The following is a 72,089-nucleotide window of genomic DNA, read 5'->3' as shown; positions in this document are numbered from 1 at the left end:
GGCGGTGGTTTAAGGATGACCACCAACACTGGAACGCTTAGTGCAGTTCCCGGAACTCTTCCAAAACTGGCAAGAAGTTGAAGTCTTCTGCTAGAGGAAGTGCTCCTATTGTTTTGAACAGGGAAACCTTCAACCATGAAAGGGAGGTCTCACCCCACATAAAAGGGAGAACTTCAACCTGAAAAGGGAAGTCTCAACCTGTGATGGTTTAAGGATGACCAACAACTATGGAATGATTAATGCAATTCCTAGAACTCTCCCAAAACTGGCAAGAAGATGAAGTCTTCTGCTAGAGGAAGTGTTCTCAATTTTTTTCCTAGAATTCTTCCGAAACTGGCAAGAAGATGAAGTCTTTGCTAGAGGAAGTGTCCTATATTACCAACTGAAGGCATGTTCAGGGGCATCTTTGTTTCTGGCTACAACTCTAAAACTGGTGTGGCAGGTTGTGGCTCAGGCTCGCTTAATGTGAATTTGAAGCTTGTAGATGACCATCATTCCCCCCTGTTAGATACAAGGTGAGATGATGGAGAAAAATCAACTGCAATACTGTTCAATATTCTAGAACAAGTTCTGACATGTGACTAGAATATCTTCTTGGTTGTTGATGCCCATTGCCAAGAAGCGACCCATCCAAGATGAATCTTTGTTCTTGCAGGATGTTTGTTTTTGAAGCATCTGTTTGAAGAATGACTGGTTTTATGACAGTGCTTACATGGATGAAGATCAAAATAGTGATCTTTCAGATGGCCAACTCGGTCACAGTGTTGGCATTTCACAATCTGTTGTTGTTTCTATTGCTGTGGAAGAGGGGCAGAATCTGGAACAGCTGGAGGTGAACTATCATGAAGGAATCCAGCACTCTGAAACTGAATGGGCTTTGAGTAGTCTGTAATATGAAAGGACAAGTCCTTCTCATATCCGAGACCAGTTATGTGTTTGTTGTCGACAAGCTCTTCCCAAGGTCTGATGATGGGCTTGGGAAGTGCAAGTTGAACTTCTACATCTGCATGTAACCTTGCTACTTTATGGGAGTCTGTTTCAATATTCTGAACAGAAATAGGTTCATAATGACTCCTGTTTTTTAATTCTTCTTACTGTAGCTGAGATTCGAGCTACGAAAAATAAATTTTCTCTTGTGCATTTTGTAGACAGACTTGAATTTCTGCGAGAGAAACTTTGTTGATTTTTAATGTATCATGAGTAGTAGACAATATCAGAGTTTTGAGGAACTCTAATACTTCATTGATTCTGGCAATTTTCTCCAATGTTTAACTTACACTTTAAACCAACTATGAACCAATGTCACTACAAGGTATTCTCAAAGTTTGTTCTCCCAGAAAACTACAACAATCAAGTGATATTATTCCTTGAGGAATGAACCAAAAGCAAGATTTTAACTCTACAATTATTCTCCAAATCCATACACAACGATGGTTGGTTGCATTCATATACAAGGAAAGTATATTGTGCATTCCCAAACAACGAGACTCAAAGGCTACAAAAAATAAAATACTTGTTTCTCTGTTATGAATACTCAGAAATATATATAAAAAAGGATGCAAGTTTTACACAGTCATCTATTCAATAAATACAGTGTGCAAATTGAAAAGGAACCTGACCCAGCCACCTGTATAACAAATTCAACTTCTAGAGAGTCTGCTACAGCCCTAGGATTGCCTACTATACCAAGGGAATGATAGTAAACTTCATAAAATTTTCCATTGTTAAGTCTGCATCAGAACTTGATGAATTTCATCCCATTGATTTGAAGGTTTAATAATAGAAATCAGCATCCCATTTATCTGAGAATTATCTTCATGAATAATTGTCCCTACATTAGAGTTGAACTTTCCCCTTTAGGAGACAATCTAGGTGCTATTCTTTTCACAGCAACTTCTTTGGAATCACAACTTAAAGTTGTTGCCTCCACCCATGTGCAAGTTGAGGATTTGAAAAGGAGGCCCTTCACACGGCCATCAATTCTTTTCGATCCCACTGAAGTAGCAGACGTTAGTTTGGAAAGTGTTTATGACATTGCTCTCATAGGGCTTGATGAACTCTCCACAATTGAGAGATCCTTTGCTTTGTTCAATTCAGAAATCCTACAGATAGACCCGAAGCTTCAGAATAGAGAATACAATGTAAAACTAGATAAAGCTATTGCCACAGTCTTGCATTTACTATTTGGATATCTGCTTCTTTGTAACATTGCTCACAAGACACTGGAGTACTTGATTCGGCGATATAAGATATATGCATACAATGTATATGATGAAGTTCTCACTCTTGAAACCCTTAACCATTCAACGCATTCAGATTACTTGCATTGTATTGTTGCACACTCATCACAAAACCAGGTTATCACAGGTTCAGAGGATGGGACAGTTTGCTCCCAATCCACAGGTGTTCATGTTGTTGTGGGGACACCAGGTAGAGTCTATGACATGCTGCAGCATCGTGCCTTGCGTCCTGATTCAATCACAATGTTTGTGCTCGATGAAGGAGATGAAATGCTCTCACGTGGGTTTAAGGACCAGATATATGATATCTTTCAATTTCTACCTTCAAATCTCCAAGTCAGTGTTTTCTCGGCTACCATGCCTCCTGAAGCTTTGAAGATTACTAGGAAGTTCATGAATAATTGCAAATAACTTCCACTGCACTTCCGCATTCTAGTGCTTCAATTACATCATCCTTTAGTACTAATTGACAGGTCGATAATATGCATTATAAAATAATACATACCAGATACCAAAATATCAAACCAACTCAATCAGTCATGCGCAGACTAGTAATAACTCAAATCAACTATGAGCTGTTATAGTTCTCACCATATAATAATGTAAACTTCAGTGTCTTCTCCTGACAGGACTCCTTGAGCGATGACCCCCACGCGGTGACCTCTAACGAATAATTTTGCGTCGAAATGGACCATTTCTGAAGGCCCAATCAACATATATGTTTTGAGTCAATAATTCTATTCCATTAAGATTCGTTATTGCAGCCTGAGCCTCCTTAAATGTTTCATACTCAATTAAGGCATAGCCCTTGACGAAACCTGTTATTTCTTATTCCCGAATTTCTCTGGTTGATGTTGCTGCCTAATTGAGGCTCAACTCAGCTACTCCCATGGCAGATGCTCAGAGCATTGTTGCAAAATCAGTCTTGATGCTTTCTCCTAGAATCAAATATAAACTAAAATCAAAATGAAAATCATAGAGATCAAGGAACACATTCATTCTTCTTGGTAGAAGCTTGTTTCTTCTTCGCTGCTCCGAGTTTCATTAGGGTATGAGATCGATTAACAGCAGGCAGCGGTAGAGAGGAAGGATGAGTCTGAAACGAAATGGCGGACAAAGAATCAAGATATATTTTCTATCAAGGGAAAGAGGTAGAGGACAGAGAATAATGGCAGTGGACTTACAATGCAGATACCTACATTTGAAACCTGTGCTCTAGCTCTATAACATGTCGATGATTTCAGTTTCTACAATATGGGCAGAACATATGCAGAATAGGAAAATAGGAAGAAAAGGGAGTTACAAGGGTAGGAATGCTAAAAATAGGGTTGGAGAAATGACAGAGGTTGTAGCTAGAATTTAGCTGAGAAAATATTCATGAAATGCATAAGTGATGGCAGAAATGACCTGCACATAAAGGCCATAAAACAAATGGCTCAAAGTAATTATGCAAGGCAGGAATACGCCTACTCTGATACCATGTTAAACACACACATAGCAGCAACATAATCTGAAAGATAAAACATGAGAATACATTTTTACTAACAAGTGATATACATTTATAGTACATGGTTTGACTGTTGGGTTCCACATCCCAAGGTCTCTTAGACTCCTTTTGCCTATTCGGCTTCCAAACTAACCCATTGAGGATTAGGTATCCAACATACATACTCCTACTATGCTTGAATTAGCAGATAAGTCCCGTGTTAATCCTGAGGGGATGTTAGAGGATATAGTGATTATGATAGCTTCCTGGAGATATCTGACTGATTTTCTTATCTTACAGCCCAAATCCAATTTGGGGGCCATCCTTTGATCCTAGGGAGACCTTAGCTGGCCACTGCAGACGCATTTATAGGCTACAGGACAGGATCCATGGTAATCTCGGATGGCCAGGCAACCCAAAAACCTTAATCTTTATCCCCCAAATCCAAATATGGATGTGTACAACCCTTGGTGGGATGATTTTGATCCTGAGTTAGATCTTTCCCTGCCACTCCTCACTCTAGGGAAAGCCCAGTATTTCAAAGATGAGACAGAAGATGATGTTATTAACGGTTTTATTAGTAATTCACTTTCTCTTGCTTCTGTTAAAAATGCAAACGAGGAAGAAGAGGTGGAAGATATAGATTTTGAACAAATGAGAACCGCTCCAAATATTGCTAGCAGTCCAATTGAGATTGAATTTGGAAAGTTTTTGAATGTTAATCCCAATTTGACTGCTGAACAAAACCGACAGCTATTACAGTTACAAAAGTATAAAAAGGAATTTGCATGGGATTATACAAATATGAAATGGTTCCACCCTAACCTATGCACTCACCGTATTTATTTGAAGGATGGCTACAAACCAGTGAGATAGCCACAGTGCCACATGAACCCTACACTAAAGGAAGTGGTGAAAGAAGAACTACAAAAACTCCTGAGTGCTAATTTTATTTATCCAATATCTGACAGTCAGTGGGTGTCACCACTTGTCATCGTTCCTAAAAATAATGGCAAGTGGAGAGTTTGTGTTGATTACAGTGAACTCAACAAGGGCACTCAGAAGGACCATTTTCCCTTACCATTTATAGATCAAGTCCTTGATACTCTCTCTGGAAAGAAATTATTTTCATTTTTGGATGGATTTAGTGGCTATAATTTGATACAAATTTCCTCGGAAGCCTAGGATAAAACAACCTTTACTTGTCCTTGGGGAACCTACACATACATAGTACTTCCTTTTGGGCTTTGTAATGTGCCAGCAACCTTTCAAAGGGAAATACTGGGAATTTTCTCTGACTTGTTGAATGACTGCTTGGAAATATTCATGGATGATTTCACACCTTATGGAGATGCTTTTGAAACAGCATTAGTCAATTTGGAAAAAGTGCTAGAACGGTGTGTATAGACTAATGTTTCCTTGAGCACTGAGAAATGTCACACGATGATGACTGAAGGGATCTTGCTTAGACATTACATTTTTTTTGACAAAATCAAGGTAGACCCAGCAAAAATAGAGGTAATTCTAAAAATTCCAACCCCCAAAACGCAAAAGGAGGTACATAGTTTCTTGGGGCATGCAGGGTATTACAGAAGATTTATAGAAAAATTTCAAAAATTTCATCGCCATTATTTTACTTGCTCATGAAGGATGTTGATTTCTTGTGGACAGGGAAGTGTGAGAAGGCCTTCTTAAAATTGAAATGTTGTGTATCAGCAGCTTCGATCTTGCGAGGACCTAATTGGGAACTGTCGTTTCACATAGCTATGAATGAATTGGATATTGTTGTAGGTGTTGTTTTGGGCCAACTAGAGGATAAGAAATCTTATGCTATTCATTACATAAGTAAAAATCTAACTCCCGCTGACCTCAATTACATAGTGACTGAGAAGGAGTTCTTAGCAATCATGCATGCCATCAATAAATTCCAGCATTACATCACCGAGTATCAAGTATTTGTACACACTGACCATTCTATCATTCGTTTTTTAATGAATAAGCCAATTACAAATGGTAGGATCACACGCTAGTTATTGTTGTTACAATAATTTGATATCACTATTGTAGATAAGCTTGGAAAAGATAATGTAGTAGTTGACTTTATTTCTAGGCTAAATATTGATGACAGTTGCACTCCCACTGAAGATTCTTTCCCTGATGAATATCCTTTTGCTATTTCTACTTACTCACCTTGGTATGCATATATATCCAATTATCTTGTTGCAGGGAAGTTTCCATAGTATTTTTCCTCCAAGGAGAAAAGAAAAATCATACAACAAAGTGCTACATCTACCTGGATATATGGGAACCTCTACCACACCAGACCAAATTTCCAGATCAGGCGCTATGTTAGAGAAGATGAAGACTTTGATATCCTTAAATCCTGCCATGAGGAACCCTGCGGAGGACACTTCGTAGACAAATGGACAGGATACAAATTCCTTTCAACAGGGTATTACTAGCCGACAATATTTCAGGATGCCAAGAAATTTGTGAAGGGATGTGATAGTTGTCAAAGGACGGGCCAACCACTATAATCAAATGAGATGTCATTACAGCCCCAGATCGTCCTAGAACCTTTTGAGAAGTGGGCTCTAGATTTTGTGGGACCAATCAATCCTTCATCTAGACAAAGATCCCACATTTTGGTCTATATTGACTATGTCACAAAATGGGTTGAGGTGAAGGCACTAACCAGAGCCACGAAGCAGGTTTTCTCAGACTTTCTGTTTGAAGACATCTTTGTTCAATTTGGCATACCCAAGGAGATAGTCATAGATGGAGGGCCCCTGTTCACATCTCATAAGATCCAGAAGTTGGTCGAGAAATATAACATCCATCACATCACAACAACTTATCATCCACAAGCAAATGGCCAAGTAGAAAGCACTAACAAAGTCATTGAGGGGATCCTTACTAAGACTGTGGCTAGCCATCAAATAAATTGGGCTAACAAACTTCTAGAAGTGTTATGGGCATACAGGACTACATGGAGGAATACCACTGGATTCTCACCATATGAACTTGTATATGGCAAGAACCCTTTATTCCCCATTGAATTTGAAATCAAGACACTAAGGACAACATTGCAGGTCAATTTGGATTTGGCTACAGCACAAAAGCAGAGATTGAACCAGCTCAATGAAGTAGAAGAGAAATGGTTGGCTGTTATCCAGCAAACAAAGATTATCCAACAACAGAGAGCTAAGTGGCATGACAAATTTATAAAGAAGAAAAAGTTCCAGAACGGAGATTGGGCTCTCTTATGTGACTCAAGGTTTATAGACTTCAAGGGTAAGCTCTGCACCAGATGGCTAGGTCCTTATGAGGTAGATGCAGTCTTTGACAATGGGACTATAAATTTGGTGACCATTGACAGTGCGAGAACACCACTATTAGCGAATGGGCACCGTCTTCGATTATTTCACAAACCTACCTCAAGGGATTCATTTTTCAACATTGTCACAAATTCGAATTTACAGATTACAAGAATATGGTAAAGCCCCCCTATGCTACAAAAATTTTAATTTTTCCAATAAGTGTAACAACTAAAAACCACCTAGTCGTGGTTGTTACACCTTCAAAGTTCAAATATATATATAATCTGGCGGTGAAAACCTTTCTCAAGCACAAACAGACACTTTTGTAGCAGTTGAAAACCACTTGGTGGCAGATGTTACACACTCTGTAATAGCATTTGTTATTTCAAAGCATATCTTATAATAAGTGTTGTTACATGATTTTCTCTTCCTTATATTTTTGTAGAAATTAAAATAATATATATTAGTCGTCTTGGTTGTTACACATGTAACAACCAAAGACTTTTCAGGAATAAATGAGATATTTTATTGTAATAAATAGCAGTACATCACCATGATCCTCATCATGAGAATTAAGTTCATGCGTCTCGCTGCCCGAGCATGGTTCGTACATCGCGTTGCCCATTTACTTCGCCCCACGTCACCCAAGTATGTCATAAAAAAGATAATATTGAATTCGTTTTATTTTGTGATTATGGAAACTTAACATGACTATTAACGGTCAAGGACGACTGTCATAATTATAAGGTGACATGACCATCCCATGACTTGCGATTATTAGAAAAATCCAGCAATTAAGGCATGATGACCTGGTAGTTATTGTTACTTGATGATGAATCATACCAAAAAGGGTAAATGTACCATCCATGATACCTCCCCATGATTCACCATCAAGGAAAAATTCATTGTGCAGTACGAACCATGCGTGCCAAATCCCAATCAGAAATCTTCACTTCCACCACCCTGCCACCCTACCATTTACCCCTGCTGGAAGCGTTGAATCCCCATTCAGAGTGCTTAAGAGGAGGAAGATAGCATTACAGGTTGAAATAGCTAGAATGTGTCGACTACCTTGGAGTACTTAAAGGGAAGAATAAGCAGGTGGAAAAACACCGAATTGCATAAGCAATGGGAGGAGTAGCAATACGGCATGAACCAGGGTCCACAGAAGTCTAGAATATTGCCGTGAAGCATGCCAGATTTTCAAGGATGCGGGCTGGTTCGAATTCTTTTGGAGGTTGGAAGGATCAGACAATGGTATTGCCATGGAGTTTGTAAAGAATATGGAGGGAAAGTAGAGGGAAGTCAAAAGGTTGAGTGGTGGTCATGGAAGAAGTTATTGCCAGAGTAACAGGATTTCCAGTGGTTCGGAAGAGATGGTTTACCAGGAAGGTCAATGACCCCTCATTGAAAGGGGATTTTCTCCAAAAAAGAGAGTCGATGGTAAAGAAAGGCAGGGGAATTGATATACTGTCACTCCCCCAACCATGGGCAAATGTTGCCCTCTACCTCATCAATTACATTACTTGTGAGGGAAGGGCAACAATTGTGTTTAATTATCATTTTCCATTGCTGAACCACCTCTGGCATCAACAACTGATCAACCTTCCTTATTTCTTGCTGGGAAACATTAGGCACATGGCCGCAGCTGTGAAAATGGATGCACATCTAGAAACGTGTGTTACCAACCACGACCTTATTAAACTCATTGTGTTGGACGCTTTGAGCCGACATGGAAAGAATTGGGAAGAATTCATGTGGAAAAGGCCCAAGACCACCCGTAGAAGGCAAACATAAATGCTTGAGGAAGCTCCAGAGGTGACAAAGGAGAAAAGTCTATCGTCAACAATAAGGGTTAGCAAGAGGTCAGTTGATAAACCAATTAGCGACAGGAGGCTGACGCAGAGGATAAGTTTTAGCAGGCACCTAGAGCCCCCATCCACGTCAAGAAAGAATAAAGGAGTAGCAGAGTAGAAGGACGAGCAGCAAGCTCAGCCAAAGAAACCTCCTTCACCTTGTAAGAGTGAAACCCAATCCTTGCTATCAAAAATTCAAATTCTAGAGAAAGAAATTAGGGAATTAAGGGAACAACTAGCAGAAGGAAAGGCAAAGCCAAGAGCCCCAGGGCTATATACTTTGGCAGAGGCCGTAGACAGGGCCAAAAGGGGAGAAATATCAGGCACTTTGTGCGTAGCCTGTGATGAGAAGTTGGCGGCAGTAGGATTCAAAGTCTGTGCAGTAGACACTACCTCGAGGGGGACTCAAACTGAAATCTGGGAAGTTGTTACACAAGAACCTGTCGAGGACATTGTTGTTACACAAGAACTAGCAACTGAGGTAGTGCAATCCACAGAAAGTGATCAGGTAATGGATACACAGGAGCCCTTGGCTGACACTGCTGTTTCATCAGAACCAGCAGTGGAGGAGAAAGTCAGCCAAGAGGAGGAAGAGAAAGATAATATCCATGAGCCTACGATCAATGTTGTTGCTACACAAGAACCAGTAGAAAAGACCGAAGTCAGTCCGGAGGAAAACGATGCACAGAAGTTTGTGGATAACACTGCTGCTACATAAGAACTAGTAGTGAAAATGGAAGTTGACCAGGAAGATAAAGAAACTGTGATAAAACCCACCAACGAAGTTGTTGTTACACAAGAACTAGCAGCCAAGGTGGGACAATTTTTCCCTCAGGAGGCTGCTACACCCTCAATTGATAGTTCATGCAGAGGAACGTTGGGTCCTGATAAAGGATGGCATTCTGAGAGATTTTTGTTGTTGCCAGAGCTGCAAAAGTGGAAGAAGTTGGTGCTCTCTCTACAGGAGGGAGTGATTCCACTCAAAACGCATAAAAGAATGATGGATTCCCTGAGAGAAAAATGGCTAAAAGAAGAATGGGAAAGAAAAGAGGAGGCATGGAGGCACAAGGAAATTGTAAAGAAGAAGGATGAACAGCTGCATCGACAGGTCTCAGACCTGACGTTTGATAAGACCAAACTCCATGACCTTGCTCTAAACCTGCTAGCATATAGGCGGTCATCCCCGTCATACCCTGTGTTCCTTTGGGAACGTTACTACTTATTTCAATTAAGGGCAGTTTATGAGAACAGGTCCTATTTGGGTTCTACAACCCGCACCTTTTTGGAAATTTTTCGCTCCTGTGATTTTGATGATCAGAGTTTGTTGTGCGAGTTGTTCTTGCACAATATTATGTGTGAATACATGAGCACGAAGATGGTGGCACATGTCCTCTCCTACATGGGGGACTTGCAGTTGTAGGCCTTCCTTTCATTCATGAGGAATTAGATTGAGTGGCACCTAGCCAAGAAAACAACAGAGACCAACGAGGAAAGAACAACATTGTGGGTCAAGGCTGAACCAGGAATGGCTTATGAACTCTAGCGAGAGTTTAGACTATTCCTGAGCACTCCAGAAATTAGAGATCAATCAGCCATTTACAGAAGAAGAATCGTGAGGATCTACCTCAACCTATTTGCAAACATGAGGATCCAAGCGCTAGCCGGATGTCTCAAGTGCACTGAGGCCTGTAGCGCGGAGTTACAGGAAGGGGACCCCTTTGAGTACAAGAACTTTGTGGTTGTTGTTACACGAGTGTCGAAATATGCTCAGATTGTGCTGACACTAGGGGCATTCTGGATTGGCCTCAGGTTCAAATTCCCTTTGATATGGTTTCCATTGGAGGAGTATCAGCCTGATTATCATTTATGTGACTTCGAAGAGGAATCTTGGCCACGTGAGTTAATGGTTGATCAAGGATTCAGAGCTCCGTGCAATGATACTACTGGTGCCTACAATTTCACAGATTTGCATCAGGGGCACAGTAGAAGGAACTGAGATTCTACATGGGGACATGCAGTTGCTTCAGTCGGGGGGAGATGTTGGGAGTGGTTTTTAACCTATTTTCTGCACATTCTTTCCCCTATTTTGACCTTTCTATCCCCCAGGCCTATGACTTTATATGACCAAATTCCCTATTTTCTTACCTTTTTAACCTATTCTACTGTCATGTTACTTTGTTATATTTTACCAAATAATACGAGACTTTATTCCTTTTTTGTGGCTAACTCGGAGAGCATTGAATAAGTATTTTGGGAAGTTCTTCTTTTCGGGTGATGGCTCGCAAAAATGAAGCTATGAAGTGGACATGCAGCAAGGATTAACTGCAGGAAAGGGTAGAACGGTCCGCTGTTACACCCTGAGTGTTGTTACAGGTTGCTAATACACATTAGATGTTGTTACACATTGGATGTTGTTACAGGTTGTTGTTACACATTGGATGTTGTTAAAGGATGTTGTTACACCTCGCGCTGATCCGCTGTCACACCAACAGTGTTGTCGCCAATTGTGCCGCGTCATCTCGAACCACCATTCACTCGATGTTGTTGCGCCAAAGTTGGGAAATGTGGGTATTATTCCACATAATAGCTGTCGGCAGTAGGGATTGTCTATCTTTGAAGCAACAACACTCAAGCAGTTGCAATCATAACTGATGTATATTTGTATTTAGCAATAGGTTGTAACTTCTTTTATTTTTTATCAGCATGAGAATCGTGAGATTCTCATGACTGGTCTGTTTCTAATTTCGATTTGTAATAACTATAAAAGACTCAATTTTTCATGTATAAGATACAGCATATAGAAGAGTACTGTTACTTTGCGTCTGTAATTCTGAGTTTATTTTAATATCAATTAGCACGGTGATGTTTTTATTGTCCTTTAACTGATTCGTTAATCACTTTTGCGTTCTTCCTGTGCCCTGTTGAGGAGGAAGGGCCCTCCCCTTTTTCAGGGATTGCAGTGATATAGCTAGTGTACATTCTAGTTTAGTTAATTGATTTATCGTTTTTTGTTGTCGCTGTATAAATTGTGGATTACATTCACTGTTGTTTTATTTATATTATGTTGTTACACTGAGTTAATTAACAAAATGGTAGTAACCAGCTGGAATAGATGTTAGTTCCTGTGTGGTGCGCCTTTATTTTAATAGTTGCGAGTTGTGATTTAATTCTGTAAAGTGTTTTTTTATATCTACATGCATGGTTTGATTCAGCAATTTAGATCAACAACATATTTCATAGTTTTCTGCATTTTCTTATTCTTGGTTGGAGTGTATCAGCACAGATAGTGCGAACTCCATTGAAATAGCAATACCTAACCTAGGTTGAAAATTAATGTTGCAGTCTACGTCAATTAAGGTTGATTAAAACAGCACTTCAATTTCTATGGTTGGAAAGAGGGCAAGCTCAAGAGTCTAGTGATGTGGGTCACTTCAAGTCGCGTTGGAAAAATTTTGGGTCTGCATGAAAATTGGGGGGCTTGTAGGTGAATGGTACCACTGCAATTAGTTCATTGTCCTAAATCTTATGGGCTAGGTCTCTTGCAATCATCCCGTGTCATAATTTTTTTTTTACTATGAAAGAAATTTTAATCCCAGATAATCAATATTGCAGTGGCTGAAATCCAAAATGCTTGATACCGCCAAATATCCTGCAAAAATCAGGGTTGGATTGTAGTAGTAAGAACCCCAAAGTCTCGGCACTACAAAATTTTCTTCTACAATCTGATTCAAGTTATAGCAGCCAAAACCCTCCCTCCACAAAGAGTCTGATATGGGTTGTGAAAACCCCAACTATTGAATCTGATCTGTACAACAGTAGCAAAATCCCAATTGTTGGATTTGATCTAGACAATGGCATTCGAACCCTAATTGCGGGATCTGATTTGGAAAAAAAGGTAAGGGGGAATCTTTAGATAACTGAGGGAACTATGGTCATAAATGATTTTCAGGTGATACAGATCACAATATACACAAAGTTCCAATAGTAGTACTCGGCCCAATATTTAAGAGTGCTAACTAAGGAGGATTGAATGTGACCTTAGTCGTACTACCAAACTACCCTATTTTACATGCGATTAATTTCACCAAGTGATATTCTCAGTGTAATGTAGCAACAATACAATCAACGGTTTATCTAAGTTTAAGTTTCAGGTTACCCTAAGGGAGGCTTCTGATATATCCAAGGGTACGTGGAAGTGTATTCCATACGCAGTTTTGTCTAATTCAATACTACTCGAAGGGGTACCCACTGGGGTTATAAGGAACTGCAATAGGCATGACCACCTCTTTTCATTTTTGCGTGCATTGCTCCCCAAATCCGCAAGTTTATGCGCTCAGCATTAGATCATGTGGCTTAAGGACATCAGAACACGTCTTTAGCCTAATAAAAATTCTGCCAAAATTGGAGGTACAACTAGCCCTAGAAAGTGCTCTCATACCACTTGTTATGCACTTAACTTGTGAGAATAAAAGAATGCCAGAAATACAAAAAAATATTTCCTGAAACACAAAAATATCACATAAATTGAGACAATCTACAAATATATTTTATTATTCAGAAGAAAAATACAATATTCACTTGCCTCTTCGAGGAGGAAACCTCCAACAGATCAGAGCTCAATTACAATCAAACTTGATGCTTCTTCCCTTCATATCTAAGACTACGTATAGATTTATGACATCCAAAACCCTATCTAATAGTGGTCCCTTGCATAACACGGGTTAATCACTTTATTTATTAACTATGTCCCATTTATAACTAATTGTGGTCCCTTGTCTATAATGCACGTCAACCACTTACAATTATTATTAATGCGGATAACTGCTTACGAGCTTTATTGACTCAACTAACTAACTATGACTCTGATGAGGCCCCTTGGTCTTATTACATAAATAAAGAGGTTAGGGTTTGACCCTAACAGAGACGTCAATTTTCACATCATGTGACATACATTTCTGGAGTCTTTTTAATGTTTATTAAACAAATCAACTTGTAATTAGTTGATCGTTCTAGTGCTCAGTAGCTTTTAATTTAAAGAATTTTGTAATGATTATTGGTTGTAAACAAATCAAGAACGTGTAAAGGGCTCTTTAGTCAGTATCCGTCATAGCAAATTCCAATAACCAAAATTGTTGACATGTACAAAAAGTCATTTTTTAATTCAATTAATTTAATTTCAATTTCAATTTTAAATCATTTTTGTAACTTGAATCATGTACATAAAAGAAATATGTTTTGGGAGAACCATTATACTTTAATCACCCACCTTTGTTTCACACCCAATATACACATAACCCCAAATTTTCATTCCCCAAACTTTAATAAGCCAAATTCACTAATTAATTGATTAATATGAAGTGTGTGGGAATGCATATGAAGTTATAGAACATTGTGGAAGAAATATTTTGTTCCTTGCTTTGCATACTCGTTCTCCCACACAATACTTCTTCCTCACACACGCTAAAAGACTTAGATTTAACATTAGCAATTTTGATATCAGCTATCTAGTAAGCTACTTCTCTACATAAGGATATGCAGATATTGTGATCGTGGTATATGAGTAATTAGAGTACCATAGAGAGAAGTTAATGAAATTTTAAGAATTAATGTGTCCGTAGTTACAATGGGAAAGTGTTTATCATGCATTTTTTGGCATATATGTTGCTAATGCATATTCTATTAGTTCTCGAGGGGGTTTCTTATGAATAGTTTTCTTCCAAAGTGCTTTGCTAAGTGGTTTTCTTTTGCACTTTCACATCTCCGCAATTCTTCACCTCTAATCACCTTCAATTGAACAAAATTGAAAGGATATGTAGAATAGGAGTGTGCACAAGAGAGCCATTATTCCCCTGCTTCTGTCTTAATTTTCCACTATTTAATGCTTAGCATAATCACTTACAATAATTCTTCTTGAATTAGAAATCACTTTTCCAATAAATTTAATCTTCCAATGGCAATAAGAAATTATAGCTAGAACAATAGATCAAATGCAATATAAGACAGAAAGAACATGAAACAAGAGAGACATGAGATTGGTCAAATACCAGGGAAAACCACACAAGGGGGTAAACCTTTCAAAAAAAGTCTTCTATTAGAATGTCATCAAATGTTCAGCAGATAGATATTATGTTCCAATTCATCAATAAAGAGTCAAAACCAAATATTTGACTATCGAATCAACTAACCAATATCCAATGAGAGATGAGCCCAAAAGTCAAAGATGATTCAAGGTTAAAGTCTGTAATTTCTGGTCAAAGTTAACAACAGTCAAAGATTCCCTAACTAGTCAATGTTCCATAGTTAAACTATCTCCAAATCAACTCAGTCAACAATAAAAGGATGCAACCCTCTTTGCTAGTCAAATCCTAGACAAGGAAGTCAACAAAAGTTTGGTCAAAAGAGAGAGAAATCATGTGGTCAAACATCAAAATTTTCTATGGTCAACTAAGGTCAATGTTTGTGGTCAACCAAAGTCAAACTACCTAGAAAATTTCATCTTCTTCACCAATCAATTCGGCCTTCCAAAATCACAATTTTCCATGTCAAACCAAGTCAAAACATAAAGTTAAAGTTGGTCAATGGTTAGTCAAACTATCCCAATTAGAAAGTCAACATAGAGAATAGAAAATGCATCTTTCCCTTCACACATGTGAGCTCAAACCTCCTTGTTTCATACTTGTATGAACCAAATCACTCAAGAGAGAGAAGTCGTGATGAGTTGATGATGCTCCAAAGTGATGCGACATGATGTGTATTTATATGATTTGGAGTCCCAATTTGACCTTTAGGATGACTTTTACTTTTATGCACATGCGGTTACATCATCAAAAATAATATTTTTCCTTGACGAAATTAAATTCTTCCAAGGGCTAGGAGGGGTCTCTCTGGATGAGGAAGACTCTCCAGTGGAGGGAATTTATCCCTGAGCTGCCAAATTAACACTCCCTCTGAGCTAGGGATAAATTTCTAACTGCATCATGAATATCGTCTCAAAAATATCATCATCATTATCAAGTCATATTTCGTCTCCGCATCTCTTCTAATCTCTACTCATCTGCTAAACATTCTTGAATATAAAAAATGAGAATCATCATTATAGGGTAGCTCCATCTACCACCCTATATCCAAGGACAATAGGTGAGATCCACTTACCACAAGGGTAAGGATAACACTCTATCCCATTGACACGTGGCAATAGGTGAGATCTACTTACCACGAGAGGTAAGGATCACACTCTCTTCGATTTTTTGTTAATCCTTCCGACCTAGAACCTCAAGAGTCAACTGGTAGAACACCTACATCCCATTACTTGAGTGAGATATTACTTACCATCAATGCTAAGGATCACACCCTATCTTAAGTCACCTCAACCCACTGTTGAGACAGGGAGGAATAATCCCAACAAGCCCAACTTGTGGGTAGGATGCCAATTCAGGTATACTCTGTTAAGCCCCAGACTTGATGGTAGCGGGAGATACCCACATTTCATGAATGACAAGAATCGCACACACACACCCTACAATGACAATAGTCAAGGTATACTTACCAAAAGGGTAAGGATCACAACCTATCATACTTTCCATAGTTCCCTCAACCCAAGAGATCTAAGGCACAATTCCTCACCCTTTGAGCTCAAACAGGGGGGAAGATCATAGCTTAATGTCCTAGATTAGCTAGGAACCTTTCATAGGAGGGTCACATCCATCAATCCAAGTTTTTCTTTGAAGACCAATAACTTCCCTTTCGGAAAATCCTTGGTGAGTATGTCAGCTATCTTCTTATCAGTGGAAATATGATATATTCTTACAATTCCTCTCTGCACCATGTCTCCTATATAGTGATGCTTGATCTCAATATGCTTAGACTTATCATGAAACACGAGATTCTCTACCAATCATTTCCCACTCGTGTTGTCGTAATATAGCATTGTTGTATCTAGTACCTGCTCAAACATCTCTCTAATGAGCTTCATCAACCATACTACCTTGCATCTAGCCATGCTAGCAGCAATATACTCTTCCTCAATTGTGTTAAGGGGAAATCACTTTTGTTTCCTACTCATCCAAGATATCATTGTAGAACCCAAACTAAACCAACAACCTGATGTGCTCTTCGTATTAATAACATTTATGGCCCTATTAGCATCAATACCCATGAAGTATCACATCTCCAAAAGTATATCTCAAACTAATATTAATCTTCCCATGCAAATATATCCATAAAGTGTCTTCTTGAGGCTACAAATGTGAGTCTTCCTATATGTACTTCAAAGCCATGTAGCTACTCAGCATATACTTCTTGTAGTATTCCATGAAGAAACACAGTCGTCACATCCATCTGGTGAAGTTTCCAACCCTAGCTAGCAACAAGGGAAATATTATATTGAATAATAGAGCAAGAAACATGTGCAAATATATCACCATAGTCCTCCCCCTCTTTCTGGAAGAAACCTCTAGCCACGAAACTCACCTTATATTTCTTAATACTTTCATCAGCTCCATGTTTAATCTTGTATAGCCATTGAGAAGTCACAACCGACTTCCCTTTGGGTCTCAGAACAACTTCCCTCACATCATCCTTCATAATAGATGCATATTATTTGGCCATAGCATCTTCCCAAACCTTATCTTTCATTTCTTCCTCAAAGGTGGGAGGTTCAACTTATATTATGGAGCTCATAGCTACAACATATCTCTGGTGTTGGCAAGGATTCTTACTTTACTTGAAGGTTCCTCCAATAATAGCATGTCTTTCAGCATCCTGTCATGTATCATGAATCCATAATGGTCTCTTTCCTGGTAGGGGGATCACATGGAGGAGTATCCAATGGGTTCCATGGGATCATCAACAACATTTGTCTCAGGTTTAGGCATAAAAGGGCCTTCTAGTAGGCCCATGGCAATGTCCTTCTTTTCAATGGGAGGAGGTGGAATGTCCCTTGATTTTCCAAGGGAAACATCTTCATCAAAAATCACATCCTTGCTAAACTCTATAATCCTTGACTATGCACATATATTATAAAGGCTTTAGAATTATCACATTATCCAACAAATGTACATTTATTTCCAGTGGCTTCCATATTGTTCCTCTTGTCCTTCGGAACCTAAAAGTACACGGGGCAACCAAAGATCCTCAGATGTCCAACATCGGGCTTCACACTTGTGAACATTTCTTCAAGAGTCTTGTCACCTAGGGCTTGATGAGGAATCTATTTTTGAATATAGATTGTTGTGTTACTAGCTTCTCCGCAAAGAAGCTTTGGAAACTTTTGATCATGTAACATGGATTAGCCAGCTTCAATTATGGTCCTATTATTTCTTTCAGCCACACCATTATGCTCGAGATTATAAGGTACAGTGATCTCCTTTTTTATTCTAGCCCTCTTGGAAAAGTCAATGAACTCATTAGAAGTGTATTCTCCACCATTATTAGACCTAAAAATCTTGATTATCTTCCCTATTTGATTCAATATTAGTGCCTTGAAATCCTTAAACATATCAAATTCAACATCCGTGTGCTTCAATTAGAATATCCATATCTTCTAGGAGAAGTCATCCACAAATATTATGTAATATAAATAACCACTAAGAAATTTTACTGGCATGGGTCCACATAAATCAAAATGTATGAGTTTTAGAATATCATTGGACCTACTTTTTCTAGAAGGGAATGGTCCCCTCAACTTATTTCCACGAGAACATCCCAGACATACACCATCATGCTTAGATTTAACTTTAGGAATTCCAAAATCCATCCTCCTTACTTTAGGCAAGGCTTCATAGTGTAGATGAGCAAACCTTTGGTGCCATATTTCACTTTGACAATTGATATCATGTACCATTGCTCGCATTAGTATTCCACTGACTCTATAGAGTCCTTCAATTCTAAATCGCAAGGTGAATGCATCCCTCAAGTGAGATTCCATGGGCCAAGTGAGGACCTTTCCTCGTATGAAAGCAACTCTCATTTCTCTGTCTTCTAAGGAAGATATAGATATAAGGTTCTTCTTCAATCTTGGAACATACATAACGTCATGAAGAAGTATGGTTTCCCCATAATCCAAATGAAATGTAATAGAACCAAAACCCTCATCAGAGGAATTTTGAGGTCTAAAATGGGCCTCAAAACAAAAATGTACCACCAAAATCATATTTATAAGAACTAAGTAGGATTCAATATGATGATTTCAACCATAGGGGGACGATTCACCATTTTTAGAGTAAAAGAGAAAAGATTAAAAAATAAAGAAATAAATAAACTACTTTTTCAACTCGTATTTTCAACTTATTTCCCTAAGGTTTTACTCAAATTTCAAGCAGAAGCACTGATTGGATGTGGAATTTAATTCTTCATCCAAGGAGTATCCAAGTTGCATACTTTCCATGGAATTTGCTACATGAAAAATGAGAAATACATGAAAAATGTGGTTGCAATCACATTTTTTAAAGTATTTCTTATTTTTCATGTAGCAAGGTCTATTGAAAGTATACAACATCAGAAATACTTAGAGGAGGAATTAAAATTTTCATCCAACGAGTGCTCTCGCTTGAAGTTTGAGTAAAGTCATAAGGAGATAAGTTGAAAATACGAGCTGAAAAAGAAGTATTTTCTTTTTTCCCTCTAAAATTTGATGATGTAATCTAATCTTATTTTATTATTTCCACTATTATTTCATAATATTCTTTAGGAGTCACATTTTAGACCTCAAAATTTCTCTAATGTAACAATTATAGTTGTCCCCAAGAATTATCTTCAAACTAGTCTCCCTCTCAACCAAGTTTGAGAGGACTTCACGATACCCAGAGAAGTGTCTAGAGGCCCCTCTATCTACTAGCCAAATATCAAACAAATCTAGAGGAGAAGAACTAGAAAGTGCAAAAATAAGAATATATTTAGACTGAGTAGCAACTGCATTATTTAGATACCTTGATTTCCTTTATCTCTTTTGACGATGGTGGCCTTCTTTGTGATCATCAAGAGCTTCTCTTCTTCTTCTATCATCTTTCCTTCTTCCATTATCTCCTCGTCTTGTATCATTAAACTTGTTGTTGTTGTAGCCACACTTGTAGTTATACCTTGGAGTATCTCTCTTTCCTGGACAGTCTTGGGTATAGTGACCATGCTTATGGAAATTGAAGCATTCAATTCTCCTCCCTCTTCTATTTGAGTCCTTTGATTCAAGGGAAAGATTTCTTGAACTACATGGTCTTCCTTTTCCTTTCCTTTTCTTGTCTTGTGCAACAAACACAAAGGGCTCTCCTTCTTCATGATTTTGAATCCTTCCTCTAGGTATCATCCTGGTTTCTTCTTTAGTGCATTTTCAAATGATCTCATCAAATGTTGGGAACCTGTCATTATTGCTTATAGTAGTCATAAATTTTTTAGCAGAGAGATATAATGTTCAAATTTATCAACAAAGAGTTAAAGTCAAATATTTGATTTTCCAATCAACTAACCAATATCCAATGAGAGATAAGCCCAAAAGTCAAATATGATCCAAGGTCAAAGTTTTGATTTATGGTGAAATTCAATAGAAATCAAATATGCCCTAGCCAGTCAACATTCAACAATCAAACTATCCCTAAATTAGCTTGGTCAATAATCAAAGGATGTGACCTTCTTTGTTGGTCAAAGCCTAAAAAAATCAATAAACAAAAGTTCAGTCAAAGGATAGAGAAAGCATGCGGTCAAACTTCGAATTTTTTTGCGATCAACTGAGGTTAAGGTTTGTGGTTAACCCAAGTCAAAATGCCCAAAAAAGTTCAGCTACTTCACCAATGAAGTCGGCCTTCCAAAATCAAATTTTTCCAAGTCAAAACATCAAGTCAACGCTGGTCAATGTCTTGTCAAACTGTCCAAATCATAAACTCAACGCTAAAAATAGAAAATGCCTCTTTCCCTTTGCACGTGTGAGCTCGAACCTCCGGGTTTTAGACCTGTATGAACCAAATCAATCAAGAGAGATAAGATGTGATGAGTTGATAATGCTCGAAAGTGATGTGACATAATGTGTATTTATATGAATTGGAGGAGACCCAATTTGACATTTAGGCCGACCTGTACTTTTGTGCACATGTGGTTCCATCATTAAATTTTTCCTTGACCAAATTAAATTCTTCCAAGGGCTAAGAGGGGTCTCTGTAGATAAGGAAGGGTTTTCAATGGAGGGAATTTATCCATGAGCTACCAAATTAACATTTTTCACCTCTGCACCATTCCCCTTCTACACAACCACTATTCTGAATTTTTCACATCCTCATACATTCCCCCTCCACACTTGTCCCGCAAACATTTTACCGAATTATCACATAAACTCAATCAATCTCTCGTTTTGTCGAATCCACGTGTAATCAGGACATCGTTCAAGTGCTTAATAACATTTACTCTAAAAGTGCAGAGGTATATGTTGTAGCAGATTAGAAAAACGAGAAGTGTTTCCCAATATAAAAAAACCATTTTCATAGAGACAAAGTGCAAACCTTGCACTGTCTTAATAGCCAAAATATCGATAACTATCAAAAGAGGCAGGGACTATACTGTTATGGAGCAATTACTCTTGTTATTTAAGCATATAGAGAGATTTTACAATGAAATATTAAACCAAAGTTATATGAGATAGGTGATATCGTAGATAGTAAAACTTACTTGCTTGGTCTAGTTATCAAAACTTATGATGATTAATATTATGATATATATTTTATTAATTTTGTTAATTTTATTTTTTCCATATATATAAACCTTTTATGACACAGTGAATGTTAAATTAATTATTAAATTTGGTTGAAAATTGGATATTAGTGAATGACTTCAATTTTAACAATTTTATATAAATATTTTTAAAATATGGCATTTCATAATGTAAAATTGCGGAAATCTAGCTATACTTAAATAAGGAAAAAATATTTCTTAAAGAGTGGTTTGTAAAAGACTATGGGTGGTTAAAGTTTCACAACTAGTATGCTAAACTAAATGAGTTTGATTATACATAAGAATACATGGTACAATGTGCTTAATCTATAATTCTATTGGCAATAGATAAAAGGTGAATGTTTAAGACCGCTATAAAAAAATCATTTAGGTTCATGAAAAATATATGTACATAAATTAATAAATTTATTTTAATTATAATAATAAAATGAAATTTAATTAGAACTTAATTTATTTTTTAATATATAATATAATATAATGTAACATAACTAGACTATTACATAGAAAATTTAATAGTTTGTTCTTCAAACACTTGGTCAAGTATTTAATATAAATAAATGCTTGCAAATTAAAAGAAAAGAGGAAACTCATAAATTCATTAAATATATGTTTGTTGCCTCCCTTATTATTGTTTCCGTTAAATCTAATTCCTATTTTGAAAGTTTAAAGAAATGTTTTCCCCACAATTGTTTAAGTTTTGAAAAGGGCCTTTTTTTTAATTTGACCATGTTAATTTTTTTATTCAATTTTTTATTTTATTTTTAAATAAGAAACCAGAGTTTGTGATTTGTGAAATTGATTGATTTTGAATAAAAAAATATTTTATTATATTTTTCCTATTATTATTATTTTTTTTATATATTTATTTTTTGTGGGTAAGGTTCTTTACCATATTAATATTTTTAAGTATAATATATATAGTATACAATTGACAAGTATTTAGTTTAAGTGGTAGGGATGGTGGTTTGTCATTTTATCCACCCAGATTCAAGACTTCGGAGACATGGCCTGTCATAGTAAGGTTGGAAGGATAGGCGTCTCATTGGAGTCTAGGATCTTGGCTCTAGTTTTGGTGGTCTCTAGATGTCTTAGTCCTAGGATGAACTATGAGTTCGTGATATATGTGGCTTGTGAGCTATTGGACATATCTGGGAGGTTGCTAGTTCCCTATCAAAATAAGTCGTTGAAAAAAATATGCATAGCATACAATCATAAAAACCAAGGATGCCCTATGGGAAACCATCCTTGGCTTGAAAAACCAAGCTTAAATCCTTTATACAGTATATTTTAGAAATAGTCTTGTCCCTGCATTATTTTATATAGACTAAAATCTCGTTTTTGGCTTCATGGCCAAGTTTGCATAGGACATTAGAAAAAATCAAGACAATGAATTGATGAGGTTATCCCTACTTCAATCCAACTGTGACTTCCCTATAGAGGAGTAGGAGTGGGCTTGTCCAGATCAAGTTCCTCTTCAAGATCCTATGCTAACTCTTGAAACTAAGATAAACATAGATCATGCTTCTTACTCAGGGTTGAGACCCTCTCTTCTAACTTGTTCAACCTTGCTATTAGTTCCTCCTTAGCTTATTTTATTCCCTGCAAGACTATTTGCTCCAATAACCTAAATAAATGTTGCATGGATTCCTGGGAGGAGACATTTTCCTCTAAAATTTTATGGCTTTCTCCTAGAAGAAGACCTTGATTTTCCTCAACCTTAGTGGATCAGAAGGGGATCACAATGCACTAGGGTGCTTCAAGGAAAAGGCTTTGACCTTGTGTTAATACATGCTAGAAGCAACCACCTCCTAAGCCTCCTCTACCCGTCATGCCTCTACGGGCATGCATGCTCTCCTTCCTCATGACTGAGGGAGTGAGTATTCTGATAAAAAAAAATTAGGGTGCAGTCGCCTCTCATCCCATCTTCCAAGTTCAAGCTAAAGGGAAACACAACTAAAGGACTATGGATTTTCTGCTTAATATCAGCCACTGATTGGATGCCTAAAAGAATCCTATAGCCCCCGACGTTTTCCAACTAGAGCCCCTATGTGGACGGCCACCACATGACAGAATGAAAGAAATCCAAAAGAAAAATCTAGTTACCTGAGTGTACAAGAGAACCGAGGGGGAGAATGCCAAGCTGAGACATTATGTGGCATGGAAAGCCCCATAAACCTAGGAAATTAAAGCCTTCACACGATAAGAGGACTCATTTTACCTGAGCTCAGAATGGAAAGAACTACACATTGACTAAAATAAAGTCAGTAATTACCATGGTGAGATCAATGAGTGTGTATGTCATCCTACTAGCACCCAACTCACACCAAAGACTGCCAACTTTGCTCATACCATGCACTTTTTCCCCATTTCTACCATGTATAAATTCCCACTACTAATATATCTTTTTGAAGAGTACCCTTTTGAAGAGGACTCATAAACGAAGATAGTGGTATTTTTTGAAATTTTTTATTTGTGTATATTTATTGTTATTAATTTTTTATTTAGATCCTTTGAAACTGTCTAAAAACATTTCAAGTGTTATGTTTAAAATAAATTAGATGAAAAATATCATATGAATTCAAAAGTGTCAAATTCATGTGCCATTGGATAGATGATTCTTAAATGTGATCAACCCTTCCACTTAAGGACAATCTATTCCCTAAATCCGATAGGGTATAAAATGGGGTTGCAGAAGAGGTGCTGAAATTGCAATTTTTAGGACTTCATGACCTTGATTGAGCGTTAAAGAAACCCTCGATCAAGCGGCATATGTGGTTAACCAGCAACTTGATCGAGCTCAAAGGAGCCATTAAAGAGCTAACTCGCCAATGACCTTATCAACATTTTATTAGTGGAACTAATGGTGGATCATACAGCTCAAGGACTCGATCAAGCCTTTATTGTCAACAATTAGTTTAGTTTCTAAATTCAATTGTGCAAAAAAAATAGCAAACATCCTTTAAGCTTAGTGTCCCGTGTTCATTTGGACCAGTGTAGGTACTACTCTAGTAGCAATATCGAAGATCTCAAGTGGGTAGGATGGGGATAGAGATAGAGATGGATGATAGATGTTTTCACCACTCAAATATACGATGGAGTTGTATAGTTTTTTAGTTTATATCATCCATGACATCTGCTTTTGTTGATATCATGTTGAATTTCAGCGTCTTTATGACACTTTCCAAAAATATTACAAGAACTATTATGACGACCCTCCTCCTCCTACAATGTGTGATTTTGTTTCATCAATATTGTGTAGAACGGAGCTAGAAGAGTTATATTACAAGAAAATATGTATAGGTGGGAGAAGATGCACTAAATTTGGTGATTTGACATTGCTCCATAGGAACTTTCTTATTGATCCCAACCAATCTGGGATGCCAGATGTCATCGTCACATGGAAGCAATATGAGTATGTCATGGGAATTCAACCATCTTCTTCAACTCTAGCACCTAAGAGGATCAACTATGTTAAGGATGAGATTCCTTTTTCACAATTTATGGGGATGTTTCAAAACCATATCAATAAATATATCAAACACTCACATAGGTCTAGGTGGAAAGCATCTGCATTCTCGTGAAGTATTTCAGTCAGGCACAATCTTATCAGTGGTGGACTTTGCTGATAATTACACATTTTCTCCTCAAAAAAAGATACAGAGTGAGTATTATCACTTAGACCAAGTGTCCATATTAGTACATGTTCTATATAGACATGCACAATTAAACATTGATGGTAGGGATAGCATTGATGAGTCACATAATGTGATTAAGGAGTATCACTTTTACATCAGTGATGATCGTGAGCATGACACATTGTTCGTGCAACATTTCTTTGACCTAATTTATGAATCATTTAAAAAAAATGGCATATCATTCCGGAAGCATTGGATAGGGTCTGATGGTTGTACAAGGAAGTTAAAGTCAAAACACACTTTTTATTGGTTGAGCCGACTACACAAGAAGACAAAAATTCAGCATACTTGGAGCTACTTTGAAATAGGACATGGAAAGGGTGAGCATGATGGTGCATGTGCTTGTGTGAAGTGAGCACTTAGGAGGTACCAAATGAGTCATGATGTAGATCGACTCAAATCATCACTAGAGGTGGTAAACTAGTGCAGATCCCATTTAGGACATGAAGGTCATGTATCTACAAGACCTGGGCATAGGTTCTTCTAGAATATTGAACTTGGCAATGTGAATAGATCAATTCCTTGGTATTGTAATATTGTAGAAGGAACAAGGGAAATACAATAAGTGCGAAGCAAAGACACGGGGGGAATATTTTCCATCAAGATAAGAAAACTCACATGTTTTTGTGATTTTTGCATTAGTGTTGATGGATGTAGACTTGATCACTGTGAAAAACACAGGTGTGTGAAAGAATGGAAATATGTCACTCTTAATCCAAAGGGACCTCATCCAATTCCAATGTGGCAAGAGATGCACAATGAAGATGCCATCATTTCACTTGATCATGATCGAGTCTCTAATCTTGTAAGGGGAGGTATGTAGCTCATCTATCATTAACAATTTCATCTATAATTTGATATATTGAACCTATTTAACTAATACATATTTTTAATTTTTTTGTAGGAAATGAATTTTTTGTCACTTCCCCCAAAGAAAACGAAGAGAATGTGACCTACTATTTGATGCTATGCACACAGGTGAATAGTAGGTTTGTGAGACTATATGAAGATGGAAAATTCACATACCAAATTGGTGACATGGTTGTGATGGACCATTTTTTTGAAAAGGTTAAAAAATAGACTAATCACGTCATTTGTAGATATTTTATTCTTAAATATATATCTTGTCAATGCAATCATGTAGTCATAGCATCTCAGATCAATCTCATAGAAATTAAAAAAAAAAAAAAAAAAAGGTGAACCAAGGAGATGGAAGATGACATAATCAGACCATAAACGTACTATGGAGACTTACATTCCTTTGAGCCATTGGCAAGATGACTAGATGATGCAAATGCAAGCCCTGAAGCTGAGTCTATAGAAGTCAAGTGTAATCTAACTAGTATAAGATATCTCAAATGTATGATTTTTGTAATATATAAATGTGACAACTGAATACTCTTGTAATTTTGTAATTTTGAATGGAGATATGTTTCCCACTTATCTAGGATGGATTCACAATGGTGTACATATATGTTATATAATATTTAGCTTCGTTTAGGTGCTTAAGTTTCTAAAGAACACCAAATTTAAAGGAGGTGTTTTAGAATCAACAGGGATTTAGATTTAGGTTTAATGAAAATTTGTCATCTTAAATTTTTTAAATGTCATGCATATAGTATTCATGTTAAGCATGCAAGAAATTTTATAGAACTATATACACGTCATACATATTTGGTTTCTAGAAAATATATTTCAGTATGTAGCAACCAAGTTGATATGGTCCATTTTAATTAAAATGGAAATTTAACAATCTAGGTTATGAACAACATTGAAATATTTCTATGTTATTAATAATAAATGTCATGTGTCAATTTGATATAAAACATGGAAAGAGTTACACACATGCTTCATATTAGTAGTTTACATCTTGACATCGAAATTAAAATCTTTGTAATTTTTAACATGCATTGATTGTGCACTAAAAGACACTTTCTACAAGAAAATATGACAACTAAAATTGCTATTTTGTAAAATTTTACTTCTTGAATGTTCTTAATTGAAGGTCTTAAGATAAAAAAATGATTGACATACTTGGGTAGACAAGTAAATCTAGGAAAGTGCATAAAATTATAGAAACATATCATTAATTGTTTAAATTAACATACATTGACTGCACTAAAAGACATTTTCTACAAATTCAATATTAAATTGATGTACATGATATATTTTAGTTCATTTTAAGTATTAAAGTGATTTGCATCATAGTAATATTGTACTTATTTCCTTAGTCTATGAAACTAGAATTCAAAATTGTTATTTTGCAAAATTTTACTTCTTGAATCTTCTTAATTTAATCTCTTAAGTTAAGGAATTGATTGAAACATTTGATAGCCAACTAAATTTAGGAATGTTCATAAAATTATATAAAATTATCTAAAAACATATCATAAAATATTTTTGTATATTAAATTCCAATACATATGACTTATATCATGTGTTATGACTAAACTCATGTAGATGACCTCAAAAGAAATAAAATTTAATAAAACATGCTTTTACTTGAACATTACTATTTGAAGACATTTTTTAAAATTGAATTTAGAATGTATTTCAATCATATTTGTGTATTTTAATTGAACCATGAACATATATTTTAGTTCATTTTAAGTATCAAAATGACTTGCATCATAGTCTAAGATTGTACTTATTTTCTTAGTTTATTTCTTGAGAAGTCAAAATTGTTATCTTGTTAGCTATGTATGATAATAAGCTATCCATATGAAAATACATACAAATTAAATTATACACATGAACATCCATAAATTGAAATAATAAGCATCCATAAACTAAAATAATGTTCATGCATCCATGAAATATCCATGTATGAAAATATAAAAAGTCTGTACATCACATGTGAATATGCCCTATGAAATGGGCCTGAAAATATACAAACTATCTATGGTCCACTCTAGAAAGTATCGCTTATATAACTCTTATGTGTGTTGTGCTGCATAGAGTGAGCGTCTATAATCTGGTACTGCAATATAACACATTCAAATTCAAATTAATTAAACCATGATTTGTACAAATATAAACAATCTACAAATCAATGATTTTGAATTGTGCATTTAAATAGTCCCCTACTTGGTCCGTCCAGCCCATCAGAATTGTGACCCCAAGTGATCAGGAGGGTAGCAAGGAACTTGCCTCCGCCATGGCTGATCATCACGCAGGTGATCCCACTGCGTACCAGGGTGCGGGCGATCTTAAACGCTCGGAGGATAGTGAAAGCAAGGAAAAGGATGGAGCGGAGAGCGACAAGGGTGGCTTTCGAAATAATTTGATGTTTGGGCTAGTGGTTTCTGGGTCAATGCACAGATTTGGATCGGGCGTCCTGACCATGGATGGCAGTTAGATGCTCAAATCTGCCGTTGAACCAATAGATCAGAAGCCCAGAAGAACAAGAAGCCTTAAAAAAAGATAGATCTGTGGACAGGCAACCGTCAAGCGGCAACCTCAGATGGGCACAAATCTGAAACAGCTTCCTCTCTTGAACCAGCCAGATTTGCCTAAAGAAACACATGCATTTCAGATCCAAGTCAATCTCTCGGGAAAAACAACAATGCAATGGGTATGCGCAACAGATCTCGTGCAGGATCTTTTGCAAAAACTCGAACGCCGGCTGGGGATCCCCTCCTCTTACCTCAGACTGCTATATAAGGGTAAGCAACTTATGAATCCCCTTCCTCTCTCCTCTTACAACATTCATAAGGACGCTTCTATTGTGGCTACCTTTCATTTAAGAGGGGGTTCCTTTAGGCAGACCTCCTCTGCCCCTCCTTTCTCTTATAAAGATGCAGTCCGAAAAGACGCTGCCCAACTGCAGGCCTCTGCGAAAGCAGCCCAACCATCTGGGGCTCCAAAGCCATTTTTGGTATACAAATCAGAGGAAATTCCTTCCATCAATCTCTCTCATTTTGGGATTGACGAGTGCTATCAGCTTTTTGCAGAATCCGTACTCATATGCAGATTTAATGGGCTCTGGCCATGCACATCAGATCTATACCAATGGATCCATACCAATTGGACTAAAAAATGCAAGATCTACTTATGTTCAAAAGGATTCTTCATTGTGGCTTTTGACTTAAATGAAGATTACCAAAAGGCCTTAACAGGAGGCCCTTGGTTCTGAAGCTCGGTTGGGCTTTTTCTCACCCCTTGGTTTCTAGATTTCGACCCCTCCATAGCTATCATCACCAAGATTCCCATTTGGGTCAGGCTCCCGAATCTTCCAGTGCATCTATGGCATACCTCTATCTTCGTAGCCATTGTATATACCTTAGGACGCTACCTGGTTGTTGATTCTTCACGGAAGGAAAATGGACTCTACACCTATGGTAGATTTTGTGCAGAAATAGATATTAGCAAAGGATTGCCGGATCAGATTAATCTCAAGTATGGAGATTTCCACTGGACCCAAACCTTGGACTACGAGAATACAGCCTTTCTTTGCCGCCATTGTCATCAAACGGGGCACCTCCAGAGTTCCTGTACCCAGTTCCTCGATAAAAAGAAGAATCTGAATAGCAAACCCAAATCTAAAAGCTGGAATCCATGTGTGCCGCCCCCTCCTATGGACGATACAAATTCCTCTAGTTTGGATGAGGAGGAAATTGTAGCAGATGGGCAGAATGTTGAGATTCTGTTGGACACTCCCTTGGTCGATTCGGCAAACCCCTCCGCCTCTCAGATCTCTCAGAAACGTTCTCATTTATCTTCATCCTCAGACTCTGATAAGGATATTCCGCCGCCGGGGCAGAATAGACTACAACTTGTCACGGCTCAGCCAAACTCCTCTGGATGGGTCAAAGTGAGCAAGACAAAAGGCAAAAAATGTCGTGTGGCAGTAACTGCCCTCTCAGGGTAGATCTATCTGCGTAGTTCTAGCTTTTTGTATTCCCGTGTTTTCTATGGCCCTTTCCTTGTTTGTCTCTATGGAGCGAGGTGGATAGCCTTTCACCTTCGGCTCCCTTATTTTTCTACTTCGCTTGCATGCAAGCTTGATTGTACTATACTTTTATAATCTTAATAGAATTAGTCTTTATTTAGAAAAAAAAAATAGTCCCCTACTTGTGACTCAATCAAGTGCAAATGGAAGTCAGGTGGGATGGGGGTCTGATCAATCTAGGTTTGGTACTCCAATTCATGTGGTTTAATGCCTTCATACCCAACATCCCACTCATGTGTCCACATAACTACAACATTGACACCCCTCTGCATTGGGCATGTGTACACAATGACATATACAAATTATAATTAGCTTACAGATTAATTTGCATGCATACATGTAACTTAAAAAAATAAATTCTTAAAACCTTAACAATAAAAAAATTCACCTCAATTGTTAGTCCATGACTGTTATGAGGTGGAGGTGGAGGTGGAGGTGGAGGACACTAAGCCATGGAAACATGCACTAGAGGAGGTTGCTCTGGCTGGTCAACTTCCCCCTCAGATGACCTCATAAGCTCATCTGTGTAGTTGGGTTGTGCATGCATGTTATCATGAAATTATTAATATAAATTCAATATGATACAAACTTATTAATATAAATAATGTAAAATTTGATGATAAGAGTCAAAAGTTTCATATATATGTACTTTGTATGTGTCACGTGGGTCGTGCACCCTCCAAGTGTCATGGATAGTATCGCAACACATATATGCATATGAAAAAAGTTGGCGAGGCTCTATACTCTCGAGATATGAATCATCATGTAATGCAACCGGTGGGCCATGAGTCGACAAAGGTGGTCTACTCATATCTCCACGCAATGTGACATGTGCAATGGTCGATTTCCTATGCATGTTATCTACAATGGTATGCCTAGTGTTAGCGCCAAATTGTGATGATTTCTCTAGCTCCATCGGTAATACCACGCTCCAAGATGGTTGTGGAAATAATCTTGGAGGTGGTTCTACATGTGTAGGGTCCTTACCAGTCCTGACACACCCATAAATACATCTCAAACTGGTTCCATAAAACTTACATATGGTGTTGGTGTAATCCAACTTCATATGTAGCACAAACTCTACATATATATGTTTTGCACATTAAATAAGGACCTGGTCATGGTGGGGGAGATGGCCCCAAGATTCAATGAATTGAAAAAAAGGGCCACATCAACATTCTTAAAATATTTTAGCAGAATCGGACCAACATGTATAGCAAGACATTCCGGAGGGATTTCAAACAACTCCCCATGAATATCAATGTTCTCAGTTGTGTCTTTTACTTCCTTCCAAATATGTGGGCCTCTAACCTCTAGCCTCCTAATCCAATGTATGGAATATAGGAGGTGTCTTTGTGTACCTGCCTTGTGGTATGTCTCGTTCAACTTGTTGATGCTATCCAATATCAGAGACAAGCTATGCCTAGTAGGTGAACTAGCAGAGATTTTATCCAACTCTCATGTGATCCATATCTGCGTCATTCCATAGAGGGATCGACATTGCACTTTGATCCTCACCTTCACCTTGCTGAGGGTCTGTAAATCATAAACACACACACACACACACAGATATATATATATATATATATCTATATATATATATATATATATATATATATATATATATATATAGCATAAATATTAAATTCAAACACATCAATTGAATACGATTTAAAAATTAAAGACAATTTCAAGACATAAAGACATAAAGTTTAAAGAGGATTTAAAATGAAAGATGTATACATGCAACATGTGAAGAAGGTCCACTATATGTAGCAAGATCATCAATAGAGACAGAAATATTGCCTCTGACACTTCGACTTGTGTCAGAACAAGGATCTATGAGTAGAACAAACACTCTAGTATGGCTACATGATCTTGTCTGATCATGTATAACAGATCCCCCAACACTCCGACGAGTTGCGGTTGGGGGGTGTATGGGAGATGGCTCTACAAATTATATATAATACATATAAACTAATCCAAGAAAAAAATATTGACATAGAAAGAATGTTGACAAGAAAACCATTTATAAACTCAAGTAGAATAATCTAGGCTAAAGTTTTAAACTAAATAGAGTGTCTATTTTGATCAATTATCAACCAAAGTATTGAGTTCCATGTAAATACAATAAAAAAATGTGATCTTGAAAATATGTAAATATATGTAAAATTTTGAAATAAACCAATTTTCAAACTAATAAAACTTCATGCCAACCAAATACTCCATAAGACAAGTTTTTATGATGTTTGATTTTGGCACATGACATGTACTAGGTGCAAGCACATGAAAACAATGTTTCTGGTATGACACACTACATAACGAAACAATATGGTACAAATTAGAAAAGAGTCAAAATGCTTATATATTTTAACTTTAAATGCACTTTTCATCATGGATTTGATATATGTATCAAGTGTAAATTACAAAATCATTACTCAACCAATAAATTTAAAAAGGGTGGGAACTAAGAGATATATAGTTATCATGTACATCATTATATTAAATAATTCTAAAGGAAATTGCATTTTATAGGTCAACTCAGTCTTTAAAAAATTGTTGAACATCACCCATCTTATGTTAAATTATGAAGAGCACATTATATTAAATAATTATAAAGCTATGTTAAATATTATATGTGTGTGAGAGAAATATTATAATTGTAACTATGTTCTAGATCTAATATATCTAGTTAAATATTTATGTTACATGCTATGTTATATTATATAATTATATATCCAGTTATATTGTATATATATAATAATTATAGTTATGCTATACTTTACAATATATATATATATATAGATATATATATATATATGTTTTGTTTTATGTGTGTGTTAATAAAATTTAATTAAATTAAAAAAAAATGGACTTTTAATTTAGTCAAAAAAAAAAATTTAAATACAATTAATTTTATAAAACAAATTACTATATTTATTATTAAAAAGTATTTATTTAAATTTAAAATTTAAAAAAAAATGAAATAATTTTTTTATTTGATTTAATAGAGGTTCACCATCCCATAAGAAGAGGATACAGGATGATCATATACTATGGAAGGCTGAACAGGAAATCACCACATATGAGGAAAATACTGATGGCACATTTTGCTCCCAGGACCGCAAAGATATGATCACTTCCCTCATTCAACAGAGGACACAAATTCTGAAGGACAGGGAAGAAGGCTGGAGACTTAGAAGTAGGGCAATCTGGTTAAAGGAGGGAGACGATAACACCAGATTCTACCATAGATTTGCTAATGGACGGAAGGCCATAAATACAATATGGGAACTATAGAATGATCAGGGGCATACAATTCAATCAGCCTATGATCTGGCTAACCTAGCCACTTCACACTTTAAATACATTTACAAGGCTCCCCATATTGTTAACTTGGTGGAAGTTATGCGCACTGCTGAGCTTTTCCCTAGGTTCGTGGATCAGGAAGAGGCACTGGAACTTACAAGGGAGGTCACCATGGGAGAGCTTGAGGCCACATTAAAATGGTTCAAGAAAGATAAGAGCCCAGGACCGGATGGCTGGTCTATTGAGTTCTATATCGCTTTTTTTGATATTCTAGGCATGGACTTACTTAATGTCATTGAGGAATGCCACAGGAATGGCAAGATGTCTGCGGCCATCAACTCTACATTTATAGCCCTTATTCCCAAATCGGATAACCCCTCCACTTTCAATGACTTCTAGCCTATATCTCTATGTAACTGCATCTATAAGATTATTGCCAAGATCATTGCTAACCGTCTCAAACCCATACTATCTTCCCATATTTCCCCTGAGCAATTTGCTTTCCTCCAAAATCGTCAAATACATGAAGCGGTTGGAACAGCCCAGGAATTGCTTCATTCTGTTCATCTGAGGAAATTGAAAGGCATGATTTTAAAAGTTGATTTATCAAAAGCTTTTGACAGAGTAAACTGGCTCTACATCAAGATGTTATTAACTCACTTGGGCTTCCCCTATGATTATATCAAATGGATCATGTGCTGTATCACTAATGTATCTTTCAGTGTTCTAATCAATGGAGCAGCTACCCCATTTTTTCATGCTGAGCGTGGGCTCAGACAAGGATGCCCACTCTCCCCACTCCTATTTCTTCTCATCATGGAAGGATTGAGCAAGATCATCGGTGTTGAACATAGAAGGGGCAGGATAGAAGGCATTAAAATTACGGACTCCTGCATCCTCACACATCTTTTATTTGTGGATGATGTGCTCATCTTCTTGAATGGGAGCATTGGGGATATCACAGCACTTCAGAATGCTTTTGGGCTATTCTAGCAAGCTACTAGTATGGCAATTAATGTCAGCAAATCCACTCTGACAGCCTCTGGCTGTACACAACATGAGATTCAATTTGCTCTCAGGCATTTTCCCTTTACACTTCTATCCATTGAAGAAGGGCTGAGATACCTCGGATATAGACTAAAGCCGCATGGATACAAAATTGCTGATTGGATATGGCTCATCACCAAGATTGAAAAACGCCTCAACATCTGGTATCACAAGTACCTTTCAAGGGCTAGTCGACTGGTCCTCATCAAAGCAGTTCTAGAAGCTACACCTGTATATTGGATGACACTAGCTTGGATACCCAGAGGTATCCTAGCCAGAATCCAAAACATTTGTTGTCGTTTCTTATGGAAAGGGAACCAACAAGGAAGAATTTTTTCCTAGGTAAAATGGGATACCATCGCTAGACCTAAAATATGGGGAGGATGGGGTATAAAGCAGCTGGACATTTTCTCCAAAGCTCTGGCGGCAAAACTGGGTTGGCAGCTTATCTACACAAACAGTCTATGGACAAAAGTTGCTACTGCCAAATACATTAGTCCCTCCTATATTATGGACTGGATCCGACACGAACAGAGAGTTAGCTCTAACATATCGATCATCTGGAAGGTTGTCATAAATTCCATCAACCTCATTCGAGATGGACTTACATGGAGAATTCAATCGGGAACCTCTGTTCGAATCGGGGCTGACCCCTAGATAGGATGTGGTAATGCTCATCGATTGCCCGCAGAGTTGAAGCATTATCTTGCGGGACAAGGAATAACGAATATCAATCACATAGTGGATGCGGCGCACTCCTCTATGTTTCAACAAGCCTGGAAATCTACACTTGACCTCAACATACCTGCACAATGGCATCAGTGTTGGCTTCTTTATACTGAGGCATTGACTGAGTCTCATATTCGGATCACTGAAGGAGAAGACGAGATCATTTGGGCTCATGCCAAGCATGGCCGATACACTCCAAAGGAAGGGTATTTGATCTTGATGGAATCAGAGAAGCCACATCCCATTGAGCTATGGTGGAAAGCCTTATGGAAACTTAAAGCTGCGCCCAGAACACGTGTCCTCATGTGGACAATCCTCTTCAACAAGATCCCAACAGGCTCAAACTTGATGAAAAGAGCTTTCCATGGACCGTTTTGGTGTCACTTATGCAAAGAAAATTCCGAGGACACAGAACATCTATTTCTGGATTGCCCTGTAATTAAAGAGCAATGGAGACTTATAACATCACACTACCCCTCCCTAAAATCTTGGCAAGGAAGGAATATCTCAGAGGCTTGGAGCTTATGGTGGATGACTCATAGTGGGAAGAAAAGGAACATGCTCTTAATCATGTGTTGGGTTGTCTAGATAGCTCGGAATCAGGCTATTTCTAACCACAAAGCACCTCACTGGAACACAATACTGCCCAGGATCATTGCAGATTATGACATGTTACCTGAAGAATATTTGACTCACCCCACTAGAGTCATACAACCTGAAATCATCAATAGTCCATCTCGTAGGCCTATTTTGATGGATCAGCCTAGGATTTGGGATGTGGGGGTGGGGCAATTCTATATTTATCTGATGTACACTTATTTAAAATTCAAATGGGCCTGGGAAGGGGAACCGACAATTTTGCTGAACTATGCTCTGCCAAATACCTCATACAATTCGCACTAGAAAAACAATGCAGACATCTGCAACTCTTTGGGGATTCTAAAATTGTATGCAATTGGTTAAATAAATCAACTAACTACAACGCATACTCATTGAGGCACATATTGGCTGAGGCACATAGACGTATATCATTATTTGACACTTTTGTATGTCATCACATTTTCAGGGAGTGCAACACAGGGGCAGACTTCCTATCAAAGGAGGCAGCGCACAGGCAGGATGACAATTGGTTAATTCATGAAGAGAAGGATGGTGTTTTCTACCAGCACTATCACAGGCCATTCATAGATTTACATGTAGTTTAATGGGCTCATGAGCCTGGTAGAAATTTTTGATTATATGTCTAAGTTTTAATGATCTTTCATTCAAACAGTGCTATGATCATTCTCTCTATGTAGAGACAGTTTTATGTTGATATTATGCTGATATATCAGTGCTCCCTGCGTGGAACACATATATATTTGTTTTTTGTACATCTACATACTGACAGGCTATAACACCTCACATATGCATATGCTAAGGCATCTACAAAATGTAATTTTCAAACTTTAATGGAAATTACAACTTTTTTCCAAGGGAAATAGAGGTTCACCATAAACAACCATATTCATTATGTTAAATTAAAGTTCTTAATTTATTTATTTATTGGAGTTTTATAGTTTAATTGTTTTCTATTTAAAAAAAAAAAAAATCAAATTTGTTCAAAATTTAAAACGCATTTTTAATAACAATAAATCAATTTTCTTTTAAAATATATTTCACTAAAAAACTTTAAAACTTAAAATAATTAAAAATAAAATTTACCATAGAAAACATTTATAATAAACATGTTAAAAAAAAAAAACCAAAATTATAGTTTTTTTGTTCTTTTCAAGGGTTTTCTTGGTAGTTTTCTAAGTTGTTTTTGCTCTTCAAAGGTTTTTAAAGTGTTTTTTTGAGGTTTTCAAGGGTCTTCTTGGTGGGATTTTGTGGTTTTTATGGTGACTTTCAGGATTCTTTTTTATAGTTTTTTGTATGCTAGTTTTTTTTTACAAATTAATTTTTTTTATTTTGCAGGAAAAAAATAAATAAAAGAGACAAAAATGATAGAAAACCTACATCGGCTTGAGCCTCTGGGTCGTTCTCGTGGTTGATGGGTAGCTAGATTGAATTCCTCCACCTCGGGCGAGCTTAGAAATCTTTGGTTGAATCCCTTTTCCTTTAAATGACTTGCGCAAGTCACCGCTGGGGTATTTGAAGAATAAATAATGCTCGATCCAGTTATATTTCTCGATCGAACTAATGGCTTGATCGAAAGATATAGCTCAATCAAGCCATAACTCTCAATCGATGCATTAACTCACGTTAGAAAATGGATCCGTTAACTCACGTTATAAAACGGCTCGATCGAGAGTTTGCCTAAACACTCGCTCGAGCTACTTTTAAGCGCCTCAACAGCTCGATCAATCCATAACTCTTGATCGATCTGTTAACTCACGTTAGAAAATGACTCGATCAAGAGTTTGCTTAAACACTCGATCGAGCTACTTTTAAGCGCCTCAACAGTTGGATCAAGCATTGTTTTTCAACAAAACATACGCTCATTTCCAAAAAAATGTAACTCAGCTCCATACTTTGACCCTTGTACTCATCAATTAGATAAAATTACAATTTAAACACCCACATCCAAGCTTTCTCTATTATTATTATTATTACTATTATTATTATTGTTTTTCAATAGGCATGAAATATTTCCATCTAGTAATATTTAATAAAAAAATTTAACACTATGCATAAAATAAAATGTGAAGTGAATGAAAAAGGTTTTAAATTATTCTTTTCTTAAAGAATTTTTTTAAATGGATTAGTCCAAAGTAAAAAATAAATAAAAAATAAAAAATATTATAAAAGTAAAAATTTGTTAATTAGAATTATACTATAAATTTATTTAAAATTAATATTTAAATATTATTTAAATAAATATTATAATTTTATTTAATAAATATTATGGTTTTATAAATAAAAGTTGTTTCTAATTAATAAAATGAAAATAATCTATTAATTCTAGTTATCTGGAGTGGTTGGGTAGAATGTTTGTTATATCTCCTAGGTTGTTCAATTACCAGAGTGGCATGATGATGAGAAATATTGATGTAATGGCTTGGTGCCTATGAGTATTGTTGTATTGACTTTTACTCTCACCCTTGAGCTAAGAGAGAGGATGATTTTCCTTAAAAATAAATTTAACATAATATATAAATATTATTTAATTAAATGTTATTAAAAAATAAATAATCTTATTAATCCTTGCGAGGGCATTATTTGGTTGTTGACCATTATTAATTTAGCATTGACCAATGCAAACTATAATGTTTAAGTTTGGAAAACAAATATTTATTTTTCAATATTATTGAAAAAAAAAATTCAAACAATTCATTGGATGTTAACATGAAAGTCTTATTGCAGTCTTTCCACAATACAATGCCATGTGGACAATTGCACGAAATTTTCTGTCATAGTTTATGAATGAACTTGCAATATTTATGCCTTTATTTTAATATATTTGTACAATAATATATCATTGTTAAGATTTATAGGAAAACCACCTAAAATTAAAATTTTGAAAATAGTTCATGCTCTTGTAAATAAGATATTTACCTTCAGTTAATGCCCACCATAGTTCCACCATAATTGATGTGTTCTTCAGTAAAATTGTAAATTTGTAATAGTAGGTAATTATTTTTTCCACTCTACATACTCATTTGCAATCTTTGTGAAAATGCATTTTTCATTACTATCATAAAGACACTCGAGTTCGTTGTAAAATATTATATAGGCTAAAACCATTTTTAAGTCTTGAAGTGAGACCTAAAATTATTCTCTAGCCGAAGTAGACTTACTAATGGTTACTACTCACCAAAATTTATGCAAGATTTTTCCACTTTATATATCCATTTGCAATCTTTTTGAAAAAGACACTTGTTATAAATAGTTGTCATGATGATAATAAAAAAGATTGAGTTCTTTGCAAATTAAGTCTTGAAGTGAGACCTAAAATTATTCTTGAGCCAAGTATGGTAGATATGTTGTAATGTAATGTAATGTAATGTAATGTAATGTAATGTAACATAACTTAATGTAATGTCCTGCAAACATTTTGGCATGCTCAAAATAAAATAAAATAATAATTATAATTATCAATAAAACATCTTAACTCAATCAAATTACTTAAAACTAAAATAAAATAATAACATAAAGAACATTGAATTAGTAATTATATTTATAGTTATAAATATAATTAAGAATTAAACTAATTTAGATCCATCTTGACTTTGAATCTAACAAGCTTTGAGAGGGATCAAATATCTTGATATGCAAACCTATTTTAGAGTGAAAAGAGATTTGATCCCTCTTGAGGCTAAGTAGATCAGAAGTTAAGATAGATCTAGATTGGTTAGTCAAAAAACTTATTTTCAAGTGTTTGGTAGTACTCAAAATATACCTCTTATAAAACATTAAGAGAAAGGAGAGATATTTTTTAATAGTTGATTTCTATGATCAAAAAGAAGGGAGATAAGCATTCATAAATAAAGTATTGTTGACTTAACAAGTCAATAAATCATTGTTAATTTGTTGACTTAACAAGTCAATAAATCATTGTTAATTCGTTGACTTAACAAGTCAAGAAGGTAGGTAGTGTGGCAAATGTTTTGAAAAGGAGAGCAGATGTTTTTCATCTTCCTCTCTCTTAGTATCACAAAGGGGGCAGATTCTTTGGTCCCGAGGTATTTTGGGAATATACCAATGCCCAATTTCACTCTGAAGCTCATGAGAAATAGTTCTTATCTTTGCAATGTTCATTTTCTTCTTAACATGAGAATTAGTTGTTATCTTTGCAATCATTTTCTGCTTATCTTTGCAATGAGATAAAATAAACTTATATTTGCAAATAACATTAAATAATAACTATTTTTACCACAAATATAAAACTTAACTTTAATAAAATTTTCCATTTAAATTAATACACCACTTTACATCATATAAGAAAAGTTTCACCATCTCATCTTTATTACAAAATTCCACATTTAATTAAAGCAATTTAACTGATATTTCATAATATCATACCTACTATATTGAGTAAAATTAAGATATTTCATACTTCTAATTAAAGTAAAGCTAAGATATTATATCATCACTTTCAAAAATAAAATAAAAATAAATTATGATTATAATTATCAATAAAGCATTTTAACTCAATCAAATTACATAAAACTAAAATAAAATGAAAAAATAAAATAAAATTATTAATAATTATAATTATCAATAAAACATGTTGACTCAATTAAATTACATAAAACTAAAAATAAAAATAAAATGAAAGAAAAAAAATAAAATTAATAATAATAATTATCAATAAAACATTTTGACTCAATCAAATTACATAAATTAAAAATAAAAATAAAATGAAAAAAAACAATAAAATTAATAATTATATTTATAATTGTGTCAAGAGGTGTTCTCCTGTAGAGATGCTATAACTTAATGTAATGTAATGCCATATAAACAATTTTATTATGTCAAAATAAAATATCCATTAAAGATCTTTACACATCGTCCACAAGGTTTTGGATAGATGGTGATCGGTATTCTATTAAGGCACTCCTTGATGTGAAGTAACATTTTCGATATCGAGGTTATATATTGGACATGATGAAGATGTAGTCCTACCAAACTTACAAAAAAAATGACTCCATTATTATGACAATGCAATATATGAAAAATGCAGTCCCAAAACATAAATGTACACTCCTACTAATTCAATACAATAGGAAATCAACTTTAAGCTTTCCCCCTTAAATAGGCTATATTTTACACATGAATACTATTCAGCCATAGTATTGATCCATGGTATGAGAACTCATGGTATTGACCCATCATATTCATGTGGAATATAGCATATTTAAAGGGGCAAATCAAACAGCGTAGATTCATCTTAACTCTGGATCTACCAAGCACCTAGAGGGAACTCTTGAGATGCAAACAACTTTTAGAGTGAAAAAACATTTGATCCCTCGTAACTCTTGGTAAATCCTCAATTAAGATAGATCTAAATTAGTATAAAACATTAATATTAAAATATATATATATATATATATATATATATATATATATAAACAAATAATATTTACAAATAACATTAAATAATAACTATTCTCACCACTAATCTAAAACTAATTATAATAAGTTTTGTCATTTAAACTAATATATCACTTTACATCATACCAGCAAAGTTCCATACTTACTATAGAGTAAAGTTAAGATATTTCTTACTTCTAATTAAGGTAAATTAAGATATTTGTTTATTCGAGTCTTTGATGAAGGTGAAGTGTCCACTCTAAATGCCACAGGTATCAAAAAGATTATTACAAAAGTTAAAATATTTTTGTCAAAACTTTTCAGAATTAAATAAATAATAAAATATTTTTTTAAATGCAAAGGAGATAGCAAGATATAAAAAATTGATATTTCGTAATCAAACTATATTAAAATCACAAAATAATCCGTAAATATACAACAAAATAATTCCAAAAGATAAAAGAATTGGAGTAGATGGACGAGCAATCGTCGTCCACAGATTGCAGTGGTAAACGTGTTAATTTTGCGTCCACAACATCGTCGCGCTCCGCACACCGCATATTTCTCTCCACAATGGATTCCTGCTCACATTTCCAATCACGTACCTCGCTTCTCTTGCAAGCTTTCTCGGGGGGCCACGTTGCTGTTCATGTCATTCCACTTGTCAATACGTAAGAGAACCGGTGGGCGCCCAAGCGAAAATATCAGAATATGAGAAAATATCTGAAGGCACTTATAAATTTTGGATGCATATATCTTCATAATTTGATTTTCTAGTGAAAATATAGAGGTAATAATTCTTTACCATATCACACATTTTTTTCTCAATTGCATATGCAACAAGATGCCTCAATCAATATTATTGTTATTTTCCTTTTCTTATAAAATGGTTTCTCCCTTTTTATTCTAACTCCTTTTTTATTCCAATGATCTAAGATTTAACATCTGTATGCTGATCGACTGATGCTTTATTCAGTCTTGCTTATAATTATTTTCCTTTTCTTATAAAATGGTTTCTCCCTTTTTATTCTAACTCCTTTTTTATTCCAATGATTTATCTAAGATTTAACATCTGTATGCTGATCGACTGATGCTTTATTCCGTCTGGCTTATAATTTGAAGCAATATTATAAAGCTTCTTCTTCCATGATGTTTAACTTAGTATTGTATATTAGATGCTATTCATAATCATATTTTGAATAAGGTAAATATTTGTTTGTTTTTGGAATCATAATCATGTTTTGAATTAGATAAATAGTTATTATTGAATATGTTTCGAATGATTTGTGAATTAGTGATTTGTATCCCAGGAGAAAGTGAAGAGGTGAAGGCAATATCTTTAGCCACTGTTTATGCTCTATCACCACATTGCAAAATATTTTTCAAGATATATGAAGAGGTTGGAATTAGTTCGGGAAAGGTGTTAATATATGGTTTGAATTCTTCAAGGTCTTTTTTTTAATTACTTTGCAAATATATATAGCAATTGGTGGTGTTTGTGAAGCAGGGTACTTTTACAGATTAGGTTTATTGTCAAGATGGTGAATCCCCATGTAGAGACATACCTGAATGAGGCCAATAAATTGGATGGCAACAACTACGTTAATTGGGAATTCAAACTACAAGTTTCATTCAATTTAGATTTTGTCTTCCTAAGTTTCAAACATTGTTGGAAGGTTATGGCACTTGGACCATCACAAAAGGAGAAGAAGCAAAACCTGTTGCCGGCCCGACAGCTGCATCGATTCAAGACTAGGAGAAGCAGAACAAAGGAAAGGTATTATTAAGAATTTTCGTGAAAGATAATATAATTGCTTATATTCATGATTGTCAAACCTCTAATGCAACCTGGAATACATTGAAGGAGCTATACGAAACTAGAAATACAAATCGAGTCCTCTTTCTGAAAAGTAAGCTCCTATATATTAAAATGGAAGAGAATGAATCTGTTAGTGCCTTTATCTTTAGAATTAAAGATGTGAAAGATAAGTTGGGAGACATAGGAGAATCAATACTTGATATTGATCTTGTGACAATCACTTTAAATGGAATGTCAGTGGATTATGAGTTGTTTATTACAGGTCTTGCAGCAAGGAAAAGCGCCAAATTTTGAGGAATTGACAGGTATACTGCTGCAGGAAGAAGAGAGGCACAAGAATTTGAATCCTCAAAATCTAGACTTGGCGCTTATGGTGAGGAAGAAATTCTTCAAAGCGAAATAATGAGGAGCAAGTAAACGTGGAAGTTCATCTCAAAAAAGGCCATTTTGGAAATCAAATCAAGGTATGTCATCTATCAAAAATGACTTTGGAATGAAATGTTTTTACTGTGGTAGAAGTGGGTATCTTGCCAGAGACTGTTAAAAGAAGAAATTGATGAAGCTACACATAATAAGAATAGAAGACATTAAGGAAATTCCACAGGAGAAGGCCTAAATTTTGATCTTAAAAATCTTAAGTTGTTTATGTCTAATGCTACATTGTCTACTGAAACGGATGATGCTAAAACTTGGTTTGTGTTGATTTTTATGTAACCTGGGAGGTACTCCAAGCACTAGGCTTTGGGGATTGGAGGGGAAAACACCATAAGTAGGCTTGTGGGCTTCGAACCCAAGCTTGGGGTTTTGCACAAAATCATGTTTTGGGTGTTTCCGAGAGCACATTTATACATGTGATGGCATGAGACAATAGAGGGTCAAAAGGATAATCCAACGCTTTGATAATTGTCAAATTTTGAGATGTATAAGTGGAGATATGAATTTTTGATTGTAATTTTGGGGTTGACACCATAAGTGTCAAGGTTGGCCTAAGGTTATGTTAGGCTCATGATAGTTGGGCAACCCTAAAATGTGATGTTTTAGATCCCCTCTCTTTAGTATAAATAGAGGGTGAGTATGAGGCTTATTCCTCATCCATTGGTGCAACACTTACCTCACAAAGAACTTGTTGGAGAGGGAAACATATCTGTTGGAGGTCGCAACAAGAAGAGGATAGACATCGAGGGTACCAAGTTGTTTTAGGATAGTTGGAGGGTGACCGAGCTCATGAAAAGAGGGTTGAGATGTTCTTCTTGAAGGTTGAGTTCATTGGAGACTGTTTTGTGGTGAAAAGAAGGTGGTCTGACCCTTGTGGAGCATGCAGAGGGTTTGGAGGATCCTGCTTTAGGTAGCCACAGTCAATTGAAGGGAAGTTGAAGGGTTGGTGAGGCCTCAAACAACCCAGAATCACTGCCAAGGGTCATATCCCCTCATGGAAAGGTAGCTACACTTCTTTAGTGCAATTCTAGGCAGAATTTTAAGGTTGGTAGGGGCTGAGTTTTATGCCCTAACCAGGCCTAAGTTGTAGCAGTGGAGCTATAGAAAAACAATCAACAAGGTATGTGTTTTTGGTGAATGTTTGTAGGTGTTGGATCGTATTTTAGGATCAGTCTACATTGTAGTTTGTTGGGAGCTATTTGTTGGATTTGCCTTGGGCATGAAGGAACTCCAACTAGGAGTAGGTATCGCTATGGAGTGATGTAGGTGTCTTAGTATGGACGGAGTTTTTGTAGCCTGCGAAAGTCAAGGAGGTAGAGCTAATGTGGCATGTTAGAAGCCCTAACCAGTGGCTAATTTCGACAGTGAATTTTGGAGCCTAGATTTGTGCAATATCTCCTATATTCCATAGCAAAGGGATGATGTGGAGAGGTTCGTGGGCAGTCGTGTGTAAGGGTCTCCTAGGTGTGAGGATGCCCTAACTAGGTGCAGATGCTACAACGTGGACTTGGTCACACATGTATTGTTGGAGGAAAATGTGAGAGTGGACCAAGTGTGGACGTGATTTGGCACTTATGGTCTGCTAGAGGACAATGTGATAGTGTACAAGTTGGAGCCTGATGAGCAACACCTTGATGGACAAAGGAAGTTGCAAGAGAGGCAATTGTTGAGCTCAAGGGTTTGATCAACCAAGAGAAGTTTGTGGAGCCTGAGACTTGTGTGTGGAGAAGGAATTCTACAGCAGATGATGGGCAGTCCTCCTAACACGTGTTCATTGTGGCAAATGGGCATCTTGCAGTGATAGGTGGTAGCCCTCTGTGCCTTAAGTTGGTCTTCATCGGAGTAGCACAAGAAGACTGTAGTGGGTTGAATTCCCTGAGTATTTGAGGAGAAACAGTGGGAAAATTGAGAGTTGTTCACAAGTGGAGTTGTGAACACTCGAGAGGAGTCTCGATGTGTTGTGCTCTTGATGGACTAAGGCACAACTAGAGAGCAAATTGATAACCGATATTTAGTGACTAGATGGACTTGGATCATTGCTAGAGGCAGGAGCTACAGATCAAGAGTCGAAGGACTAGGTAGGTACAAGGTACGACCGAGGGGAGCTAAGAGAGTTGACTTCATCAGCCAGATGGTCGGAGTATATTTTTTAGGGTAGATTGGTTGTCGATGGATTAACACCAAGCCCCAGTTTGTATCTTATACTAGTGGATGTATGAGGTCCATTATCCCTCGTACGAGAACCCTAGACTATTGTATTATATGTTGTTTAATATAATGAAGTTGGGTTGAGGAATGTAAAAAGTTGTATATATTCTGTACATGTGTGATTTACTGTTGTTTATATTTCGTTGTGTAAAGTAGTATCATTGAGAGTCTTGGTTTGGTAGCGTCAGAGATTTTAATATTTTATCCTAGACCTAATATCATGGAAATTCAACATGGAATCAAACCCTATCTGAGTTACTTTGAGGTACAGTGAATCAAAGTGTGCACAGCAAAGCAACTCAGAGGGAGTTGTGGGTGTCTGGATCATGGAGCAAAGGGTTAAGCTGAAGACATGGAGATGTGGTCTTGATAGACTACATGATGAGATGGGTTGCAAGTTCTAGTGGATCGGTGGTGAACCTGGTGCACTTCAGTATGTTTTGTGGAAGTTTGTAGATTATGGACTTCCTATGTCTTGTCATGGATGGTTGGGACAACTCGAGAATTTCTTTGGCATGGATGAGATCAGGTTGATCGATATGAATTCATGTGATGGACTTGATATTGGCAGGTTAGAATCTTTATTGGATCATGATGTTGCATTTCCAAGATTGGTGGGATTTGCATGAGTGTTATTTGATATAGGCGGATGAGTGCTTGCAGGATTGAGCCAGTGGAGATCATGTAGGCTTAGAGGGAATATCCAAATGGAGGTTTGGGATCTTCAGGTTTTGATGTGATGAGGAAGAGGCACTACTAATACTGTCGGGTTCATTCTATAAGGTATGCTACAATGATGGATGTCAGATGGGCTAGTGTCGCTAGAGAAGATGATGGTTACTTCCTAGTCTTGGAAGTACCTCCCTCATTAAGAGGGAGTGTTTATTTTTGTGTAGCTTGGGAGGTACTCCAAGCCCTAGGGTTCGATAATTGGAGGGCAAAGCGCCACAAGTAGGCTTTTGGGTTTGGAACCCAAGATTGAGGTTTTGAACCAAATCATGTTTTGGGCATTTCTAGGAGCATATTTCTACATGTGATGGCATGAGACTATAGAGGGAAGAAAGGAGAATCCAATGCTTCAAGAATCATCGAATTCTGAGTTGTAGAAGTGGAGATATGAATTTTTTTAATGTAATTTTGGGGTTGAAACCATAAGTTTCAAGGTTGGCCTAAGGTTATGTTAGGCTCATGATAGTTGGACAACCCTAAAATGTGACCTTTTGGAGATCCTCTCTTTGGTATAAATAAAGGGTGAGTATGAGACTTATTCCTCATCCATCGGTGCAACACTTACCTCACAAAGAACTCATTAGAGAGGGAAACACATTTGTTGGAGGCCGCAACAAGAAGAGGAAAGACAACGAGGGTACAAGGTTGTTTCAAGGCTACTAGAAGGTGACTGAGCGCATGAAAAGTGGGCCGATTTTTTGTTCTTGAAGGCTGAGGTCAATGAAGACTATTTTTTGGTGAAAGGAGGGTGGTTTGACCCTTGTGGAGCATGTTGCAAGCTTGGAGGAGCATGTTGTTTGTAGTTGCAATCAATTGAAGGGAGGCTGAAGGGTTGGTGAGGGCTAGAACAACCGAGAATCACTACCAAGGGTCATATCCCCTCATGGAAGGGTAGCCCCACTTCTTTAGTGCAATTATGGGCAGAATTTGAAGGCTGGTAGGGGCCGAGTTTTGTGACCTAACTAATCCTAAGGTGCAACAATGGGGCTACAACAAAACATTCAACATAGTATGTGTTTTTGGTGAATGTTTGTAGGTGGTTGATCCTAGTTTAGGATTAGTTTTGGATCAATCTACATTGCAGTTTGTTGGGAGCCATTTTTTGTAGTTTCTTTGGGCATGAAGGAACTCCAACTAGGAGCAGATCTTGCTATGGAGTGATCTAGGTGTCCTAGTGTGGACAGAGTTGTTGCAGCCTATGGAAGCCAAGGAGGTAGGGATGATGTGGCATGTTAGAATACCTAACTAGTGGGAAGTTTCCACAATGAATTTTGGAGCCTTGATTTGTTCAATAGCTCCTATATTGTAGAGAAAAGGGAGGATGTGGAGAATTATGTGGGTAGCCGTGTGTAAGGGTCTCCTAGGTGTGAGAATGCCCTAACTAGGTGTAGATGCTACAATGTGGATTTGGTCACTCATGGACTGTTGGAGGGCAGCATGAGAGTGGACCAAGTGTGGACGTGATTGGGCACTTATGGTCTACTGGAGGACAACATGATAGTGTCCAAGATGGAGTCTGGTGAGCAACACTTTGATGGACAAAGGAAGTTGCAATAGAGGTATTTGTTGAGCTCAAGGGTCTGATGAACTAGGAGCAGTTTGTCGAGCCTGAGACTTGTGCGTGGAGCAGGACTTCTATAACATATGATGGGCAGTCCTCCTAGTCTGTGTTCATTGTGGGAGATGATCATCTTGCAGTGATAATTGGCAGTCCTCTGTGCCGTATGTTGGTCTTCATAGTAGCAGCGCAGGAAGACCATAGTGGGATGAATTCCTTGAGTAGCTGAGGATCAGAAGCAGGTAGATTGAGAGTTGTTCACAAGTGGATTTGTGAACAACTTGAGAAGAATCGCGATGTGTTGTGCCCTTGATGGAATAAGGCAAAACTAGAGAGAAGATTGATAGTTGAGATTGAGTGGCTAGATGGACTTGGAGCATTGATAGAGACAGGAGCTGCAGATCAGGTGCCAAAGGACTGGGCATGTATAGGGTATGACCGAGGAGAGGTGAGAGATTCAACTTCATCATCCAGATGGTCAGAGTATCTTGTTGAGGGTAGATTGGTTGTCGATGAATTGACACCAAGCCCCAGTTTGTATCTTGTACTAGTGGATGTATGAGGGCCATTATCCTTGATATGGGAGCCCTAGACTACTGTATGATATATTGTTTAATATAACAAAGTTGGGTTGAAAAATGTAAAAGGTTGTCTATATTTTGTGCATGTGTGATTTACTGATGTTTATATTCCACTGTGCAAAGTAGTATCATTGAGATTATTGGTTTGGTAGCGTCAGAGATTTTAACATTCTATCCTATAACTAAGATTATGGAAATTCAACATGGAATCAGAGCCTATCTAAGCTACTTTGAGGGGCAGTGAATCAGAGTGTGCACAACGGAGCAACTCAGAGAGAGTTGTGGGTTTCTGGATCATGGATTAGAGGGTTCAGCTGAAGACATGGAGATGTGGTCCCAATAGACTACATGATGAGATGGGTTGGGAGTTGTGTTGGATTGTTTGTGAACCTGGTGCACTTCAGTATGTTGTGTGGTGGTTTGTAGATCATTGTTAGGCCCCTATACTACTAGTGTAACCCCTTATTGTTATTAGTATAACCCCCTTATTATATTGATGTACCCATGTAGTGCCCATATTGTTACTATTGTGCCCCATAGAAGCCCACTATTATTATTATTGTGCCCTTACATTATTATTGTTATGTCGGCTCTGATTATGTTATGACCCCTTAGACTCCTATATATAGAAAGGAGGTCTTTTCATTTGTATCATCAAAGAATTGTTCATTTATGTAATGTAAAGGACGTTGCCCCCTCGAAGAGGCTAAATTCTAAGGCGTTGATCTATCTTTTCTATCTTTTCTTGAGCTGGTTCCATAACATTTGGTATCAGAGCTTTGGATTCTAGGGTTTCGCTGCTCCAAACAGGTCATCGTGGCATTTTCGCTATAACTTTTTTCTGTGACGTTTCAGAAGTCGCAAAAAAAACCCATTTGAGAAGAAATTGCGCTGAACCTTGGGTCCGAATTTTAGAGCTTTTCGCGCGATATTTGCGGAGATATGATCTGAGGAAGTTGGTCTTTTTCCAGACTTTTGAATTACATTCAAAACAGGTGACCTGGGGAAAATCGTCATAACTTTCTCTCTGGGGATCAGATTGAAATTTCGTAAGAAGGTACAGAAAGATGACGGACTATAGTTTCTTGTGTGCATTTTTTAGATCTAAAGGTTGAAACAGTGACTCGTGGCACGTCGTACAAGTTCGCTCTATTGAACTAGTCTATAATCAGGTCATCTTGGGAGATTGTGCATAACTCTTTCTTGGAGCATCCAATTTGGATCAGACTGGTGGCATTTGGAAGAGGAAACAGAGGGCTACTACAGGTCACAATTTCATAACTTAAAGTTCCGAAAGCACAGAGTTACAGTCGTTTCAAGGTAAAGCTCCTAAAATCAAGAAAAAGCAAGATGAGGAAGTTTGATGGCAAGGATCCGATAAATTGGATACTTCAAATGGAGCAATATTTTGATATACATGGTGTACAACTGTTACAAAAGGTATGTATTGCATCTTCATATTTAGAACCAGATCAATTTTTATGGTACAAAGGGCTTTGTTCTCGTAAACAACTTTTTACGTGGTCAATTTTCACGGAGGAAATGATAGCACATTATGAGGATACAAAGAGAAACACCTTCTTTAGAGCAACACAACAACAATCGGAAAGAGTAAAAGGGCTTTGTGACATAGTGGAAAGCAAAATTATGGAAACTAGGAAGTGTACCCCTCATAACTATAAAGATGGAAATGTTGTTTCTCCTAGCCTTCCACAACCTACAAGGGTTACACCACAACAATTGGAAGAAAAAAGAGAAAAAGGGCTTTGTTACAATTGTGATAGCAAATGCACTAAAGGTCATAAGTGTGCTGAGAAGAAATTATTTTACATAGAATATGAAGAGGAGGAAGAAAAGGATCAAGAGAGAACAAAAGAAGAAGATATACGCCAGGACCCCACCCCAGAGAAAGAAGAAATGAATCAGACCATATCTTGTAAAGCATTGGCAAGAATTACCACTCCTCAAACTCTCAAGATAGAAGGACATATCAAGAAGAAAAAGGTGCAAGAAGTGAAAGATCACATCGAGAAAGAAGAAATGAATCCAACCATATCTTGTAATTCATTGTTCGAAATTACCACTCCTCAAACTATCAAGATAGAAGGACATATAAAAAAGAAAAATGTTCAAGAAATGAAAGATCACATCGAGCATCAAGAAATAAATCCGACCATATCTTGTAAAGGATTGGAAGAACTTACCACTCCTAAAACTCTAGCGATAGAAGTACATATCAAGAAGAAAAAGGTTCAAGCAGTGAAAGATCACATCGAGCATCAACAACAAGTTCTCCAACTTTTAAAGGATAACGTCACTTCGGTGCAAAATCAAACGAAACAACAGGCACTTAAAAAATGGCGACCTTACCGAATGGGAAGACTCTTCAAGGATGAGGATGTGGAAGCATTGTTTTTTGCTATTTATATTATCCAACCAGATTGGATAAACGAAGCAAGGGATGAATGGAAGAAGGACGAAGAAGTACGGCCACTTATTCAAAAGTTGCAAAAGATCCCAATTCAAACAATATTGCCAGAAATTAAAGAGGAAGGAAAAATCATATTGGAACCTGGAGCAGTCAAAGAAACAAGAACCCGACAGCTACGAAATCGTTCAATTTCAGAGTATCTCATCAAGTGGAAGAACTTACTCGTTGAATATTCCACATGGGAGGACAAGAATTTTATACAGAAGCATCAAGAACTACTCAAGCGTTGAGGACAATGCTTTTTGAAGGAGAGGGGCATGTTAGGCCCCTATACTACTAGTGTAACCCGTTATTGTTATTAGTATAACCCACTTATTATATTGATGTACCCATGTAGTGCCCATATTGTTACTATTGTGCCCCATAGAAGCCCACTATTATTATTATTGTGCCCTTACATTATTATTGTTATGTCGGCTCTGATTATGTTATGACCCCTTAGACTCCTATATATATAAAGGAGGTCTTTTCATTTATATCATCCAAGAATTGTTCATTTATGTAATGTAAAGGAGGTTGCCCCCTCGAAGAGGCTGAATTCTAAGGCGTTGATCTATCTTTTCTATCTTTTCTTGAGCTGGTTTCATAACAATCATGGACTTCCTGTGTCTTGTCATCGATGGTTGGGATAGCTCGAGAGTTTCTTTGGCATGGACAAGATTAGGTTGATCGAGATGGATTCATGTGATGGACTAGATATTGGCAAGCTAGAAACTTCATCAGATCGTGATGTTGCATATCTTATATTGTTGGGATTTTCATGAGTGGTATTTGATCCAAGAGGATGAGTGCTTCCAAGACTGAGCCAATGGATATCATGTAGGCTAAGAGGGACTATAGCCTTAGAGGGAGTAGCCCTATGGAGGTTCGAGATCTTTAGGTTCAGATGATGAGGAAGAGGGACTACCTAGATTGTCGTGTTCATTCTATAGGGTATGTTGCAGTGATGGATGCCAGATGGGCTAGTGTCGCTGGAGACGATGATGGTTACTTCCTAGCCTTGGAAGTACCTCCCTCGCTAAGAGGGAGTGTTGACTTTTGTGTAGCTTGGGAGGTATTCCAAGCCATAGGGCTCAGAGAGTGGAAGGAAAAGCGCCACAAGTAGGCTTGTGGGCTTGGAACCCAAGCTTAGGGTTTTGCACCAAATCATGTTTTGGGAATTTCCTGGAGCATATATCTACATGTGATGGCATGAGGTGATAAAGGGTTGAAAGGAGAATCCAATGCTTTTTGAATCATCGAATTCTGAGTTGTAGAAGTGGAGATATAAATTTTTGAATGTAATTTTCGGGTTGACACCATAAGTGTCAAGGTCAGCCTAAGGTTATGTTAGGCTCATGACAGCTGGACAACCCTAAAATGTGATGTTTTGGAGCCCCTCTCTTTGGTATAAATAGAGGGTGAGTATGAGGCTTATTCCTCATACATTGGTGCAACACTTACCTCACAAAGAACTCGTTAGAGAGGTAAACACATCTGCTAGAGGCCGCGGAAAGAAGAGGACAAACATTGAGGGTACAAGGTTGTTTCAAGGCTATAGGAGGGTGACTGAGCTCATGAAAAGAGGGTCGATTTTTTTTTCTTGAAAGATTAGGTCATTGGAGACCGTTTTGTGGTGAAATAAGGGTGGTCTTACCCTTGTGGAGCATGCCACGAGCTTGTAGGAGCTTGTTGTGGGTAGTCACAGTCAATTGAAGCTAGGCCAAAGGGTTGGTGACGGATGGAACATCCCAAAATCACTACCAAGGGTCATATCTCCTCATGTCAGGGTAGCTGCACTTCTTTAATGCAATTCTAGGCAGAATTTCAAGGCTAGTAGGGGCTGAGGCTTTTTCCCTAACCAAACCTAAGTTGTAGTAGTGGAGATACAACAAAAAAATCAACAAGGTATATGTTTTTGGTGAATATTTTTAGGTTTTGGATCCTAGTTTAGGATCAATTTTGGATCAGTCTACATTTCAGTTTGTTGGGAGCCATTTGTTAGAGTTGTTGTGGGCATGAAGGAATCCAACTAGGAGCAGATCCCACTATGGAGTGATGTAGGTGTCCTAGTGTGGACAAAGTTTTTGCAACCTATGGAAGCCAAGGAGGTAGGGTCACGTGGCATGTTAGAAGCCCTAACTAGTGGGAAGTTTCCATAGTGAATTTTAGAGCCTTGATTCATGTAGTAGCTCCTCTATTGTAGAGTTAAGGGCAAATGTGGAGAATTCTATGGGAAGTCATGTGTAAGGGTCTCCTAGGTGCGAGGATGCCCTAACTAGGTACATATGCTACAACGTGGACTTGGTCACTCATGGACTGTTTGAGGGCAGCGTGAGAGTGGACCAAGTGTGGACATAATTGGGCACTTATGGTCTGCTGGAGGAAAACGTGATAGTGTCCAAGTTGGAGCCTGGTGAGAAACACCTTAATGGACAAAGGAAGTTGCAAGAGAGGTAGTTGTTGAGCTTAAGGGTCTGATCAACTAGGAACAGTCTATGGAGCCTGAGACTTGTGTGTGGAGAAGGAATTATATAGTAGATGATGGGCAGACCTCCTAGCCCGTGTTCATTGTGGGAGATGAGCACCTTGTACTGACATGTGGCAACCCTTTGTGCCCTATGTTGGTCTTCATTGGAGAAGCGCAGGAAGACCATAGTGGGCTAAATTCCCTAAGTAGCTAAGGAGCAGTAGTGGGTAGATTGATATTTGTTCACAAGTGGAGTTGTGGACAACTCGATAGGAGTTTTGATGTGTTGTGCCCTTGATGGACTAATGCACAACTAGGGAGCAGATTGATAGCCAAGATTTAGTGGCTAGATGGACTTGGAGCATTGATAGAGGCAGGAGATGAAAATCGAGAGCCGAAGGACTGGGCAAGTACAGGGTACGACCGAGGGGTGCTAAGAAAGTCAAATTCATCAGGCAAATGGTTAGAGTATCTGGTTGAGGGTAGATTAGTTTTCGATGGATTGACACCAAGCCCAAGTTTTTATCTTGTACTATTGGATGTATGAGGGCCATTATCCCTAGTATGGGAGCCCTAAACTGTTGTATTATATGTTGTTTAATATAACAAAGTTGGGTTGAAAAATGTAAAAGGTTGTCTATATTATGTGCATGTGTGATTTACTATTGTTTATATTCCACTGTGAAAAGTAGTATCATTGAGATTCTTGGTTTGATAGTGTCATAGATTTTAATATTCTATCATAGAACCAAGATCGTGCAAATTCAATAGTTTGTGGACTCTGGAGCTTCGACTCACATGACATAGAATAAGGACTAGTATGAAAACTTCAAGGGAATAAGCAATGGTGGAAACATCTATCTTGGTGATGATCATGCACATCAGATCATGGGATATGGAGATATTCCAGTGATGTTACCAAATGGCCGTGTCAGGCGCATTCATAATGCTATGTATATGCCTAGGATCAAGAAGAATCTGATTTTTGTGTCCACAATTACAGATCATAATTTGAAGGTTGAATTCTTCAAAACACACTGCATAATGAAATATTTGTTGGATCGCTACAAACATATTGCTGAGGAAAATACAAACTTGATGTCACTAAGCAAGAATCATCAAGCATTGTCTTCTGCAGTTTTTTCAACAGAAAGCCTTTGGCAGTAGAGGTATGGTCATATCAATTATCATGATTTGTTGTTATTGTAGAAACAAAGAATGGTTAAAGGACTCCCTATGTTAAAGAATGAGTATGTTGCTTATGAAGGTTGTGCATTAGGAAAATTTTACAGAGATGAATTCCCCTCTAATTATGATAGGAGAAGAAGAGATATATTAAAACTTGTGCATTCTGATGTTTGTGGACCCATGCAGACCAGATCCTTAGGAGGTGCTTATTATATTTTGTTGTTTATTGATGATTGCACAAGGTACACTTGGGTGTACTTCCTTAGGAAAAAGAGTGATGTCTTTGAGTATTTCAAAGAATTCAAAAACATGGCAGAGAAGCAAACATGGAAGCTCATAAAGATCCTTCGTTCATATCAAGAGGGAGAATAATGATTGGGGAACTTAATCAAGTACAGAAAGGATCATGGAATAGTGTATAAATTTACAGTACGCTACACTCCACAGGACAATGATGTTGCATCAAGGAAAAACAGAATATTGGTGGAGTGTGCACGGAGTATGATCAAAGGTAAGAACATCCCAAATGATTTTTGGGTAGAAGCCATTGGAACTATTGTTTATTAAAGATTAGAAGTCCAACAAGGTATCTTGATCTCAAGACCCCATTCGAAGCCTTGTATGGTTTTAAACCAACAACTCATCATTTGAAGGTGTTTGGGTGTAAGGCCTTTGCACATATTCTGAAAGAGAATAGAAAAACGTTTGATACTAAATCTATTAAATGCATTTTTTTAGGGATACTATTCATAATTTAAAGCTTATAAAATGTTTGATCCCTCTACTCACAAAGTGTTTGCAAGTAGAGATGTAATTTTCTTTGAGCAGAAAGATGAAGGAAACAAGGCAACAATTATGGCACATACTTCCTGAAGATGAAGACAATAAAGAAAAAGAAAAACTAGAATATTGTGAGCAGTAGAAGCTTGTGGAAGAATCTAGTGATATGCACACCACCAACAGTTAGAGCCCACTCAGAGGTGGAAAAGTACTTTCAGAGAACATGGGTGAAGATAGTGAAGTACGAAGAGGTCTACTCGGTAGATTCTCCTACCTGAAAGGTATAAGGACTATGCCCTCATGACTAGTGTTTTGAATGTCATAGAACCCATGAGTTTTAATGAAGGTAATGAACATGAAGAGTGGAGAAAATAAAACGGAGGAAGAATATGAATCTATAATTAAAAATCAAACCTAGGAATTAACTGAATTGCGTAAAGAAAAAGAGCCCATAGAATGAAAATGGTTATACAAACCCAAGTCTAAAGCAAATGGGAGTATAGATAAATATAAAGCTATATTGGTGGAAAAAGGGTACTCACAAAAGGAGGGCATTTGTAGAAACATTTTCACATGTTGTAAAACTTAATGCTATTAGATTGTCAATTGCATTAGCTACAAAGTACCATTGGAATTTGCACCAATTAGATGTAAAAACGGATTTTCTAAATGGTGATTTAAAGGAGGAGGTGTATTTGACACAACTTGAAGGGTTTGTAAAAGGGGCAGGAGACCCCCCTATTGAGGGGTTTGAGGGGGGCAGTAGCCCCCCTCTACGGGGTCTGGGGCAGCGACCCAGGGAATTTTTTTTTGACCCTATATTAGGTGCGTGGACCTACCTATGGTTTTGTGCATGGTTTTCACACATGGTTTTGGGCGCGATGGTTTTCGGTCCATGGTATTTTGTAGATTCGGTCAAGGGAACTATGGTTACATTCTAATCCGGGGTTAATGGATTGGGGTTTATGGATGCCTCAACATGTATATATATATATATATATATATATATATATATATATATATATATATGTATTATAACATTGAAAGGAACATAATGAAAAGTCGATCTGGTAGTCCCGGTTTTGGGATCCAGGGGAAAATCTTTGTGTATATTTGTTTTATGTGTTATGTTCTCGCCATTATTTATTTTCTATTTTTAGAATTCGTATGCAGGTAATTTATGTACGGGGTTAAAACCTACACTAAAGCAGGAACTTAGGTCATGGTATGAAAAGATGGATTCCTTCTTTCTTCAGCAGGACTTTGTGAAGATTCAAAGCGATCCAAATCTGTATACCAAGTTTGATGCAAAGGGGCATGTAGTATTGATTTCTTTGTATTTTGATGACCTAATTATTACAGGAAATTTAGTCAAACTAATTAATGGAATTAAGGAGCAGATGTCACAAGTACTTGAGATGAAAGATCTTTGTTTGTTACATTGTTGTCTAGGTCTTGAAGTGTGGAGAGATGTTGGTTAGACTTTTGTTTCTTAGGGTAAGTATGTCAAAGAAGTGCTTAAAAGGTTTAAAATGGATTAGTGCAAAGCTTCTTTTGTTCCAATGTAGCAAAATGTGAAACTTCATTTTGATGATGGCTCAAAGGAGGTAGATGGTACATTGTATAGACAATTGGTGGGAAGCTTGAATTATCTTACTACAACTAGACATGATTTAGCATACTCTGTTAGTGTGTTAAGTCAATTTATGGCGAGACCTCTAGAAAGCCATTGGAAAGAAACAAAAGGAGTACTCAAGTATCTTAAAGGAACAATTGATTTTGGTATTAAGTATACTGATTCATTTGATGTTGAGTTGACAAGTTACTCAGATTCATATTGGGCCAGTAATATAGATGATAGGAGATTTACTAAAGTTTATTCTTTTAGCATTGGATCCAAGATTGTTTCATGGAGCAACAAGAAGCAACTAATTGTATCATTGTCATATACTGAGGCAGAATATAAAGCTTTGTGTGCAACAACTTGTGAAGTTTTTTGGTTGAGGAGAGTTCTTCAAGATGTTAGATAAGAACAAAAGAAGGCTACAATAATTAAATGTGACAACCAGAGTTCAATCAAGTTTGTGAATAATCCTATGTATCATGCAAGAACAAAGCATGTTGATGCTCAGTTTCATTTTATTAGAGAGAAGATATAGTCTAAGGAAATTTTTCTTGAATATTGTAATACTTGTGAAAATGTTGTTGATATTTTCACAAAGCCCCTTGGGAAGATAAAATTTGAATTGTTTAGGGAGATGTTAGGTGTGGAAACCAATCATTTCTCCATTAAAGGGGGAACTTGAAAATAATGGAGAAATAGATAGTTAGGTTGTTTGGATTTTGGTTGTAATTAGGAATTATATCCTATTTCTTAAGAGGTTGTTTCATCTCCCTAACTAAACGCATTTATATAAGACATGTACTATTTGATTTTTTTCATTCAACGAGAAGGAAACTTTATGGCAACCCCAGGGGCTCCTCACCCGAGGAATGCAAATTTCATTCAATTTAGATTTTTTCTTCCTAATTTTGAGTTGCAAGAGTATGAAGATGATATGATAAAGTGTAAAAGTAAATACTTGCTTTTATGAAGATGATATGATAGAGTATATCATATCATATTTTGAAAATACAATCCTGAAGTGTATTAAACTAATAATTTAATGAATATAATAATATGATATGTAGTGAAAGATAATATAATAATTTGATAGTGTAATTACAAATATTGTATTATTTCTAATTTTGAAAATATAACTTATAAATACTTTTAAATTTGTTTTTGAGTTATTTTTATGTGTAAAAAAAGCCCTTTTGTAATTTCACAATTAAAGATGCGTTAATTAATTTGTAATTGTTTTCCTGACAATAAAAAGCTCTATATCAAACATTTTTGTTTAAAGTTATTTGAGTCATAAAAGATTCTCTATAATATTATAGAAGCTTGCTTTTTTTGGGTCTAAAATACTTTGAGTAATTGCAAATTCTAGAAATTCTAAAACATTAGTGTATATTTTCTAAATATATCAAAATTTGTAATCCACTTAAAATATTTAAGGTGTGTTGTGTTATAAATTAAAGTACATTAATCCATTGCATAGTCAAGAATATTTTAGGCTTATTTTTGGAACTAGGTTGAGTGTGATTTTTAGAATTAGGCTGAGTTTAGGATAGGGTTAGTGCCTCGATGAAAGAATATTATATATGATATTGAGAATATGATTATAATATGAGAGTGTAATAATATAATAGTCTAATTATATAATAGAGTATAATAATATGATAGTGTAATCAATGATATGATAGAGTGTATTGTTTTATATTTTGAAAATATAATTTTTAAATATTTTTAAATTTGCTTTTATGTCTCGAAAAGAGTTTTTTGTAATTCAACAAGGCCATATAGCTAGCGTTCCCTACTGCTTAGTTTAATAAAATATTTTAATGTCATGATGTGTTGTATGTACTCCAAGCAATAATAAAATTGTAAAATGAGTTATATGAATATTTGTTTAATCTTTTTTTATTATTTTTTTTAATATAATTAAACATTTTTTTGGTAAATAAAAGCTATATATATATATATATATATATATATTGACATTGAAGAGAATGAAAGCAGGTTAATAATTATTTATTTAATATTGAATGATAACAATTTTTTTATATAATGTTCATATTATAGTACACATGTCATGTCATTAGAGTATAGATTGATATAATGAGAGTTGTACAAATTGTACACATGTTATTTTTATATATTTTTTTCAAATTTATATTTTTTAAATTCTTTTTTTGTAAATTAAAAAATAAAACCCATAAAAATTGTCTATTCATTACTTTATACCAATGAGAAAATTGAATTTTTCAATTTAATTACAAACCATTTGTGTTTATGGTACATACTAATTAATATATAATGTTATTTTTCAAATTATTTATATTTATTGTACATAGTAATTAGTGATATCGTACATAGTAATTAATAATAAACTACACAAAAATCAATTCTTGTCATCATTACACAATAAGAGGGGAGACGTTTTGATAAATCCTACATTCAGTCCAAGAATCGAACCCTAGCTCGCATTCTGGTTCGTTTGGATACCAGCGAGGGTTTGGAGGAGAAAATCACATTACAGTGGAGGAATTTCACTCGGGTTTAGATTCTGGACTATGAAAGAGTCTCGTTTCTATGCAGAAGATGTCATAAGGTGGGGCATATATTCAAGGAATGCCCTTTGGTAAAAGAATCACCTGATCCTCCGATCGCACCAGAAGCCACAAATGGTCAAGCAGTTTCTCTTCCGGACCATACCCCTGTTTTGGTCCCCCGGGCCACCATTTGGGCCACTTCTCCCCCGGCTACAGAATGTTCGCACAGGACACCATCTCCTCCTATGACGCGCTCCCGGGCTGCTGCTGAAGTTGTGAGAAAAGCAGCGAACATAACAAAAGCGCCGATAGGCTTTCCAAGGAGGCCACACTACTACCCAGAGGCCATTGGATGATTCAAGAGCAGAAGGGTACAGCCAAGTACCAATACTACCACAGGTCTTATATTGATCAGGCATATCATAGGGCCTAAATATATTATATCTTGCTAGATATAATAATGAAAAATGAACTTGTTAATTTATAATTGTTTTAAAGACAATAAAACTCTTTCCAGGTTTAAAGTAATTTGAGCCATTACAAATTCTAGAAATTTAGTATATATTTCTAAAATATATCAAAATCTGCAATTAAACTAGAGTCATAAATATTATAGAAACCCTTTCTTTTTTTAATTAAGCTGAGTTTAAGTCGGGGCCAACCCCAACATTAAAATTGAAAAAATATACCACACATGGCCTTTTAAGATGTGTTGTAATTCAAAGTGCCTTTAAAGTTGTGTTTTAATTGAAATTCAAAGTGCATTAAGAGAACTTACCGAGCCATGCCACGTCATATGCCAACAACGCGGCTGTGTTCTCTGCGAGTCCGCAGCATCCTCGATCCAGCTAGTTCCCCACCCGCTAAATTCATCGGAGACCGGAAGCGAGTCGTCAATGAATTGGTCTGCTCACTGCCTACAGGAAACGTCTGGTCGTCGTCATATGAATAGTTTTGGCTTTTTTCTGATAAATATCCGTCAGGAATAGAAGAGAAACAATCCGAGCCTTTGAGAACAATGATTTTAAGGTTTTTGGGCTTTTAATTGACTAGGAACTTCAGTATTGCCATTAGAAACCAATGTAGCCAATGATGATTTACCCGGTTTTCAGGGTGGTGACCTTTGATTTGACTTGACCGTACAATCTATAAGTAATTCATTTACAAGTTATATTGGCCGTAGTCTTTAACGCGACTTTTTGAAATTTTTTTCGGCGATTTTTTCCGGTGAAAATCCGGCAGTAATTTATTGAAATCGAAGTTTGATAACTAGTTTCTGCACAATGAAAGCGTCCCAGGGGTTTTTCAGGGTGCTGAATCCGAATATGCAGTTAAAAAACCATTTTAACTGCAACAAATCATGATTTCATCTCAATTTCTTCCGCCGGATTCCGTAACCGGAATCTCAAAAAGTCGCATTATAGACAACTCCGTTATATTGGTTCTGAGTACTTATTATGCATGAAGTTATAGTGTGTGATAAAACAAAGACCTCCTACCTAAGACCTTATTAGGGCATAGAGCTTAAGATTATTAAATATCACCTAAGATTATTAAATATCACCTCCTAGTAACTCTCCTCAAGCATAGTTTTAATGATGTTTAAAAGATTTAATCTAATTTCCATTTAATTTTGAATACCACTTCAATATAAATGGTAAATATTAAAAAAAAAAACATTTTCATCGTGTAGAGATTTGATAAAAATTATAATTTTTATATGTATGTTGTATATATATAATTAATGAATATGTCATCTTAATCATACATATTCATACTTTTTTTTTCCACTTTCTTTTTAACTTTAACCTGATTCATTTTTCTTTTTTTTAACCTCCGCTCAACCTTATAGAGATCTTTTCACAAAGACTAATCATAAATGAAATTTAGGCTTCGCAAATACAGATTTCCACAGTTGCGAGTTAGAGTGTAAAAGTAGTTTCTGGAGACCCAATCAATTTATATAAACAGAGTGTTATATTAAGAAAATGTATTAAATTAAACTATGAAGGACCAAATAAGGGGAGTAAAAAATAATAATATTATTACAGTTTAGGGACAAAAAGGTTTGGAGAATTATTTAAAATAAATAATATTGTTATTATTAATATCATTGTTAATAATAGAATATTTTAATAATTATTATTATTATTAAAAAATGTTATAATATTAATATTATTAAGAATAATTAAGATCCTCCCTCGATGGGGGTGGACATATGACTCCAGGTTGGTCCTCAGAGTATTCCCCCTCTACCAAGCCACTCACATGTTGCATTTAAATAAAGGGTTGAGTACCCTGTATTCCTATAGGGCGGATGTTTTGGATGGTATAGCGGTTATATTACGAAGGGTGGCAGAGTACTTGTTTTGGTTGACAGTTTGGGCAATGTATGTTGGTAAGAGGGAGGTTGACAGAGTGAGCGACGGTAACCATGGCAGCTCGCCAGGGTTTTGGCTCTGGAGATGCGACTCTGTGGATGTCTCGTCTGCACTAGTTTGGCAAAAAGTTGATGTTCAAATGAGCACTTGGGATCTTGGTTCTGTCCTAGGTGGAAATTTGCAACCCGACTCATCTTTGGTTGGAAATTCGGGTTCCTTCACCTCATCCTGCTTTGGTGACTCAATGTGTTTGTCTCTGTTGATTTTTTTCAAGTAATTGTGATTTTAAGTGTGTACACGGCTTAGAGGTCTCTCATGTGCATCCTATGTTGCCTCTGGGCGTTGTTGGGCGAGTCTGTTTTTTATTCTGAGGTTGTGTGTCTTCAAGAATGCACTGACTCCTGTGGTATTGTATACATTTTTTTACTCCCTGGGTTTCTCTTGTTTGGTCTCGGTGGGTGCCCCTACCCTGGTCTATCTTTAGCTACGTTCTTTGTTGTTCTCTTGACTAAGGGGCTGTCTGTTTCTTTGATTTGGGTTCTCAACTGCTTGTTCTATTTGTTCCACAGTTCTAGTATCTTAGGGGTCCCTAAGCAGTTTGTGGGGACGGTCTTTGGGCGCATCTGAGTCTATGGTAATTTGGTTAGAGACTTTCCTAGTGAAGTTTAGGGGTCCCTTGTGTATTGTCTTTAGTGGAGCCTCTGGTTCTGCTTAGCCTTGTAGGGTGCCCCTCTCTTCCGGTGGTTGCTACTGCTATTTCTATTGTAGGAATTCTTCAAGGTGCTCCCAATTTTGATCGTTCAGACCCTTTGCTTCCAATGCAATTACTCGACATTGAGGACAACCTCATCACAGGGGTGGAAATTTCATTAATATAGATTGCCCTGTTCCACACAACAACTCTTCTTCAAGGAATTCAGTCAGCACGGAGCGTGGGGGTGAAGTGGCGCTCTCTCCAACTCACTCTCTAGGAATAATTGAGGCTCCAACAACAATGGAATCCTTGGCCACACAACTTTGAGACATTCAACTCAATATTGACATCATTCGTGACCACAGGTATGAAGACCACAATGAACTCGTCGCATACATGAAAGATATTCAATTTACTCATAATGAGATATTGGAACAGTTGTATTCTCTCCACCAAAGCCATCATAGAACGAATGACCACCTCTGTAACTTGGAAGCTCGAGTGGAACCTATTGATTTTCATATGCATGAGCATGTTGGATACTTCACAGCTCCCCCTATATTCCCTCCCTATCACCCTCCTTGATATGTTGTTGTTGGTCTATGTAGTCTTTTGTTTTCTACATGCACAATATGGCTTTTATTCTATGCGAAAATAATTTTTGTAAAGTCTTATCAGTGGCATCCTCTGACCCCTGATTCCCACAAGTCTAGTCAGAATGAGGAAAAGAGGGTTGTAGAGACATCTTATGTAGCCTTTGTTTTCATGAAAATCTAATTAAGGAATTTTGATCGACAAAAAAAAGGAGAATAATTAAGATCCTAAAATATTAAATCTAAATAGCCCACGGGGCTTTGGATTGACGGTGAATGGGTGCGTTGTTAAGGCACTCCTTGCGATAGGTCACCGGTTCAAATCCCCTGTGGGTACTTAGGTTAGTCTTAACTAGAAAAAATATATATATTAAAGCTAAATAATATTATAATATTGTTATAAACAATAATTATTAATAATAAGAAATATTGTTATCATACTAATTATTATTATTATTCGATTATTTAGAAAAATATCGTTAAGAAAAATATTAATAATGATATTGGGTTTTTCAAATAATGCCTCAATCATTTGATCTTATATGATCTAGTTCCCCAACTCCCCATCTCAATAACTCATGTAATAGCCATGTGACACATTGTCAGACCTTCTACCATTAGCCCTTTTATTTACAATATTTCTCAAGTGCCCTAATCATTTTTTGCTCTATTATTCTTCCCATGTTGTGACATGTGCCCCCTTCATGCAATGCACTAACAAGTTCTCCTCTAGTTGGTCATAGCTTCATGGTTCCTCATCTTCAACCTCAATGGTCTGACTCTCTTCCTTTATACTAATTTTCCTATTTTATGGGTGTCCCATCCACATGGCATGTATATGGGCCTCTACTTGTCATGATACTTTACAATTGACCAATCAAATATTGCTCACCAGTTCGTCACCCCATCTACAAGACAAATATCTTCTCTCCATGTTGTGTTAGTGGACTCTTCCCTAATGGGATAGTTCTAAAGTGAAAAACAATTCAACACTACATTGGCCTCCTTCCTCATCCCATTAACACGTGTCACTCCATGTGCCATTTTCGCATGAACTAATCACACCCTTCACTCTAGCTCCACCCCCCAGTTTAGTGATATAGGATGATACACAATTATAAGTAGAAGATACTATGTATTACTTAAGTATGTCTGATAGTAATATCTCAACATGGATATGCATGGTACTGCATATGAGCAAGACTAATGATATTAGGACTAATAATCACATTTTGATGAATGAAAAATGGGCTAGAGCTTGCAAAGGTGTAGATACACACATATCCACATGTTGTGCACTCAAAAGGGATGTGATACCAAACTGAAAACCAAAAATTGTAGGTTTCATACTTAAAGGTGGACTAAGTGCAATATAAGGCTTGCTCCTAAAACCCTGCATTTTGATATCACTACATTACATGAGTGAAGGATGGATAGAAAGCTAAATACAAAAAGGAGTTTCAATTACCTAAATCTGAATGAGATCTCCCATGGAGATTCTAGGGAGATCATGATGTTTCCAAACAAAAGTAGTAGGCTTGAAGACTAATACTATGAGGGAGCTAAAATGGTGGTGATTGTGTTTTTGAAAATAATGAAATGAAAGAGCAAGAAGAAAGCCAAGTATTATCTTAGATTTGAAAATGTAGAACAAGAGATTTACACCACCAAATAGGAATAAAATTTTCCTACCTTAACTAAAATGGAGGGTTATGAGGAAGTTTAAGTCCTTGCATTGAAGGAAAAACCCCTAACTTGAGGAGAGACTTATTGGTTTTTGACTTAGCACATATTTTCTAGGACAAAATAATTCATTAAGATGTAAAAGAGAATAGGAATGATTGAGATATCATCTTAGTGAAACCACATATAGAGAAAGGGCTAGCATTCCCATCTTCAACCGCATTGAAGAATGACTCTCCTAAGAAATGATAATTTTATGGCCCCTTTCAAAGCAAATTGTATCATCTTTTTTTCATAAATGTTCCCTCTCATATCCCAATGGTCCCCAATCACATCATGGCTATATATTGAAAATTCAAAGTCTATGTTGGATAGTGAGAGTAATGATATCCTAACATATTTCTCACTAAAGGGTTGACACTCCATATACATGATGCATGTCCTACCTATGTGGTGAGATGATAGGCTTCACCATGTCATTCTCTTCTTATATGAATTAGAAATCTTACACTCTGGAAACCCATTCCCCTATATTTATGATGCATATCCCATCCAAAAAACACAAAGATGGTCTTTCAAAAGCTAAATGATGTGAACTATCCCAAATGATTCCCACACAAGCCCGCGTCCTAAATTCTCAACAAATGCTAGACACATATGGTGTTATTTCATTGTCTTTCATGATGGGATCATATACTTGTGATCTAATTGAGGCATATCCATCTTTCCATGCCCCATATGGTTTCCACCTTCCGGTTAATCTACAACAAATATTTCCATCACTTGAAAATTTAAATTTCATCATTGATGTAGTTCATTCCTTAGTCATAATTTTGTGGCAATCAATAAAATCTACATGAGAGTGTTTTACTATAACACAAGATGAATTACAGCAAAAAATCCACGTTTATGCAGAATTTAACTCTCTCATCACCTATAAGTATTTGAGAGGCACACTCTTTAATGCATTTTGTTGTGAATATTTTAAACTATTAATTGCTTGGAGAATAAAGGAAGCAAGGAAAAACCCACACTTGCACAAATTTTGTGCATCCACTATGCAGTAAGTTTAATTCTCTTCCTAGGGTAGTCGATAAGTTCATCCCCTACCTCTTTTATATGAGTATCTTTCTTAAGCCACAATTTATTTCCTTAGTAACTCATTGTCCATTGCACTTTGTAGAAAATTAATAACTTCATGTAAAAGCATATATATTAAAAGGAGAAGTCACCCAATGTCAATGAGTCTCAAGGCATAAAACTCAAGGAAATCAAGAACCTAAATTCAACATTCTTCTTTAATACCTCCTCGATCACAAGAATTTCAAATTAGCCTCACTAGTCCAATATTTACAAAATATTCAAGTCCAAAGAAGACCCCAAGAAGAAAGGTCCCATGAAAATAGTGATGCCAGAAGGAGATATAGATTATGAGGAAATTATATATGATGCAGTGTTTAAGAAACTATGGAAAATTGCATTTATCACATATCCATCCCCCCATCTTACGATATGATGAAATGGATTATTAATCATGTCAGCATAGAATCACGTGCTATGGTGAGTGAAAGTGGCATGGTTCTAAGTTCTTTTCTACCCTAGGACATCTATAAGAAGTACACCCAAGGAGGTGTTTGAGGAGTCTATCTAAGGGCAAAGAGAGTGGATGGATGTTATACAATAGTTGAAGCATATGAATCAAATTCCCTGTAACACCCTCCTCCCATATTTACCCAAGTTAATCGGCCCACTAGGTAAACATGTGATGAGAGGTTACTATAATCTTATTCAAATCCCCATGTACAATTAAGGAAGTGGAACCAACAAAAAACAACCAATCTAACCTTCTGCACATGTCACAGAACCTATAGGAGCTAACCAACCCTTCCAGGTGATCAACCCCTGAGACAACTTGGCACTTCACTACCCTAGAGCCTTCGTTTCTTCCATGACATGGGCATGCATGCAACTGGGGACCTCCAGTTTCTCTCACAACATGGGCATGCAAGCGATTGGGGTGTTTTTTAGCTAGGTCTAAGTCTGCAACGCTGAATTCTATGCCACCTTTTAAGGTATATGACTTAAGTCACTTCCCAAAACTAGATGAAACCTTCAGGAATGAAAAGTAACATCGAGACAATGATACAAATGAAAATATTTGAACAAATACTTGAATAGACCCTTACCAGCCATGACAGGAATTTCATCAAACATGTCATGAATATGCAATCTATAGGTCATAACACTAAATCTGAGCGCAAGGGTCCCATAGTTATCTGGGAATCACTAAGAAGCATTGTTGCCTTCTCACATTAGTTGCATTATCATATATTAGGTCATATAGTCATTGTTCATTCATTTACAAATAAAAACAAGATGAAAGCCATACATCATTAAGGTCATAAAACATACTCATAACCAACATATAAACAACAAAAATAATAGCTATACATCAGCCATAAATGCCACATATGAACTAGTACATTTGCTCATAAAATACCAAGGAAAGGAACTCTTATTAGTAGATGCAAAATCCAACCAAGTATGGGACTTCCACGAACCACCCGACCATAGATTGGTTGAACCAAATATTTCTTTCAACCAATCACCCCGAAGCCATATTCCAAGCATGAATGAGGGACTCATAACCAAAACTCTACTAGAGCTTCTTGAGGATACACCACCTCACCCTCATCAATAAAACTAGGCTTTACCGTAATCCTCACTGGATCACTAGGCCAAAACAAGCATGAATGCCACTAGAGTTTCTCCACCTACACCATGAGGAATTTTCCTATCTCCTAGTCTCTAGGATTTATCACAATCCATTGTCTGATTCAGGGATCACTAGGCCATAATCAAGACACCAGTCTTTGGGCTTTACCGTATATCCCATCCTAGGATTCCTAGGTCCAATTGAGACTCCACCCTCCAGGCTTTACCATATATCCCATCCCAGGATTCTTATGCATTAGGGAGATCACCCACCTCTAGGCTTTACGTATATCTTGCCATTCATTGGTCGAGGATTCCTAGGCCAATCGAGGTATCACAAAATTCTGCATTATCGCAACCCACAGTCCATTTCAAGGATCACTAAGCCATGTGCTCTTTCTTTCAGAGGTCCTCCTCACACAATTTCAAATCCATCCAACAATCCAGCTCAACCAAAAACATGAGAACCCATCACCCCATGGCTATCTGAAAATGGAAAGGAAATGTTGAAGAACATTGTCACACCTGGAAAAACCAATGCCCATGACAAAAAGAGAACCAAGAACACACATGCATAACCATGAATGCTAAAAACTAACAAGGAAATCACACATGCAAATCTATACCTCCAAATAATCTCATTTTAGTTGCTTGATCCTGCTCTTCCTTGCTTGATCCTACTCTTCCTTGCTTGATCTTTACTTTCTCTTTCCTTCTTTTCTTTCCTTGGTCCAATGTTGAAGTTCTCTAAGAAAAATCTAAGTGTCCAAGAGTGTGTGAGAGAGAGAATAGAGAGAGAGCTCCAAAACTAAATTGACAAAAGGTACCAGCCGATCCTCAAAAGCATTTTTATTGATAAGACCTCTATTTTCTTCAATTTTCCATTATTTTCCTTCAATTTCCTCCTCACATGCAACCTATGACCTTTCACCTTCCTTTTCTCCTAACTTCCTTTATTTTCATAAATAAAATTCCAACAAATGCCTCATGCCTTTCCAAATCCTTGCCAATTTCCATAACCATAATAAACCAAATGAACACCTGCACTAGGATGTTTTTCCCAACATTTAGCTTGGAATAATTGTCCCATAACCATGGTTATTATTTTTCCTTTATTAACTTTTATTACATGGAATTTTCACCAGGTTTGTTACATGCCCCTCTTAGATCTCCTCATTTTTCCTTTATAAGATTTCATCCATCTAACATTTTTTAAGAAGGCCACTGAAGTGATGATGGAATAGATACTTCCACTCTAAGATAAATAGATCAAGAAAATTATTGGCCAATGGGAAACCCATGTAGTCTATGAAGAAGGCATGCATTACTATCCACCTCCAGCTACCTAAATGGCTAGTCAGTTACATGTCAAAATAAAAAATTGAATCGGTTTCATGAGTGCAATTCTCTTCCACCTCATGGAATTTGTGGCATCTATAATTGTATAAGAATGGGAAATTATGTAATTGGGGAGACCATTACTCAGATATTGTAATTGAACTAATTCTAAAATATATTTAATGCTATGAAGCCATTCTTGGCCAAGATTATATAGAAGCAATACATGTGTTTTTGGACTATTTTGTGTACACATTGTTATCTTTTGCTAATTTAAATTAATTAGTTTTACTCTTAATTGTTTAAACTAGGAATATCAATTCAAAATATAGAGATGCACCATGTATTGCATATAAACTATTTCAAACTATGGATATCTATTATAGAGGGGACTTGCAAGCTCTCATATTATTCTATGCATGTTTATATCCCTTTGAATAGTATAATATTGCAAAATTCCTTTTATTAGATTAGAATAGACTAGTCACTTATATTTCAATCATTTGATTAAATATTTCTTGTTTGACAATCTAGAATAATATATTATATTGTGGTGTGGTAAGTTTGGACTAATATTTGTTTTCTAGCTCATAGTCAGTTTGAATTCATATTTTGAAGGGTAATTTAATCAATTTAGGATCTTATTTGACTATTAAATCCCATCAAAACTAGTAATCAAGATATCAATCTAGAGGATTTAGTTATCCCAAATAGGGGAGAGTCTAATTGAGCCTCTCTCTTATGGTTGGATCCTTCTCCTGTTTTTTGGAACATTCCATCCCATCAATGGGATGTTATAGTATCTATTCATTCTGGAATGTTTCACGGAGGACTTATAAACTACTCTACATATGATAAGGGAATTTATGGCCTAGTTTAATTTTTTAAGAAGTGGAAGTGTTATATAATGGGAAAGGAAGCCATTATCCACATGGATCACTATCCACTACAATATGTGTATGCCTCTAGTAAGCTTCAACAAATTAGGCCTTACAAGTGGACGAAGTTTTTGTAGTAACTACATCTAGTCATCAAATCTAAGAAGGGACGCGTTGATAAGTTGGTGTACATGCTTTCAAGGAATGATCAGGAATAATCAAGGATAATCCGAATGATCCTAAATGATCATGGAGTGATGTGGAGGATCCAAAATATGCTCAAAGTTTTGGAAAATGCTCAAAAATCAAAGTTTTCAAATGCTTTTGAAACTAGCTCCATTATGTAGATTTCATTTTTCTTAATCCAACGAAACTTGAACGATTGAAATCTGACTTCATATTAAGAAGTTATTCAAGGTAAAAATTCAGGTCCAAGCTAGGAAAAATGTCAAAGCTCAACTGGTCAAAGTCAATGCTCAAGATTTTGGCAGTCAATGGTCAACTTAGGGTTTCAAGCTCACGGTTCTGGCTGACACATGGCATCTACAAGTTGCGATACGTGGCGTAATTGGGTTGGTTTATTTTGGACTAATCTTGAGGTGACATGTGGCCCTATCGAAGGGTGACACATGGCCTCTTAGGACAGGTCAAAAATTTGTTTGGTTCAACCAGTGAACCTAACGAGATTCAATCACGCAACTTACCATTGGACCATCGGTGCTACTTGTAACATGTTAGTGCCTAGATTCACCTCAGGCTGAAAAGGTAGGATCCAGGGCCAACATCAAACCACGCTCAGCCTGGTAGCTAGCCCTACTAGGTCAGGAGAGGGCTCTCTCCGGGTCAATCTCAACAACTAATGATTGATGAGGGCTCGAGATGACCGAAATATCTTCTGATCTTAGGCTAGGTATGAGTGCAAGAGAGTTTGATCGAATAAAAGATGATTTTGTTGGATCAGAGAGAAAGATAGATTTTGGAAGCGGGGATTGAGGATCAATCCTGTAGAGATCTCAATGGGGCAAGGTAGGCAATCGTTTTGGCACTTAAATCTAAATGAGATGGAAGGAATAGACAGGTGAGGTGTTGAAGAGGCAAAGAGCAATCATGGATCCTCCCCAAACTGCTGAAAACATCAAATAACTAAAGCAAACTTCAAGTAGAGCACTGCACTTTCAATGGATTCTACTTACACTCTTGTTTGTTTAGTTCAGAAGAAAACAAGATAGATAATGGCATACAATCACATAAAAAAATTCACAATTACAAAGAGAAGCACCGTACCAAGACAACTGGTCTCAATTCCTTAGCCAAAATGCTGAAATGAATGTACAATGAAGCTCAAGGCTTTCTCAAAAGTCCAACCATGCTAATGAATTAAAAAACACAAGATATAGGAAAAAAACAACTCATCCTAGCCTCTAGGGGTCGAGCTCATGAGTTTAGGAGCTGTTCTAACTAATTCTAAACTGAGAACTACAAATTAGGCAGTGGAACAGCTTGCCTCTATAAACTAGGGAACTGATTCATTCAGTTGCAAACTACCTTTTCATGGATGAATCTACCTCCATAAGTGAAAATTTGACATATTTACATCACAAACTTGACATTAAGAAGGTGAAAAAGTCAAACTGGCAAAAGCTGGGCGAAAAACAGAGCAATACTTGGTCAAACTGGCAATTTTTCCTCTATGTGCCACACCTGATTCTCTATGCGTAGCGCCTGTTTGGACCCACTTTTGGAGGCCTTCCCAGTGTCCAAATTAGCTCCACATGTGCTTTTTGGAAAGGTATATCTGTCTACTTTCCAACCCAAGTGGAATTTTTCAATTTGGCCTCCATTTTCCCCTCCAAAATTCAGTTCTCCCAACATTGCTTCCAGTGTGTCAAAATAGGGGCAGAAAGGCCATTTTTAGGGTGTTTTTGACCTTTTTGGGGGCTCAAAACCTGTCAAAATTTCTTGGCCGTTTGTGTGCATGCATATTTTTTCTCAAAATGATGCCTCCATCAAAAGCGAGCACCGGGTGGCGCGACGCATAGAGCAAAAATTTCTGTG

Source organism: Pinus tabuliformis, chromosome 4_2 (genome assembly GCF_031772625.1).
Source record: "Pinus tabuliformis cultivar Carrire ecotype Pingquan chromosome 4_2, CPIR1, whole genome shotgun sequence".
In the NCBI taxonomy this organism is placed as follows: Eukaryota; Viridiplantae; Streptophyta; class Pinopsida; order Pinales; family Pinaceae; genus Pinus; species Pinus tabuliformis.
Note: the sequence above shows the minus strand (reverse complement) of the source record.